The sequence below is a fragment of the Miscanthus floridulus genome, chromosome 5 (assembly GCF_019320115.1).
Source record: "Miscanthus floridulus cultivar M001 chromosome 5, ASM1932011v1, whole genome shotgun sequence".
NCBI classification, from domain to species: domain Eukaryota; kingdom Viridiplantae; phylum Streptophyta; class Magnoliopsida; order Poales; family Poaceae; genus Miscanthus; species Miscanthus floridulus.
In genome coordinates this window covers 101,596,658-101,668,746 of record NC_089584.1, presented here as the reverse complement: position 1 = coordinate 101,668,746, position 72,089 = coordinate 101,596,658, and the positions used below count along the sequence as shown (strand labels likewise).

Below are 72,089 nucleotides of genomic sequence, written 5' to 3'. Positions count from 1 at the left end.
CCAGGCCAGGTATGACTACGAATGCTCCAAGTTAATCGTGCGGCGGTGCGAGGCGTGGAGGAGTTTAAAGTCCACCGAATACTCACATATATGCGCTTTGCAGTATGCACAGGAATTGCTAAGAGTTGAGGGAAAACACAGGAATGGCTAGATCGAGCACCACGTGTGTGATAAGTAGTTTTATTTCAAGCCCTTCATATTCGGCGAACACTAAGGGATGATCACATATTCAGTGATCACCTTATTTTGTGACATTATTATTAGCATTTGTACAGCACCGGCAAACTCTCTCCAATATTGTTAGCGAGCACAAGCACGTTCCTTGGCTCTCCTTGTTTGTAGCTATTCTAGTTAGCCCTATGACTGTGTCAATGTTGTACATGTATAAAGGTATAAGCCTGAGATCAATACAAGTGAGTTGTTCTTCTCATTCTGTTGTCCGATTACATGGTATCAGCCGCTCCTCGATCCTGAACTTCCACTGCCCACGTTCCACCACTCGGTGCCGCCATGAGCTCCTCTTCGTCCTCCTCCTCGGGCTCCGACAGCAACTCCGACGCTGAGTCCTTCCTCCCTCACACCCTCCGCGTCCAAACCGAGCCCGCTGCACCGTCCGTCGTCCACGGCATCAACATCCTCAACCACGTGCCGATCGTCCTCGACTTCAATGAAGCCAACTACGTCGCCTGGGCTCGCTCCTTCTCCGCCATCTTCGGCCAGTACGGGCTGAGCGATCATGTCGACGGCACCAAGTCCAAAGGCGACAACGATTGGGTGCAGAACGACTGCGCCATTGTCTCGTGGTTCTACAACCGCATTTCTCCCGAGCTCCTCTCCATGGTCTCGGAGGACACCGACACCGCGTACTCCCTCTGGCGCGGCGTCCGCAACCTCTTCCGCGACAACAAGGATACTCGCGCTGTTTATCTCGGCGCCGAGTTCCGGAATTTCTACCAAGGTGATCTCCCCGTTCTCGAGTATTGCTCTCGCATGAAAGTCATGGCAGATCGTCTCGCCGGCCTTGGTGCTCCGGTGAACGACAAGGACCTCATCTACAACATCGTCCGCGGCCTCAACCCTCGACTTCATCATGCGATCCCCCACATCACTCTTCGTCGCCGCCTGCCTTCGTTCCTCAAGACCCGATCCATGCTGCAACTCGAGGAACATCGAATCGCCGAATCCGAGAAGATGCAAGCTGCGGCGGCCCTCGTCAGCCAGGCCGTGGCCACCGGCACCACACCGTTGGCCTCTTCTTCGACTACGTCCTCGGCTGCCAACCTCCAGGCCGCGGCCGCCCTTGTCGCCCACACCGCTCACGGCGCGTCCCTGACCCAGGGCGCCCCCGGGAAACTTTCGGCCACGACGCCTTCTCCTCCAGCACCCAACAACGGCCGCCAGTCTACCTCCTCCTCCTTCAACAACAAGAAGAAGAAGAAGCAGGGGACACCGTCCAACCAGGCGCCTCCTCCAGGCTACTGGCCCACGACCAATCCCTGGACGGGCATGGTTCAGGCCTGGCCATTCCAGGGGCCACCGCGCGCTCCAGCACCCGGCGTCCTCGGCGCTCGGCCGTCCGCCCCGGCACCACAGGCACACGTCGCTGGCGCCTCCAATCAGCTGGATCCCCACCTGCTCGCCACCCTCAACAACATCTCCCTGCACCAACCCCAGTCCACTGGCGAGTGGTTCTTCGATACCAGCGCCTCGTCACATATGTCCCAAGGCTCTGGTAACATGTCCTCTCTCACGCCCAATTCATCTTCTACTAAAATCATTGTTGGTAATGGCACCTCTCTCCCCATTACTCACACTGGTTCCACCTCCATTAAAACCTCTTCTACTCCACTTACTCTAAATAACGTTCTGATCTCCCCATCCTTAATCAAGAACCTTGTTTCAGTTCGCACTCTTACTCGTGAAAATCCAATTACCGTTGAATTTGACGATTGTGGTTTCTCTATCAAGGATCGACACACCCGGGAGGTGATACTCCGCAGTGACAGCACGGGCGCCAAACTACTTTTTTTTTTGGAATAGAAATCCGCGGCCAGCATCCGCTAGCTAAGCCTATGATAAAGCCAGAGTCCCAGCCCGCAGATGGCAAGCCCCCATGCCCATCGATCCCTCCACGGCCCACGTAGAGCGATTCTCTGGTCCCCAGCCCACAGGAACAGTGTGCCTACTACTAGTAGTAGGATTCCGCAATACTCCATAAGAACGATAAGATCAGCGAGCGAGACGCGCGCCGGAGAGTAATCACGGGGCGGAAACCGTGATGTGTGATTCGCTGCCCAAAAAAGCGGAACCGTAACGGGGGGACAGGGAGGGCACATCCGTCCGATCCAACCCAACCCAAACCACAACTCGAGTCCGGGAGCCAGTGGTCACGCACACGCGAGAGCGAAGCGATCCATGGATCAGCCCCCCCCCACCCCACCCCCGGTCTCGCCATCAAAGTGCAACGGGGGGAGGCCCCACGGTTCCATCCGTACGCGCCCCCGCCTCATTATTGCCCTGTCCCGTTTCCCTATCCGCCTCTCACGTGCGGCAACGGGGGAAGAAGCCCCACAGCCCCGGACCGGCCGTGGTTTACTCCTGCGTGCAACTTCTCTGTGTACGTAGACGACGGAGGCTGAGAGCGAGAATTTATTGCCGTATGCTGTCCGCATTTTCGTATACACTCTGGCTCGTATGTTATTTATATTGCTTGAGAATAACAGATAATTTAGAATAACTACACCTAGAATAACTCTGTAAAGGTCTAGTATTATGGGCTCGTTTGCTTCGCTGAAAAACAAGCCGAAACACTGTTCCGGCTGACTTGCCGTGAGAGAAAAATACTGTTCCGGTTGAAAAAACAAGCTGAAAAAGATGAATTATAAGAGAAGTGAACAGAGTCTATAGGACAGAGAAAGTACTGTTCACAAGGAGTCAAAAGCATTAACAGGAAAATATTTAGACATTGTCGGGCACACCAAGAATAGCACCTCTGTAAAGAAAAAGAAGAGGTGCCATACGTTTCTTTTTCTAGAGGATGCCTTAAAAGAGATTAGTGTTGCTTCACCTTAAAATCATTTGTGTGTAGCATGTACAAATCCTTCTGAAAAAGAAGAAGAAGAAGAAATAAAGGCTGCAATCCTGCAAAATATATGCATCTGAATGTAGTGGTCCTAATTTTCTTTTCTCTTCTCGCTCTTTCTTTTTTTGTCGCGTCCTGTTCCAATTTCACGTTTCAACATCAGGCAAAATGGTAAACCATGTACAGACAACGCACACCATCCAATTGGAATCGATCGTTCGTTTTCCGGGTTGGCGAAATTCCTGTCCCCCAAAGGCCAAAACATCGAGGCCCTGCTGCCGTTACATGCAGACGTAAATGTAGCGTGGTGTCGTTGGCCAATCAATTCTGCAATGAAACCGGTGGTTTCCGCCCACCTGGTCCATCCTCCCGGTCAAACGCCACCAGGTGGCGCGCGTGACAGGCTCTGGCCGAGGCTAGGCTTCTGGCTTCTGGCTTCTGGCTACTGGCAGTTGCGCACGGAACAGCCCGGCCTCCCCTGCCCAGCTGCCCTGCGCGACGCAACGCAATTACGCAAACGTTTTCCCTCAAATCGGCAAAGGACGGGAGAGAGGCGACATCTAACGGCAGATTCCGGCCGTACCCGGCGATGACAGCCCTCTGGGCCCGCGCCGGCGCCTCCCAATCCAACGGCTGGAGACGCACCTCCCCAGGTGGTCCGCGGAGGACAGGCGCACGTGCCTGGCTGCCACGGCGCGGGGGAGCGGCGGGGCGCACCAAACGCTGCCAGTGACTTGTCCAATCAGGTGTACGCGGGCGCACACGGTGGCTGACGGGTGGAGCCGTACGTCGCTGGGGTAAACCTGTCAGTGACTCAGAGGGCCTTGCGCTGGGGTGGATGTGGCATGGGTGGCGGGAACCACCGGCCACGGGCCACGTACGTCCGACGCAGTGTATGTGCGCTCCTCGTCGGTCCTGAGCTGAGCTGAGCTGAGAGAACCTGTCGCCCAATGAGACGATGAGAGCTCAAAAGATGAGTCTAATCTCCTCGCACACGAAAAGGCCGCGTAGATGCGCGCACGGGTGTGGCCGTAACCTCATCATCATCGCTCTCGCGCCAGTCGACACCTCTCGCAAAGCTCCTTTTTTGACTGAATCTTTCGAGATTTGCATGCGTTTCTTCGGTTAGTCCCTAGACCATGATCGCTGCAAATGATGCTGCTCGTGAAGCAGCAGCTGCACCTCGACGTCCTCATCTCCTGCAGTCCACGGAATTCGCGACCTCGTCCGCTCGCCACGGCCCATGGGCCACAGCCAAGCTCCTTTTATTGCTTCTCTTAATTATATCTTCCTTTGGATATCATAGCTGCTAGAAGCTCGGGTCCAGTCGTCACAAAGATACTACTTCGCTCTCCATAACACTCATGTACAGGTGATTGGTAGCTTGCTTCAGACTTTGATGGATGGTGGATCTAGCAATGGATCGGATGGGGCTTGACGACTGCTCACAAATTTGCAGCCATTAGCTTCAGGAGGGAAAAAAAAGAGAGAGAATTCTTTATTTAGCACTGAAATAAATCACTCTTCTATATGAGGCAATTAAAATTTTGAACTTTCTTATCTAGCACTAACTTAAAAATTTATTACATAAATGGTACTGCCATCCATTTCAGGCATCTCTCCGTTCGTTGGCTAAGAAGACCATGTCAGCTTTTCATTAGAAGTACCAAAATGCCCATGTTTATTTTGGTCGCGCGCACAGTCTCGTGCGTGCGTCCATCTCCCCTTCTCCCCCGAGTCTCCTGCTTTCTCCCGTCACTCTTCTCTTCTGAAAACAAGAGACATGAAACCCTAGAGAGAATGGAGGCCGGAGGAGATGAGGATGGGGCAAAGGAGGCGCCGGTCGTCGGTGCCCAGGAACTCACGGGGCGGGTCCCCCAGCTCGAGGCGCCCCACAGTCAGCCAAGCTCGCCCCATGGTCGCAGATCGAGGCGCGGGTCCGGCGGGGAACGCGGCGGCGGGGCGGGCTCGCCGGCCGGCGCTGGCCCCATCTCGCGACGCGTGGTGCTCGCGCGCGGGGGGGGGGGGGGGGGGGGGGGGGCTCGCCCGATGGCGCGGGGTGTAGGCCGCGGCGGGGTGAGCTCGCCCACCGGAGCTCCGGCCAGACCGCGCGGCGGACTAGGCGTGGCGGTTTCCAATCTAATTAGAGAAAAAGCCCGACTCTATATCTGGACCTTCAAAGAGTTCAAACCAGTATTAAGATCTCTTTTATATTTTATTTAATGAAACATGGTTTCCAATCTAATTAAAGAACCTAATTACCAATCTTCTCTCACCATAGCCAAAGCATGGAGACTGTAAAGCAAGAAAAATAAGAAATATGGTAACTCCAGCCCTAGAGCATAAAAAAGTAACATGTTACATTTGATATGGTAGTTCTGTGCGACTCTGTGTGTGTCAAAACCCTCTTTGCCTTCGCACTGGTCTGCTTAGGCATTTGTACAGTTCTGGTTTGTTCAGTCCGGGGCACTTTTTTATTTTATTTTATTTGGGGGCACATTGATATTTTCTTGGTCAAGGAAAAAGAGGGTACTATGCGCTGAAATGCTGATGTTTGAGATTGTCCAAACCTGATAATCTAGGATTGTTTTAATCTGCTTATCCTCTATAGGCCGTAGCAAATGTCAGTTACAATTCTCTGTTGTAGGCTCTACGTTGATAAGTTGGGTTGGCGCTACACATGCTAGAATCAGCTGCTATAACTGACTGTCACCTCTGTGTCAATTGATGTCTTTGTTCTGTAGTATGAATTTGCTGATCTTGTCTCGTATTTCTGAATATTATTTTAGTACTTATTTTGCAGTCAACGAAGAACAAGGATGTCATCCTAGTTTGAATGTACATGTGCAGGTCAAAAAGTGGCTCCAATCAACCCAAGCCAATTTCCACTTAGTTTCATTCTCCAACAAAGGAGAAGACTAAAAGGACCAAGAAATAGCTTGCTTCAAACCTAAAAAAAATTCCTATGCTGCCACTTGACAGCCCTGCAATGGGTACCAGAAATAAAACAACTAAGCTTGCTAGTCCTGCAAATAGCAGAAGAAGCAAGAGAAGATTGAGCTTGTGATTCTCTATGTAGATGTGCTTGGCAATGTGTAAGCCATATGCTCTATGAAGTATAATGTAGTACAACTGATGTGTGTATGATGAACCTGCTATTCTGTAACGTGAACTTAGACCCTCTATGTGTAACAGAACCGACCAAATCATAAGAACGTAAGTACAAAAACAATCACCGAAGTGACCAAATTCCTGTACTTAAGCTCCCATAATCTCTGTAGTCCGGAAATCACGAAGGATTTCAACCAACTTTCAACATACAAACCAAGACCGTAGTGATTCAACACAACACATCATTCGTTACAATATTTCACAAGTAGCATTCGGATTACATCCATCAGAGTTCAAATAAAATATTACAAACCAAGTTCGAATGTGCGGAAGCAACATAGTTTAGTACATAACTTCATAGTTTTCAAATACATTGCCAAGTCTGAGTCATGTCCCATAAAAGCATCAACAGATACGAAAACTAGTAGAGACCGCGCCCAACGGTCTAGTCTTCATCCCCAGCTAGGAGAAGGCAGTACTTGCAGCAACCAAAGTAGAACCGGTCATCTGCAACAGGTGGGAGATAAACCCTGAGTACGAGAAGGTACTCAGCTAGACTTACCCGTCAAAACTAGAAATAAAAGACACTAAGGGTCATGCAAGGCTTATGAGGTGGGCTAGCTTGACACAGTTGCATAAAAGAGCTTATGATTATAGTAACCAATTTAAACTTAGCATCAAGCTTATCATCATTTACCTGTCCACTAGATTAGCACCTGTACTAGAGCACTCACTTATTAGGAGCAAACAATATTAACCATAGCAGGTATAATAAGGCTGTCATTATCATATCATCATTTCCGAACCATTAGGTTATTTAGTGTATCTACATTGGAGATAAGCCCGTCAAGTTCTCACTAACCGGGAGAGACGGCGACTCGAATCGAATTACAACTCAGCTTAGGGGGTATTCCTAACTCTTACCCTGGCATACTTAGCAAGGATAGCCGTGGGTCACCTTTGGAACATCTCAGGAACCAAATTCGTGGGTTCGATCAGCGCCAGCACTCTCAGGGATTACCCTTCTGCCAGGACGATCAGGACTTTTAAATCACCTGCCCTTGGACTCACGCCTACGGCTCCCTTCCAAGGCGCACTTTATACTTATCGACTCCCGGCCTGAGGTGAGCTACTCGGCTTCGTGGTCGGTCTCCAGACCCGGCCAACTAAGAGAGAGGCATGCGTTCAACATGAACAGGAAAGGCTCCAAGATTCAGTCCTTAATCGACATAGACGGAGTCACTACAAACCGGCAAGCCTCCGTCCGGTCTTTATTTCAAATTAAGACTGGTTCTTTTCCACGATAGCAAATATAGCCAACCGTGCCATATGTATCTTCCTATATCTCGCAGGTGACAGGAAATCACCTGACTTCTACCGTGTTAAAGCAGGGCTAAGCACTACATGAGCCTGAGCTACATAGGATTTAGGGTATCAATATCTGGACAAGGATTGGATAACCAATGCAGCAAGTGTTTGCATCCAACACCTAAACTTAATGCAACAATATATATATGTAACAATAATACTGTAACTGCATTTCGAAAATTAGGAGGCTTAATATGCTCCGGGGCTTGCCTTTCACAAAGTTGCACGGACGGTGATCCGGGCACTCAACGACGATCTCGTCTGGCACTTCTCCTGAGGGCGGCACCTCCTGAACTTCCAGTGTCGATTGCTGCTGCTCGCTCGGTTCCTCGAATTCCAGCAGTGTCACACCCTCCGGTACACCTATTGCATGCCGATGCACAAGATAAATACCATGGATGCATAAGAAATGACATGATGCTCATGATGAATGAATCACAGTAAGTGTTTATGAAAGCATCACTGGACACTCGTTTACCGAGTAAGAATAGTTCTATTCAAATCACTTTAAAATAGGTATCTAACTTAACTTGAAAAATAAGATCAACTTACCTAACTTGCATAACCTAAGATAAAGATGCTCATCTTCAGTTAAAGGCCTAACACATAGGAACATTACCACAAACTTAGAAATAGTAAAGGCATACTTAAATCAAAGTTAAGGTTTTACATGCAACGAGTAGTTCCTTAATTCAATCATAACCAGAGTTCTATAAATCCTAATGACTTGCATGAGGACATTCTGGAAAGCTTATGAAATTATCTACAAATCATTTGTAACATCAAAGCATGATTTTTAAATTAACCAAATCGAATTCCAGTAAACCTAGAATCTATCCAGAAATGACAGCGTTACTAACTTAATTATTTAATGATGATGCAAAAGCATAATTGTACCAAACCAAGTTTACCAACTTGTTGCACATACCAGAGGAACACTATAAAGTATAGTGCCAACTTCTAAATAATTTATTTAATATCCTTTTCTAATTTATTTAGTTAATTAGGTGATTAAAGCAATATATAGTAAAACTATTCAGAAAAATCTACAAAAATTACAGTAGCTATCTCATGCTTCACATAGACTACCATAAAAATTTCCAAGCAATTGGACAAGCAGAACTTGCTATATCCAAAATAACAGATGGCATGTCTATTTTTAGCATAATTAGGAAACCCTATTAAAAAGTGTCAAGCAACAGATTTCTCATTTTTGCTAGCCTCATTCTAGCATAAGAACAGCACTCACCAATTTTTACCTTTACTGGATCTATAGAAAAATTATGAAAATTCACACAAGATCCACCCATGCAAACAAGAGAATTTTATATCTCCTACATACAGTGTCCAAAATATATGAAAATTTAACTACAAGCTATTCATGATATGAGCAGTACACCATAAAAATTTCATGCCATTTGGACCTATATAGAAAAAGATATAATTATCCCTAATTCCTCCATGATTAAAAGAGATAAATAGAAACTCCCATTTTCATAACAGAACATGGCATAAATCGTATTTTTAATATAAACTAGACATTATCATGAACTCAGCAAAATTGGAACCACATCATTTGAAGCTACCAACTAGGAGATACATATTTTTGAATCTATACACAAATCTGTGAAAAGAATAAACCAAAAAAAAATTTGAAACCCTACTCTACTGCTGGGCTGGCCCGAACAGATCCGGCGGCCCACGACACACGCGCTGGCGTGGCCCAAACGCGGCGCGGCCCACGCTGGCTCCCGCCTTGACTCAGTGACTGACGACTGGACCCCATGCGACAGAGAGACAGACAGGGGAAGGGAGGAAGACGACGGCGCAACTCGTCGCCGGTGGCTCCTCCGGCGAGGTCAGCGGTGCTACAGCGGTCACCTCACCCGTGCGCATCTAGCAGTGCCCTCAATTGAAGCTAGTGCTGCGGCTACAGGGGGTGACGACGATCATGGCGGCGCACGGCCACGGTAGGGCCGGCTCCGGCGAGACGACTGCGTCTCGGCCCTAACGGGTGACTCTACGAGCTTCAGTAGCGTTCACCGGACCTAGCGCAAGGGATAGAAGAGACGGCAAGGGACGCGATGATAGTTGGCCGCGTGGAGCGCCAACTCCGACGAGTCCCGACATGGCGGCGGTGGAAGAACTGGCGAATACACGCTTACCAAGACTTAATTGACTCGATTGAACGGTGGAGGTGGTAGAGGGGATCACGGCGAGGCTCTGGGCGAACTGGGCAACGCGTTTTTGCAAAGACACATGAGCTAGGCGAGGGCGAAGGCTCGGCCGGCAATGGCGGACGGCTGTGGCTCGACGCTGCGCGCGGTGAAGGCGAAGGAAAAGCGAATGGAGCAGGCGAGTGCGTCGGGCAGGCGCTGGCCTTCTTCTGGAGCACGGACGCACGACGTGGTGGCGTCGGCAGAGCATGAGCGCCACGCGGCGAGCAGCTCCTGCGCCGGTTGGCCACGGCGAACTCTGCCCGTTTTCTGAATTTTTCGTTTCAGTGTTCAAAGACGATGACTGATAGACGAACTTAAGCATGATGGATCTCTTAAACCATGATGATTTAGTGGAAATAATGTATACGAAAGTTGTAGAGCTATGGTAGGGCTACAACTTTGATTTAGACATCAACAGCTAATTCACCTTGTATCCTGAGTTGTATCAAGCCAAAGGTGGCTCAATCAAACTGAAAATGGATTATGACTTAGCAATTTTTCCAAGTGTGAAAACAGCATGGAATTCTGACTTGTGGGCCATGTTTGAGCATGTTCTAGCCATTTTCATGAGGTGATCATAAAACAACTTTTGTTCCTTGATAAATTAGCTACAACTTTGGTAAAGAGTGCACAGCCATGCAAGGTCTCTAAGCTGGTCTTTTGAAACAGTCAAACAGTGGCACTCTAAGGGTCAATTCAAGTCAAACCTCTCCTAAAGGGCAATTTGGTCATTTTGGTCCACATGAACAATGTCCAAACAATTACCCTGAGTGTAGTTAAGGTGTATTAGACCATGATCAACCACTTTACACAATTGTTATACCAATTTCTAATGATCACATGTGATGAAGCATAAAACAATCAATTCACTAAATTGTTGCAATTCCATGTTTCACATGTTTCATTACTTTTGTTGCAAGCTTAACTTGCCACATTCCTACTATGTTGCCATGTTTCAAGGTATGAGAAACTCATGTTGCATTCACATGTTTCACTACTACCATTCACAAGCAAATTAAGTATGAAACAACAGAATTGCGAATGTTGCATATGCATGTTTCAGTGATAATGGCATGATGACATAGATGATGCATATGTTTATGAAATGAAATGCAATTTTGTGGAAGCCAAACACCTAGGGTGTTACAGCCCTCCCCCCTTAAAAAAATCTCGTCATGAGATTTGGAAAGCGTACCATTTAGTATAGAAAGTTGGATGATTTTCCTTTAAATAATCTTCCCGCTCCCAGGTTGCATCCCGTTCACTATGATTACTCCAAACTACCTTGTATAACTTAACTACTCGCGTACGAGTCACTCTTTCTTGAGTATCTAGAACTTGCATGGGCTTCTCCTCATAAGAAAGATCAGATTTCAAGTTGACTTTCCTTGTCGCAATTCTTTCCTCGGGAATACGGAGACACTTCTTCAGCTGGGACACATGGAATACCGGGAATATAGGTGCCATCTCACGTGGTAGATCGAGCTTATATGCTACTCTTCCACTTTTCTCGATAATACGGTAAGGTCCAACATATCAAGGCTCAAGCTTCCTTTTGATTCCAAAATGTTTTACTCCTTTCATAGGGGATACCTTCAGATAAACATGGTCACCTACTTCAAACTCAATAGGTTTTCTTCTTTTGTCAGCATGGCTCTTTTGTCTAGCCTGAGCGTCAGTCATATTTTTCTGTATAGTTCAGACTTGATCTTCGGTTTCTTTTACAAAATCAATACCATAGAATCTTCTTTCTCTGGGTTCCACCCAGTTCAAAGGAGTTCTACACTTGCAGCCATAAAAAGCTTCAAAAGGAGCCATTTTGATACTCTCCTAATAACTGTTATTATAAGAGAATTTAGCGAGAGACAACCAGTCCTCCCAAGAGCCTTTGCAAGAGATAAGACAAGCTCTAAGCATGTCTTCAAGAATTTGATTAACACGCTCAGTCTGTCCTAATGTTTGCGGATGATAAGCAGAACTGCGGATTAGATGAGTGCCAAGATTCTGATGTAAGCACTCCCAAAAGCGAGCCATGAATTGCGGTCCTCTATCTGAAACAATGGATTTGGGTACACCATGGAGACATACCACTTGTTGAAAGTAAATCTCAGCATAATTGTGAGGGTGATAGGTAGACTTGACCGGAATAAAGTGAGCGGATTTAGTTAGACGATCTACGATAACCCAGATAGAATCACAACCCTTTTTGTAGTGGGTAATCCAACAATGAAATCCATGCTAATTTCTTCCCACTTCCAGCCAGGAATAGAGAGTGGCTGCAATAATCCAGGCCTCATGTGAATAGCCTTGACTCTGCAACAGTTATCGCACCTTGCCACGTAGGCTGCGATTTCTTTCTTCATCTTGGTCCACCAATAATACAGCTTAAGATCTTGATACATTTTACTGCTACTAGGATGGATGGATAATTTAGAAGAATGAACTTCAGCCATAATTTGATTTCTAAGTTTTTTGTCTTTGGGTACTACAAGCCTATCATTAAACTAGAGAATTCCTTTGTCATCGACCCTAAAGTGCTTGGTCTCCTGATCTTTCATCTTCCGCTTGATGTGAAACACACCCACATCAGTCTTCTAGAGTTCGATAATTTGACTTCTAAGAGAGCAATCCACAGTGATATTGTGGAGTACTACAGGATGAAGGAGGTGTGCCAGATGAAAGTCTTCACTAACTAAGGAATTGCAATGGGCCTTTCTGGTTAAGGCATCAGCAACCACATTTGCCTTACCAGGATGGTAGTGCACTTGAAGGTTGTAGTCTTTGATTAATTCTAACCATCGTCGTTGACGCATGTTCAACTCGGGTTGAGTAAAGATGTACTTGAGGCTTTTATGGTCAGTATAGATGTTGCACACATTACCCAGCAAGTAATGTCTCCAAATCTCCAGGGCATGAACAACCGCGGCTAGCTCTAAGTCATGGGTAGGATAATTGATTTCATGCTTTCGAAGCTAGCGTGAAGCATAAGCAATGACCCGGCCCTTCTGCATAAGAACACATCCTAAACCGGTGCCACATGCATCACAGTAGACATCAAAAGGTTTCTCAATGTCAGGTTATGCCAATACAGGAGCAGAGGTTAGTAAGGTCCGCAGAGTGTGGAAAGCCTCTTCACACTTCGGAGTCCACACAAACTTCTCATCTTTTTGAAGTAGTCGAGTCATGGGCTTGGCAATTTTTGAGAAATCCAGGATAAAGCGACGATAGTAGCCAGCCAAACCCAGGAAACTTCGGACTTCTATGACCGTAGTAGGTGCCTTCCACTCTAGGACTTCTTGCACCTTAGTAGGGTCAACCGAAATTCCATCACCAGATAACACATGACCCAGAAAAGGTATCTTGTTCAACCAGAATTCGCACTTGCTGAACTTAGCATAAAGCTGGTTGTCACGTAACCGAGTTAAAACAATTCTCAGATGTTCAGCATGCTCTTCTTCATTCTGAGAATATACAAGGATATCATCAATGAACACGACGACGAACTTGTCTAATTCCGACATGAAGACCGAATTCATCAGGTACATAAAGTGTGCCGGAGCATTTGTCAACCCAAAGGACATGACAAGGTATTCGAACAAGCCATAACGAGTAGAGAAAGCTGTCTTAGGTATATCTTCAGGACGAATTTTGATCTGATGGTAGCCAGACCTTAAATCGATCTTGGAGAATACCTTAGCTTTGGAGAGCTGATCAAACAGAATATCGATGTGAGGAAGAGGGTATTTGTTCTTGATAGTAACAGCATTAAGGGGGCGATAATCCACGCACATGCGTAGAGACTCGTCCTTCTTCTTCACAAAGATAGCTAGACAACCCCAAGGAGAAGAACTAGGCCGAATCAAACCTTTCTATAATAGCTCATTTAACTGACTCTTCAGCTCAGCCAACTCATTGGGCGGCATTCTATAGGGCCTTCGAGAAATAGGAGCCGTACCCGGAATGAGTTCTATCTTGAATTCTACATCACGGTCTAGAGGCAATCCAGGCAAGTCATCAGGGAAGACATCTGGAAACTCATAGACAACCGGTATATCTTCAATGGCTTTGGCTAGGGTAGCATTGGCTGTATTGTGGATAGCGATATCACGAGGTAACTGCACTAGAAAACCCTTCTTATCCACAGGATCTCTCAACATTACCACACGGGTTGATGTACCGATCAACACTCCATTCCCGCTTCATCCACTTCATTCCTAGGATTACATCGATTCCTACCCCCGGCAGAACTATAAGATCCATAAGGAACTCTCGATCCCCAATCTCAATCTTTACATCTTTAACTACTTGGTTAGTCATGATATTATTTCTAGCAGCACTAATACAATAACCACCCTTGACAATTGTAATCACATTCATCTTATGCCTAGATGCAAAAGTAGAACTCACAAAGGAATGCGAAGCACCCGAATCAAAGAGCACAACTGTAGGGTGATCATTAACAAGGAACTTACCAGCGGTGACCACTTCACCAGCAGGAATTTCCTCCACAGTAGTGTAGTGAACACGCCCCTGACGGACGTTTCCCTAAGCATTCTGCTTGGAAGGATAGGGGCACTTATTAGCCCAATGACTAGACTGGTTACAGTTCCAGCACGCCCTGTTAGCTGGTGGGACATTGGAGCTGCCCTGCCCCGAGGTATTCTTTGGCAAGGAAATTGTGTACCCCTTGCGAAAACCAGTTTTAGCTTGATTCTTCTTCTGAGGTGGGCGGTACCGGACATTAGCATTGGGTGGACGATACTGGGTCTTGGATACCACTGGTGCCTTAGACTGAGAAGCACCAGCCTCAAAGTTTCTTTTACGGGTCTTGGAAGCAGCATATATCTTATCATTATTCTCCTGAGTCAGGGTGTCACTGATAAACTCATTGAAGGTGACACACTTGCAGTTGCCCATAGACTTGATCAGTTTTGGGGAAAGTCCCCTCTTGAAACTAGCTATTCTTTTAGCGTCAGTATCGATGAACTCGGGAGCATACCTCGCCAGGTTGTTGAATGCCTGGAGGTATTCATTAAGACTCTTGTTGCCTTGGGTTAGCTTCATAAACTCGGTATGCTTAATGGCCATGAGACCAGGAGGGATAAAGTGTCCCTGGAAAGCTGTTTGGAACTGGTCCCAAACTATCTCGATGTTTGCAGGGAAGGTGGTCCTGTGATGGGTCCACCAGATGCCTGCAGGGCCTTGGAGCTGGTGTCCTGCATACGAAGCCTTCATGCCTTCTGTCAAACGGAGCAATCCAAACCTTTGCTCTATCGTGCTCAACCATTCATTAGCTTATAATGGTTCTTCTGCCTCACGAAAGATAGGAGGCTTTGTGTCCATGAAGTCCTTAAAGCTGCTGTACTGGTTCGGCTCGGGTCTCTAGCGGACATGTCGGTCATCACGGTTAGCCATATGGCGCATAGCCTCAGCTAGCATGCGCTGACTTTCAACAACTGTCTGCATTAGCTCAGCTGGTGTGGGCGGTGGAGGAGGTGGTTGTTCCTCATCTCCCATGCTACGACCGCGATGAAGGTTATAAGCCATCTGCAAAATGTATAGCCAATGAGCACTGACGATGTGGAAATTTTTGTAGATGAATTGTATAATTATGCCAAACTGAGTCCATTGGAGAGAATGCATTTATATAATCAACAGAGGCACAATCATTCATCACAATCACACAACTCATCAAGCGCATCAATTGACACATAAATGTGATGAACTTAACCAACAACGAGATCTATAGACCGCAAAGACGAAATTCATCAAAAGCTCACATACGTGGAGCATAATACGTTCGATAGGTTACATCCAAGCCATAGTGGTTCCAAACTTACATCAAGGGTAACATAGGGTTCGATATTACATCCCAACAATTAACTTGATACAAAGCTACTCGTTCATGCATGAGGATCAACAAAAGACTAGCTCTAGCGCATTAGCTAAGTAGTAAGCTAAACTATGCATCGTCCTCGGAGTCAGTGTCGAAGATCTCTCCTCCATCTTCATCACTAGCAGACTCTAACTCCTCATCTTCCTCCTCATTAGGTGGAACGTCCTCAGGTCCATTGACCTCAATGCCATCATCACCTTCAGCCATGATGACACCAGAGCCCATCTCATCCTCATCATCAGGTGGCAGGAGAGGGTGAAGTTGATTATGTAATAGGTGAACCTCCTCATGGAGATGGTCATTGTACTCTTCGGCAATTGCCAACTGCTGCTCTAGCTTCACCTGTCGCGCTCTCAACACATTCTCTTCGTGCCAGGCTTCATTCTGTTGGTTCATCACATGAATCAACATGCGTTCACAATTGCAGTGAGCAACTGTCAACCTCTGAACCTCCAGGGTCTCTTGGTCCTGTTCCTGTGTTACTTGCTCCAAACGGTGCTGAGCCGCATTCCTCTCAGTAGTCACCCAGGCCAGCTCTGTCCTCAGCCTTTCCGCCTCAGTAGGCTCAGGACAGGGCTCACGAGGAGCTAACCGGTGACGAGGCGCCCTGCCTCCAGCGGACTTGCGAGCAGTGAGTTTCGTGCGCGCCATCTATAGCAAAAAGTTGCAACGTAAGGGGAGAATCATTTAAGGGATACAGAATTTAATTAGTCGGGACCATCAATTTTAAAGGAGGGAGCAATGCAGAAATGCCATGTATGCTTGAACATGATGCATGCACGATCCGTACGTCCTCACAAATCTAGAAAAATTTAAAGGTTAGCGAAATATACGGTGGCATACATACGTTCTCTCGTATACGGTAGCTAGTCGATCTACAATGATACGTTGTTAGTGTACCTGCAGAAAATTTCATTTTAGCCCAATACTTTCCCAAAATGCATGTAAAGTAAGCAGTAAACTAAATACTTTCGTACATACATTCCCTGATGCATATACTCTAGTATCACAGCTACCCGTCAGAGATACCCACATTTAAGTACTCTCATAGATACATGATCGAACATGTAAGTATGCGAGCAACCACAACTACTCTCCCCTAGACCGACGGTTGGACGGTCATGCTCTCACAACTCCCACTTACCAGAGCGTAGAGGTATTTTGATCCATACATTACCACCCAAGCGGATGGCATCCATACAATAGCACGCCATATGGACGACGAAACAGAAACAAGCAGGAACCTCCAAGTTAGTACTTTAATAAGCCACCTAAGAGTCCTTATTTGGGCATAAGGGATATGACCACTGGCAATACTTAGTATTTAATTTATGATTTTCACAAATACTTTTGTTTTAAATACCCAAATGACATGTTTAGTGTCGAATCTTGCTCTAATGCCAGCTGTAACAGAACTGACCAAATCATAAGAACGTAAGTACAAAAACAATCACCGAAGTGATCAAATTCCTGTACTTAAGCTCCCATAATCCTGGTAGTCTGGAAATCACGAAGGATTTCAACCAACTTTCGACATACAAACCAAGACCGTAGTGATTCAACACAACACATCATTCGTTACAACATTTCACAAGTAGCATTCGGATTACATCCATCAGAGTTCAAATAAAATATTACAAACCAAGTTCGAATGTGCGGAAGCAACATAGTTTAGTACATAACTTCATAGTTTTCAAATATATTGCCAAGTCTGAGTCATGTCCCACAAAAGCATCAACAGATACGAAAACTAGTAGAGACCGCGCCCAACGGTCTAGTCTTCATCCCCAGCTGGGAGAAGGCAGTACTTGCAGCAACCAAAGTAGAACTGGTCATCTGCAACAGGTGGGAGATAAACCCTGAGTACGAGAAGGTACTCAACTAGACTTACCCATCAAAACCAGAAATAAAAGACACCAAGGGTCATGCAAGGCTTATGAGGTGGGCTAGCTTGACACAGTTGCATAAAAGAGCTTATGATTATAGTAACCAATTTAAACTTAGCATCAAGCTTATCATCATTTACCTGTCCACTAGATTAGCACCTGTACTAGAGCACTCACTTATTAGGAGCAAACAATATTAACCATAGCAGGTATAATAAGGCTATCATCATCATATCATCATTTCTGAACCATTAGGTTATTTAGTGTATCTACATTGGAGATAAGCCCGTCAAGTTCTCACTAACCGGGAGAGACGGCGACTCGAATCGAATTGCAACTCAGCTGAGGGGGTATTTCTAACTCTCACCCTGGCATACTTAGCAAGGGTAGCCGTGGGTCACCTTTGGAACATCTTAGGAACCAAATTCACGGGTTCGATCAGCGCCAGCACTCTTAGGGATTACCCTTCTGCCAGGACGATCAGGACTTTTAAATCATCTGCCCTTGGACTCACGCCTACGGCTCCCTTTCGAGGCGCACTTTATACTTATCGACTCCTGGCCTGAGGTGAGCTACTCAGCTTCATGGTCGGTCTCTAGACCCGGCCAACTAAGAGAGAGGCATGCGTTCAACATAAACAGGAAAGGCTCCAAGATTCAGTCCTTAATCGACACAAACGGAGTCACTACAAACCAGCAAGCCTCCGTCCGGTCTTTATTTCAAATTAAGACTGGTTCTTTTCCATGATAGCAAATATAGCCAACCGTGCCATATGTATCTTCCTATATCTCGCAGGTGACAGGAAATCACCTAACTTCTATCGTGTTAAAGCAGGGCTAAGCACTACACGAGCCTAAGCTACATAGGATTTAGGGTATCAATATCTAGACAAGGATTGGATAACCAATGCAGCAAGTGTTTGCATCCAACACTTAAACTTAATGCAACAATATATATATGTAACAATAATACTGTAACTGCATTTTGAAAATTAGGAGGCTTAATATGCTCCGGGGCTTGCCTTTCACAAAGTTGCACGGACGGTGATCCGGGCACTCAACGGCGACCTCGTCTGGCACTTCTCGTGAGGGTGGCACCTCCTGAACTTCCGGTGTCGGCTGCTGCTGCTCGCTCGGTTCCTCGAATTCCAGCAGTGTCACACCCTCCGGTACACCTATTGCATGCCAATGCACAAGATAAATACCATGGATGCATAAGGAATAACATGATGCTCATGATGAATGAATCACAGTAAGTGTTTACGAAAGCATCATTGGACACTCGTTTATCGAGTAAGAATAGTTCTATTCAAATCACTTTAAAACAGGTATCTAACTTAACTTGAAAAATAAGATCAACTTACCTAACTTGCATAACCTAAGATAAAGATGCTCATCTTCAGTTAAAGGCCTAACACCTAGGAACATTACCACAAACTTAGAAATAGTAAAGGCATACTTAAATCAAAGTTAAGGTTTTACAAGCAACGAGTAGTTCCTTAATTCAATCATAACCAGAGTTCTATAAATCCAAATGACTTGCATGAGGACATTCTGGAAAGCTTATGAAATTCTCTACAAATCATTTGTAACATCAAAGCATGATTCTTACGTTAACCAAATCGAATTCCAGTAAACCTAGAATCTGTCCAAAAATGACAGGGTTACTAACTAATTATTTAATGATGATGCAAAAGCATAATTGTACCAAACCAAGTTTACCAACTTGTTGCACATACCAGAGGAACACTAGAAAGTATAGTGCCAACTTCTAAATAATTTATTTAATATCATTTTCTAATTTATTTAGTTAATTAGGTGATTAAAGCAATATATAGTAAAACTGTTCAGAAAAATCTACAAAAATTACAGTAGCTATCTCATGCTTCACATAGACTACCATAAAAATTTCCAAGCAATTGGACAAGCAGAACTTGCTGTATCTAAAATAACAGATGGCATGTCTATTTTTAGCATAATTAGGAAACCCTATTGAAAAGTGTCAAGCAACAGATTTCTCATTTTTCCTAGCCTCATTATAGCATAAGAACAGCACTCACCAATTTTTACCTTTACTGGATCTATAGAAAAATTATGAAAATTCACACAAGATCCACCCATGCAAACAAGAGAATTTTATATCTCCTACATACAGTGTCCAAAATATATGAAAATTTAACTACAAGCTATTCATGATATGAGCAGTACACCATAAAAATTTCATGCCATTTGGAGCTATATAGAAAAAGATATAATTATCCCTAATTCCTCCATGATTAAAAGAGATAAATAGAAACTCCCATTTTCATAACAGAACATGGCATAAATCATTTTTTAATATAAACTAGACATTATCATGAACTCAGCAAAATTGGAACCACATCATTTGAAGCTACCAACTAGGAGATACATATTTTTGAATCTATACACAAATCTGTGAAAAGAATAAACCAAAAATAATTTTGAAACCCTACTCTACTGCTGGGCCGGCCCGAACAGATCTGGCGGCCCACGACACATGCGCTGGCGCGGCCCACACTGGCTCCTACCTTGACTCAGTGACTGACGACTGGACCCCACGCGACAGAGAGACAAACAGGGGAAGGGAGGAAGACGACGGCGTAACTCGTCGCCGGTGGCTCCTCCGGCGAGGTCAGCGGTGCTACGGCGGTCACCTCACCCGTGCGCATCTAGCGGTGCCCTCAATTGAAGCTAGTGCTACAGCTATAGGGGGTGACGACGATCATGGCGGCGCACGGCCACGGCAGGGCCGGCTCTGGTGAGACAACTGCGTCTCGGCCCTAACGGGTGACTCTACGAGCTTCGATAGCGTTCACCGGAACTAGCACAAGGGATAGAAGAGATGGCAAGGGACGCGATGACAGTTGGCCACATGGAGCGCCAACTCCGGCGAGTCCCGACATGGCGGCGGTGGAAGAACTGGCGAATACACGCTTACCAAGACTCAATTGACTCGATTGAACGGTGGAGGTGGTAGAGGGGATCACGACAAGGCTCTAGGCGAACTGGGCAACGCATTTTTTGCAAAGACGCATGAGCTAGGTGAGGGCGAAGGCTCGGCCGGCAATGGCGGACGGCTGTGGCTCGGCGCTGCGCGCGGTGAAGGCGAAGGAAAAGCGAATGGAGCAGGCGAGTGCGTCGGGCAGGCGCTGGCCTTCTTCTGGAGCACGGACGCACGACGTGGTGGCGTCGGCAGAGCATGAGCGCCACGCGGCGAGCAGCTCCTGCGCCGGTCGGCCACGGCGAACTCTGCCCGTTTTCTGAATTTTTCGTTTCAGTGTTCAAAGACGATGACTGACAGACGAACTTAAGCGTGATGGATCTCTTAAACCATGACGATTTAGTGGAAATAATGTATACGAAAGTTGTAGAGCTATGGTAGGGCTACAACTTTGATTTAGACATCAATAGCTAATTCACCCTGTATCCTGAGTTGTATCAAGCCAAAGGTGGCTCAATCAAACTGAAAATGGATTATGACTTAGCAATTTTTCCAAGTGTGAAAACAGCATGGAATTCTGACTTGTGGGCCATGTTTGAGCATGTTCTAGCCATTTTCATGAGGTGATCATAAAACAACTTTTGTTCCTTGATAAATTAGCTACAACTTTGGTAAAGAGTGCACAGCCATGCAAGGTCTCTAAGCTGGTCTTTTGAAACAGTCAAACAGTGGCACTCTAAGGGTCAATTCAAGTCAAACCTCTCCTAAAGGGCAATTTGGTCATTTTGGTCCACATGAACAATGTCCAAACAATTACCCTGGGTGTAGTTAAGGTGTATTAGACCATGATCAACCACTTTACACAATTGTTATACCAATTTCTAATGATCACATGTGATGAAGCATAAAACAACCAATTCACTCAATTGTTGCAATTCCATGTTTCACATGTTTCATTACTTTTGTTGCAAGCTTAACTTGCCACATTCCTACTATGTTGCCATGTTTCAAGGTATGAGAAACTCATGTTGCATTCACATGTTTCACTACTACCATTCACAAGCAAATTAAGTATGAAACAACAAAATTGCGAATGTTGCATATGCATGTTTCAGTGATAATGGCATGATGACATAGATGATGCATATGTTTATGAAATGAAATGCAATTTTGTGGAAGCCAAACACCTAGGGTGTTACACTATGTATGAACCTTCATGTGTTTATGTTTATGAACCTGGTAATGTATGCATATTTATGAACCTAGACATGTGAATTTAGACCCCTATTGTATGGATTTGTTGAGCTGATGCGAGGTGTGCAAGGTGTTTATATTTTTTTTGTTTTTTTAAATATGTTGACAATGTGGTCAGATTTGTGAAACTTGTGCATCAAATTTATTGATTATTATTGTCACTCTTCAATTATCAAAATGCCATGTTTCATTCACAGGTATATTTATGATATTTGTGCTTTCCTTACTTAACATTATGTCCATTTATTCTTTTCCTATCTAGCACTGTATGTTGCTATTACATAGAATGTCATATATGTCATTTTAGGTGGCACCTGACACCGTTACTGTATCAAATGGACGGAAGTGCCATATACGGAAGGAATTTTCAAGTTAATGTTAGATAAGGAAGTTTAAAATTTTCAGTACCAAATACGGAAGAGTGATTTGTTTCCGTGCCAAATATAGACTTCTCTAAAAAAAACAAGATCGATGGTTACTTGGCCGGTAGGCAGGTGGTACCCTCGATCTCAAGCAAAAAGCGAACCGTTGTTCATTCCGTGGCTTTTCGAGTTTGTCCCCCTCCGGTTATTGCCGATGGACTAATGTGTGTATTTAATCACTATTCCAACAAACGAAATGATCGTATTTAATTACTATGTCTCCTGCCATTGGTCCATTGGTGCAGCTTTGCACGCAGAAGGTAGAAGTCAATCGAATAAATAGAGATCTCATACATATGCTCCTTACGTTTTAAATTATAAAGCATTTTGATTTTTTAGATATATTATTTTACCTATGTATCTAGATATAGTGTGTGTCTAAGTGTATAGCAAAAGATGTGTTTTAGAAGTTTCCTACTAGAGGCAATTCTCGATGTACCAGAAAAGAAAAGAAACGTGACAAACATGATATGCTACTTGCTACTCGTGAAATGAAAAGAACCAACGTCTATTCATGTTGAGAAATTCACTGGCACAACACATTATCACTTATAGCCAAATAAACTACTAACAGCGCCTCTCTATTTTTTTTCATAACATAGGACACGTGCACTCACCGAACACACACCAAATCTATATAAATGCATCCGGAAAACTAGACCACTATATATTGTGACCTTAATTATAGAGATAGATTTCATGACCACCAAGACACCAACTCCCTTCATAATACTCCCTCCATCTCATAAAAAGTGTAATTCTCACTTCCCGATAAGTCAAACATTTTTAATTTTAACCTAATATATTAAGAGTTTTTTATTATTTATGGTGCATAATTAATATCACTAGATTAATCATTAAATATGTTTTCATAATAAACTTATTTGAGACATAAATGTTGATAATTTTATAATAAAGCAAGACAAACTTAAGAATGTTTGACCTGCACAGAACTCATAGCGACACTCTTTTTGAGATGGAGGGAGTAAAGTATAAGTCACTTTGACTTTTATCTTAAATCAAACTTCTCTAATTTGGATCGTGTTTATAAAAAAACCTAACATCTACAACGTCAAATAAGATTCATTAAATTCTTCATAAAATATGTTTTGATAGTGAATCTACTTAAACTTGTATGTATTAATTTATTTTTCTAAAAGTTTGATAAAAATGAGAGATATTAAAGTTAGGGCAAAGATAAAATCTTACTCTTACTAATAATAGGGCCTTCACGTTAGTACCAATGAGATGCTCGATGAAAAAAAGAAGATAAATTCTAAAATTTTTCATAATAACTAGAAAACATCTAGCCTTTAATTCGTTAGACTCTAATCATCACTGCCAACAATAACGATAGGATCTGTTGTGTTTTGTAAAAAGTTATCAACTATGCCATTATGCAAGATAATCTTAAATAACCACCTAAACTTGTGTCTAAATTACCCATGTCTACCATTATAAAATATAGTTTGTAACTTATTGGTTTTATTACTTAAATGATGGATCAACGGTTGATCATCAACTAGTTCAGTACCACTATACTAGATGACTCGACGCAGGTGTTGGAATTGTAACATTCACCCGGTTCTACAGCACTACTTCAGCAGTAATTTTCAGCGAACGATCATTGTTTTTCTCTCACAATAAATTAGCATAAACATCAACATAAGTCAAATTTTTGTGAAACGTGTTGAGATCGTGCAGCTGATGCTGATGGAAAGCGCCTTGTGACGGACAAAGCGCTACACTGAAGAAACTCTCTGCCTGCAACAAAGCTGTCATGAAATTCCTTTCTCGATCTCAGACTATACATACTTCTCAATCCTTGTCAGTGTTGCCTTGGTTGGGGCACGATGGCAGATAGCATGCCAATTTCTCACTCGCATTTCAGATGAGAACGTACAAAGTAAGGCCTTCCAAGAACAAAGATCGAGAAATGCGATATTGATATCCCAAAGTAATTAGTGGGTTGGCATTTTAGAAGAGCAAGAACAAAGTAAGGCCTTTATTAGTGGATTGTAATCCTATAGAAAAATTTAATATATGTACTTTGGGATAAAAGAAGTCCTATGAAATTCCTTTAAATTAATATGGAATGTATGAAACTATAGGAATTTTAGAGGGAAACTAGCGTGAGCTTGAACCTAGCGGAAACTTTCCTTGCGTCTCTTCCTTAGGATTCCTGTGTTGCATCTGAAGACCACAACCGAAACTTTTCTGTATTTTATAAAATCCTGTAGAATTGCGTGCAACTTTAATCCCATGGTTTTCCTATTCTTGTGTTGTGTTTTGAGTCTATGTTCCAACGAGGGCCCTAAGGAATGCTTGTATCATAAATCAGTTTCAACTTGCTCTTGCCCTGCCCAACAACGGAAAAGTGGAGGAATTCAATTCTTGGGGATTGGAATCCTAAAGGAAATTTTCTATGAACCCTTTGAAACAAAGATAGGTTCCTACAAATCATATGTAACTCCTATCAAATGACTTGTTTCATATGAATTTTAGAGGAATTCTACCAAGAGACCGACATGTCTACAAACCACATATCAATGACGTTGACAATTCATCTTAAATTATCTCAATATTTCATGACAATAGATTTTGTAACTTATTGGTTTTAATAAGGTTATAATGTTTGGCTGAAGGATTATGCCATATCAATATCGGTACTTCAATTTTAAGCGCTCTATATATGTTCTTTAAACAGTGCTAACAAAAATAATTCTTTTGACACAACAAATTCAATGTTTCGAGTGCCATGTATCCAAGCTAGAATGACAATTTATGCCATTTGTAGTATTTAAAAGTGTATCTTAGGGGCCTATAATAATTTTTAATAAATAAGAAAGTATCAATTTTAATATAAGATGCAAGAAGTAGTAGAGTTTCAACTTGGCGTGTGAATAAAAAATCTGCAAGAACTAATAAATCAAAAGTTGAAAAGCTAATATATAGATTCATGATGTCACAAACAAGGTGAAACAAGTGCTTATATAATTAGATTTCAACTAAATACATGTTACTCTACAAAAAAAAAGAAGTCCTATAAATTCTAACTAGAGGTTTTCACATTAATTTTCACGAGCCATGCTAAAAAGGATACAATCCAAAAGTTTTCTAAAGAAAATACACGATACATAACTATCAGTGCTCTTGTAGCACATACAAAAGTGCAATATATGATTTTTATAAAATATAAAAGGAGAGTTAATAAACAATAGACGCAAGAGTTTTAACTTAACTTATGGATATTAAGTTATCAACAGCATGAAATATTAAAATCTAGATTTGTTCTTATTTATAATTCAAAAAAAACGAGTACAAATCAAATGGTCATGCATATTGGTCTTGGCATTGCTGGCAGTGCCGCCGATCGAACAAACAAACACTCAGCTGCCGGCGTAACGGGATCTTATCCACTCTCACGGCCTCGCCATCATAACACACGCTTGGATCACACAGGAAAGGTGGCACGGGCACGGCACGGCGCGGCGCAGCGTCGACCGCACGCACGCCGCCCCCCGGATCGGATCTACCAGCTCACTCGCGCTACGGGCGTTAAAAGACAAAAACCCTCGTCGAAGCAACGCGGCCAACGCGTCCGCCTCCCTCCACGCCCGCCCGCCAGGGATCCCGCACGCTCGGACCGCGACCCCGAATTCCCTAAACTGCCCACCATGCGGCCATGCCCGTGGGTGGTGTGGAGTGGCGCGCGGATTGACGAGCCCCGGAGGCCGCGCCCGGCGGCACGTGACCCCGCCTCGAGCAGAGCACCGCCTGCCCCGATTGGGGCGGCCCCCGCCGTCGGATCCGATCGGGATTAACCTCGCCGCGGGCAGCGGATAAGCTCCGTGGTTTAGAATACTAATCTCCATCGGCACTCGGGTTAATTAGGGCAGCGATTCGCGATGAGGGCAGGCAGGGCAGGGCACACGACATGTGACGTAACCCCACCACCACTCACCTACAGCTGTTAATTTGCTCCCCGTCTCCTCCTCCTCTCTCTCTCTTTGCACTGTTGCTTCTTTCTTCCTGCCGCTTCTCTCTCTAGGTATAGCAGCCCATTCCTCGACACTCCCTCCCCACCTCCCTCCTCCAGTCACCACCATCTCCTCCCCACCTCTCCCACCATCTCGTCGGTCGGCTCCTCCCCCGTCGCCGACCCGCTTCTTTAATGGTTTTAAGGTAGCGCACTAGTCAGTTCATGGAATCTCCGGGGCTGGTCGCTGTAGTGGCACTCTTCGTCGTCGTGGCGGCGGCCGCGGCCGCGGCCGCCTCCGCCGCCGACGATGCTCAGCTGCTGGAGCAGTTCAAGGAGGCCGTGCCGAGCCAGGCCGCCGCGGGCCTCAGCGGGTGGAGCGCCAGCGACGGCGCCTGCAAGTTTCCAGGCGCCGGCTGCAGGGGCGGTCGGCTCACGTCGCTGTCGCTCGCCGCCGTCCCGCTCAATGCCGACTTCCGGGCCGTCGTGGCCACCCTGCTGCAGCTGGGCAGCCTCGAGACGCTCAGCCTGCGCGGCGCCAACGTCAGCGGCGCGCTGCCCGCCGCGCCGAGGTGCGGTTCCAAGCTGCAGTCGCTCGACCTGTCGGGGAATGCCGGCCTGCGGGGTTCCGTCGCCGACGTCGAGGCGCTGGCCGCTACCTGCGCCGGGCTCAGCGCTCTGAACCTCTCCGGCTGTTCGGTTGGTGGGCCGAGGTCTGCCGGCGTTGTCGCCTCCGGATTTGCCCGGCTGGACGCTCTCGACCTGTCCGACAACAAGATCTCCGGCGATGGCGACCTCCGGTGGATGGTGGGCGCCGGCGTCGGCGCAGTCCGCCGTCTGGATATCTCCGGGAACAAGATCTCCGCGGTCCCGGAGTTCAGCAACTGCTCCGGGCTGGAGTACCTCGACCTCTCCGGCAACCTCATCGCCGGCGAGGTAGCCGGCGGGATTCTCGCTGACTGCCGTGGCCTGAGAACGCTCAACCTCTCAGGCAACCACCTGGTCGGCCCGTTCCCGCCGGACGTCGCCGCCCTCACCTCGCTCGCCGCACTCAACCTGTCAAACAACAACTTCTCCAGCGAGCTCCCTGCCGACGCTTTCACCGAGCTCAAGCAGCTCAAGGTGCTCTCCCTCAGCTTCAACCACTTCAACGGCACCATTCCGGACTCCTTGGCAGCGCTGCCGGAGCTCGACGTGCTGGACCTCAGCTCCAACACCTTCTCCGGCACCATCCCTTCGTCCATCTGCCAAGGCCCCAACTCCAGCCTCCGCATGCTGTACCTCCAGAACAACTACCTCTCCGGCGCCATCCCGGAGTCAATCTCCAACTGCACCAGGCTCCAATCTCTCGACCTCAGCCTCAACAACATCAACGGCACCCTCCCAGCATCCCTCGGAAAGCTCGGGGAGCTCCGGGACCTCATTCTGTGGCAGAACTTGTTGGAGGGCGAGATTCCGGCGTCCCTGGAAAATTTGGACAAGCTCGAGCATCTCATCCTCGACTACAACGGGCTCACTGGCGGCATCCCGCCGGAACTCTCCAAGTGCAAGGAGCTGAACTGGATATCCTTGGCGAGCAACCAGCTGTCTGGTCCGATCCCGGCTTGGCTTGGGCAGCTCAGCAACCTGGCCATCTTGAAGCTGAGCAACAATTCCTTCTCGGGGCCAATACCGGCTGAGCTCGGCAACTGCCAGAGCTTGGTCTGGCTGGACCTGAACAGCAACCAGCTTAACGGGTCAATACCGGCGGAACTGGCAAAACAATCTGGGAAGATGAACGTCGGCCTTGTCATTGGGCGGCCGTATGTGTATCTTCGCAACGACGAGCTGAGCAGCGAGTGCCATGGCAAGGGGAGCTTGCTAGAGTTCACCAGCATCCGACCTGAAGAGCTCAGTCGGATGCCGAGCAAGAAGCTGTGTAACTTCACTCGGGTGTACATGGGGAGCACAGAGTATACCTTCAATAAGAATGGATCCATGATATTTCTGGATTTGTCATTTAATCAGCTCGACTCAGAGATCCCGAAGGAGCTTGGGAACATGTTCTACCTCATGATCATGAATCTTGGGCACAACTTACTGTCTGGCGTCATCCCACCAGAACTAGCTGGTGCCAAGAAGCTTGCGGTACTCGACCTGTCACACAACCAGTTGGAAGGGCCTATTCCCAACTCTTTCTCGACGCTGTCCTTGTCGGAGATCAACCTTTCAAACAATCAGCTGAATGGTTCAATTCCAGAGCTCGGTTCGCTGTTCACATTCCCGAAGATTTCATATGAGAATAACTCTGGTCTTTGTGGCTTCCCACTGTTGCCATGCGGGCACAATGCAGGCTCAAGTTCTTCCGATGACCACCGATCCCACCGGAACCAGGCTTCACTCGCAGGTAGTGTTGCTATGGGACTCTTGTTCTCGCTGTTCTGCATAGTTGGTATTGTCATCATAGCCATCGAGTGCAAGAAGCGGCAGCAGATCAATGAAGAGGCAAGTACCTCTCGTGACATATACATTGATAGCCGGTCACATTCTGGGACTACCAATTGGAGACTCTCTGGTACTAATGCCCTCAGTGTCAACCTTGCTACATTTGAGAAGCGACTGCAGAAACTCACCTTTAATGATCTTATTGTGGCCACGAATGGCTTCCACAATGATAGCCTAATTGGGTCTGGTGGTTTTGGGGATGTCTATAAGGCCCAGCTCAAGGATGGAAAGGTTGTTGCAATCAAGAAGCTTATACATATGAGTGGCCAGGGTGACCGGGAGTTTACTGCAGAAATGGAGACCATTGGGAGGATCAAACACCGCAACCTTGTTCCGCTCCTCGGCTACTGCAAGTGTGGTGAGGAGCGGCTGTTGGTTTATGATTACATGAGGTTTGGCAGCTTGGAAGATGTGTTGCACGACCGAAAAAAGACCGGGATTAAGCTAAATTGGGCAGCAAGAAAAAAGATTGCCATTGGGGCTGCAAGGGGATTGGCATACCTCCACCACAACTGTATTCCACACATCATCCATAGAGACATGAAGTCAAGCAATGTGCTTATCGATGAGCAATTAGAGGCAAGGGTATCTGATTTTGGTATGGCAAGGATGGTGAGCGTGGTGGACACCCATCTGAGTGTGTCCACTCTCGCTGGCACTCCCGGTTATGTGCCACCAGAGTACTACCAGAGCTTCAGATGCACTACCAAGGGCGATGTGTATAGCTATGGTGTTGTATTGCTCGAGCTGCTCACTGGGAAACCGCCTACAGATTCAACTGACTTCGGTGAGGACAACAATCTTGTAGGATGGGTCAAACAACACTCAAAGTCGAAGCTCACAGATGTTTTTGATCCTGAACTGGTGAAGGAGGATCCAGCCTTGGAGCCCGAGCTACTGGAGCACGTAAAAATTGCTTCCCAGTGCTTGCATGAGATGCCATCGAAGCGTCCGACAATGCTGAAAGTCATGGCAATGTTCAAGGAGTTGCAGGCCAGTTCGGCGGTGGACTCAAAGACTTCAGAATGCACAGGCGCCATGGATGATGCATGTTTTGGAGATGTGGAGACGACGACCCTGAAAGAAGACAAGGAGGAGGACTAGCAAGGCCACCGACACGCGAGAAACTGCCCAGGGGTTAGTAGTGGCAGCTACACGGCCAGTCAGAGGCAAAATGCCCGTAGGAATCAGTTGGTCAGGATACCATTTGAAGTCTCTTCTTGAGCTTAGCATTCCCTTCTGATGGTACAAGACAGAAGTTTTCCCTCATAGCTTCGTCAGTTGAAGATGTTATGTACCTATGGGAGTAGGTTGATTTTCTTTTCTTCTTTGTTTTCAAGCTTTGTTCATCTCTTCTCGTCACACTTCAGTAAGAGCTGTGTATGTACATATATAAATGGTGATTTTTCTTCGGTGCCAAATCCACTTCGTTCCATTCCTTATTGTCAATTTTTCCCTTCCTTTTTGATAAACGATGTTGCAAATTGTACTATCAATATACATAGATAAATAATTGCAGATGCAGCAGCAGCAGCAGCAAGCATGATGGAAATGGCGGCCAGATCTGAGAAGCAAGTGGTGAAGCACCATGCGAAGGGTGGAAGTGCAAAGAGTACACTGGACTGGCCAAGCAAGGTGAACAGCAAAAGGCCACAAAGGGGAGGGGCCAGTCAAGCAAGAGGCTGACACAGCTCCTGTTTCTATGTGAGGTAACCCAAGGCTCCGCATGGCTTTGCAAGTGTAGGACCAGGTGCAGATACACACACCCACAAGAGGACGCACTCACGCTGCACAAACACTTTCTTTTATTTTTTCTCCCCGTGGGGGGCGTTGCTTGCTTTGTCCTCAATCATCAACATTCAAGGGGAGCTCAGCTGAGCAGAGCCTTTAGCTGGTCAAAGGTTCCCCTAAGCATTTTTTGTCCTCTCTGACTATCTTAATCACTTGGGTAACATGGCTCCTAATCTTATTATAATCCTCCTCCATATTATACTTGCATGGTGCTGTGTCCGATGCGTGGCGATGCTAAACTACTGATCTCTGTCCAGCAAGTAAGTGGCACGCTAGCGTGCGCGCAGATTCCCTCAGATTTCAAGTGAGCTACTAGCATTCAAATGCGTGGTGCTTGAGCTTGTGATGTGTTCCCTGCTCTGGTTCGCAATGTTTCCTTACTGTCTACTTGATGATTAGTGGACAGTGGGTCAGTAGCTGTCCGATATGGTGAAAGGTCACTAATAAGTACTAAACTCAGAGAATTTTATATCTTTACATGTACTCCCCCTCCGTCCAAAGAAAAAAAAAAACAATTCGTGCTTGTTAAGGAGTCAAAGAGTCTCAATTTGATTAAAATTTATACCAAAAAACACTAACATTATGACACCAAAAGAGCATCATCAGTAGATTAATCATATAATATTTTTTTAGTAAACATATCTGGAGATATAAAAGTTGATATTATTGTTTTTAAATTCAGTCAAACTTAAGAAAGTTTGATTTGGGTCAAATTTAGAATTGTATTTTTTTTTTGCACGGGTGGAGTAGTATATTGTGCATACTCCTAGGCAAGAATTTTATTTTACCCTTCCTGGGCTCAAGAGGTTCCATGTAGTTTGTCCATGACTTCATAGCAACAATGAAGAAGACACAAAAGCTACATAGGCCTTTGGTGACATTGACCCTCGTCGGAATAGTGGCAGGCAGCACTACCACGATGCCCACCGTGTGGTTTGATGGCTTCCCACTTTCACAGCCATAAGGGTGCTAGTAGTACTTGATAAGTCTGCGAAATTACAGCTCTACATTTTTTTCTTATTAAAAAAGAAAGGAAAATACACGTCAATATCTTGGGTAGCGTTAAGGGTCTGTTTAGCAGGGCTCTGACTCTTCTGAAAATTACTCTGCTCCTCTGGAGGAGTTGAAGCCATTCTGGAAATATTTGGCAAAACGGCTCCTCCTGTTTTTCTAGAATAGATCAAAGATGTTGAATGTCCATAGTGCCTCTGCTTTATTTAACTTGATTGTACATATGATTTATTCTTGATGTCACTTTGTCATACTATTGTCTAAAATTAACAAAGATTAAATATGGAAAATAAGATTAACTGATAATTGTATTAGTTAGAGTACAATAACGTTTACAAAAGTAGGCATGACATTGAAATATCATCCAACTACATGATCATGATGATCTAGAACGGAAAATTGCTCTTGCAATGTCATCCTGGAATCTATTCATGTGTCGATCATTAGAGGCAATTCGGAACTAATCGACGTGGGCCCAAGGAAGGAGCCATGCGAAGCTTGTTTTTGAGGCTCCGCCGGCCACAGCATAAAACGACTCCGGCTCTGCAGGGGCTCCCATGCGGAGCCCTTTCCCAAACTGTTGTTTGGCACAGCTCCAGGAGCCGGAGCTGGAGCCTCTGTAGGAGCCCTGCCAAAAAGGCACTAAGGGCCTGTTTGGCAGGGCTCTGGCTCCTCTGAAAATGGCTCTGGCTCATCTGAAGGAGCAGCTCCTCTAGAGGAGCTGAAGCCGTTCTGGAAAACGTTTGACAAAACGGCTTATTCGCACTAGACGACGTGAACCCACAGCAAGGAGCCGCGTGAAGCTCGTTTTTGAGGCTTCTCCTACGCAGGCCAAAAATGGCTTCGGCTCTTGACCGGCTCCCCATACGGAGCCCTTTCCAAAATAGATATTTGGCACAGCTCCTGCAGGAGCCGGAGCTGAAGCTCCTGCAGGAGCCCTGTCAAAGAGGCTCTAAGTCTATTGAAGAAATCCTAGCCACGCTCTCTAGTGCTTCTTTGATGATTGGTTAATTATGTAGCCCCCGTCTCCTAAAATAAATATTTCTAAGGTTGAAGTTTTGCCTTAAAACAAATGAAATTTACACAAACATAGAACATTGTCTTCTAATACGGCAACTAATTATTGGTGCATGCAAACGATAACTACCAAATCTAGGAGAGATCCTCTAGTCTAGGAAAGTAAAAGAGATGAGAGTACATACGTCTTTTGCCAGCATCTTTGACCTGTCTAAAAACTTTCAGATGTCGAAAAACTTTCAGATGTAAGATGTCTCTTTTTATGAAATGATATGTAAGATATGTTCCTTAGTAAAGGTAATGTATGATCTAATAAAGTTAGAATTTTGGCTTTTTTTCTAACAATTCATGACTACATGACCCACGCGTATCTTTAAAAAACATATATAAAATGAGCCAAAAAATACAAAAAAATCGTTTGGGAAAGACTTTTCACTTATTATTGCTAGTCTATCAACATTGCATGGGTTAAAATCTTAGAAGATGAAAATATTAAAAGTTTGTGTTGAATACATACAACTAACAAAAAATTACTTATCTTTAAGCTCTCTGTTGACCATTTGTTAACACATTCTTGATATAGGTATTCTGTAATCTCTATGTCTCAAAACTGTCAAGCCACTTAATCATCAACACAAATCAACACTTGACTTGATTTTTCGTTAATGGTATGATCCACCTCATAATTTCTCATGACCTTATTAGTTCATCGATCATGGCCTTGATTTCTCTTTATCATTGTCTCGGTCCATCGACACCAAGCCCTCTATTCGCGCTTCACCACCTTGACGGTCCTTCACACCAGAGTCTCTAGCTTGCCCTTCACTCCTGCAACCTGCTCCTTCGCAGCCAAGTCTCACCTTGATCTTCTCCACCTAGCCATATCAGGCTATGTCATCTCTCATATTCAACGAGCACCTTCAACTTCACTAGTTGAGCACTTTCATCATGCACAAGCCATCTCTCCACCATGGCTATCATGTCTTGCTCAACCTAGTGTATGTGGACTAAGTACATGTTCATCTCACATGAAACATATTGGTCCACCTAAAGTTGTCGCTCAATTACCAAAATCAAACTAGAAATTTCACTAACAACATTTCCATTTTTTTACAAACTCGCATTTTCATGTTTAGGCGGACTGTGTGGCAGAACTGCCCAAAATAACGCACTTACAGAGGCGCTCGTCTTCCATCAGACACTAAGCACCCCGTAAGCAAGCTACAGCGGGCGGTTTTCGTCGAGCACATCCGAAGGGAGAGTCTGAAAGATCCATATTTTTCCCCAAGGATCCAATAATGAGAACGAGTTACAATACTTAGTATATTTCATACATTCAGAGTTCTTAGAAATTCATTATTACATTGCCAAATTCAGAGTGTGGAAGATTAAACAACGGAATGATAATAAACATCTATCGATAAAGAACAAGGATCCGTCTGTGCTCACCAGAAGAATCCTCCACACAATGGTACTCCTCAAGCGTTACCTACAACAGGGGTGAATAAACCCTGAGTACATGATGTACTCGCAAGATTTATCTGACTAGTGGGAATAATTTTCTGACTCCAAGGAATATGATAAGCTTTATGGTTTGTTGGTTTTCTTTTTTGTAGAAAGCAATACTAATAGTGACTCCTTATTTATGTTATTATTAGTAGCCAAGATTCATTTATTATCTAGCCATTCTATGTAAGCACCTGTTCTACTTTCAAGCAAGAGTTGAGCAATCAGTTCTATTTCATCACCTTCCATCTTTTAGTTCTTACTACGGTGCTAGAGTTTAGACAAGCCATACTAGATTTCTCGGCAATTCACAAATCAATGCCCCCAGCCGGGTACCCCAAAAACACATGCCCCTCTTGTACCCTAGGCACAAGCAGGACCAACCCATCACCCTCCTGTTCCGGGGTCTAGGTCCCCGTCCAAACTTGGACTCCAAGCCACCGCTCCTGAGTCCCAGACTCAGTATGGTGCAAGGACCTCTACCATCCCACCTCCAATCAGTCGATTTGGAAAGAGCTAGAACCCACGACAAGAGAGCGACAAGTCTTCCCAGCGCCCATACCCAAGTATGTGCTCGGGATAATAAGTCTATGACTTGCTTAGCGTCCAATGCAACGGCCGGTCCTTAACCGACACGGACAGGGAAAAAGTGTAAGCAAGCTATGCCCTGTTGGCAGCAGGACACAACCTCTTACACCCACCAGTACCCAAACCATATCCCTGCTCGGTCACTATTTTTCTTTTCCACCATTTTATCATGAGTGATCATAATTATTACCTATTGTGAGTAACGGCAGGTTACTCACGCTACTAAAATCCTGAGCATAGCAGCTACTCGACCTGTACTAGTAGGACTCATAGGTAGATATATTTATGCATGTAGTTTTCATAAAATGCCTGTAACGTAAATGCACATCATATATATATATATATTCAGTGATCATTAAAAATACGGGTTTTGCACCGGGCCTTGCCTTGGGCAGGCGGTGGGTCAACAAAGTCAGCATCAAAAGGCTCCAGGGCTCCCTCCTACATGAGGATCTTCTCCTCGTACTCCTCAATGACCTCCTCGTAGTCCTGTTCGTTCGCAGACACGAACTCTGCCAACTCGTGATCTACATGCATGAAATGATGATGCAACACTTAGTAATACAGCAACAGCAACTCTTAAAATAATAATACATTTGTCAAGCTACTAAACTAGCTCTACCAACTAAGGTTCTAAGTTACCTACTGTTACCACTAAAAAGTATGAAGCATAACATATATTATCTTAGCACTAAAGGTATTCTTACTCTTAATACCTATTTACTCTATATATGATTAAACAGGGAGTACTAGCTACTATATTTATCCTCCTACTTGTAACAGAACCGACCAATTATACGAAATTAAGTAAGAAAATCATCCGCCAGAGCAGACGATTTAGCAAACTTAAGCCCGTATAACCCGGTAGTCCGTGAAACCACGAAGGATTTCAAACCAACTTCCATTCCAGCCAAGATCGTAATAAGTTTAGCGGTCACCATCACATATTACATAAAAGTTCGCAATCTTAGATACATCAGAGTTTCAACATAGTTATTACAAAATCAAGTTCGAATAAAAGTAGCGGAAGTCATTTGTTCAAACCACACACACACTCACACGGAGTTCAAATACAGTGCCAGCGAATGATCATCTCCAACAAAAGCATCAGACGAGACGTAAGGAATGACCATGCCCGTGGTCCTAAGCATCAGCCATCGCAGGATAAAGGCAGTTGATACAGTAGCCATAATACATCTGCCCATCTACAACAAATGGGAATAAAACCCTGAGTACGAGAAGGTACTCAGCTAGACTTACCTGACATAACCGAAAATAAATGACACCAAGGATTATGAAGGGCTTTATAGTAGGGTAGCTGACTCATTTGCAAAAAGAAGCATTTTTAGCATTTCAATATCCTTTTCAAAAGCATTATTATCAAGTTAATTGTTATTAACCTGTCGACTAGATTTGCACCTATACTAGAGCAAACATGTGATTAAGCAGATAATGATAACCAATGACCATTAAACAACTTCCATACTGTCATATTCATTATAACTGTCCAAGTGTTCCATAAACATTTACTACGATGAAGTCACTCAAGTCAAGTGCTCACTGTCCAGGAGCGATGGCGATTCGAATCGATTCCTAACCAGCTGGTGATTTATTCCTTACACAAACCTCACTCACCCGCTAAAGTGAGATATTGATCACCGAGTCAACTATCCAGGAATCTCGAGTTTGCCAGGAACCACATGTACCCGGGGGCCGACCGACTGCACTTTGGTCTTATCATCTCGCCCCCGTGTCCTACCACACCTGCTCTGGCACAGTGCGCTGCGGGCAATCTACTCGACCCGAATAATCTTCCAGCTTCGCGGTCGGAAGGTACTTTATCCGGCCAGCTAAATGTAAGGCATGCATTCAACATGACTCGAGGCCCAACAATGGTCGGTCCTTAATCGACACAGATGGAAAGCACTACAGTCCAAAACTCTGTAAGTCTCCGTCCGGTCTCAACTTCATTTAACACTTAGTTATACCATGACTTCATAGTCATCCAAGCAGATCCAGGTAACCACCTATAGCTCGTAGGTGACAGTAAATCACCCGACTTCTACCGGTCTAAGCCAGCTAAGCATTGACTCGACTGCGGATACCAGGGTAACAAGGATATAGTATAACAAAGGTAAATAAGGTATAATGCAGCAACGATTGCAAACAACTCCTGAACGTAATGCATCAATTAAAGTAAAGCATTGAATTAATAATTGCAAACCAGGAGAAAATGCTCCGGGGCTTGCCTCTCTCGAAAAGAGCTCGGGCAGTGATCGGGGCACTCCGAAAGTTCCTCAGCGTCCTCCTCGTTGGCTTCGGGCACTTCCTGCGGCTGCACCTCGAGCTGCTCCTCGGGCTCCTCGGGTATGACGACTGGGTTCTCGGTTTGTGATCCTGTATGATGCAATGTGCGTAAGTGCTTATGCAATCGGTGCATCGGATGAGATGAATACAAGGGATATGCTTGATTGCAAGGTAGTCAACATCATCCAAGAAAATATACTACAAGCACATGTCATCTACTGCATTCTCTTCTACTACTAATATGTTAAGTCAACACATCTTATTAAATGCTTCAAAGATACACCAAAGATTCACTAATTTCTTAATCACACTTAAAGCAACACTTACTTAAACCCTAATTGATAATAGGTTTGAATAGCAACCTCTATTGTTCTTGCTTAGAAAAATCTTAGAAAATTACCATGGCACATTACTACCCTAAGTAGTCTACTATCAGATTTTCATGGTATTTGAATGAGTGGATTAGCCTACACAAAAATAACAAGCTATGGCATGATTATGAACATAAAAATACTTTGTACTGTGAAAAGTGTCAAACAACAGAGTTAGTATTTTTCCTATGTTCTTCATAGCATACAATTACTGTACAAAAATTATCACATGCATGTTTTATACAAAGTTTGCTCTCTAGCTAAAATAACAAAAATTAGCCATTAAAGGTACTTGAACTACACCTCAAAATTTTCCCACAGCACATGCATGAAATATATTTTTCCTAGGAAGTACATTACATAAGAAGATCAACAAACTTAGAATCATATTTTTCTGAAGCCTATAGGTTTTTCTACATATTTTTCAAGTTATCAGCAATATCCATGATTAAATAAAGTTCTACAGAAAAGTATCTCAAAAATGACATGCAATAATTTTCCCAAGTAGATCTGATGATAAGGAACCTAGTAAAATTTATTTCAACAGATTTGGAGCAAATTTGAGTATCCAAACCATTTCTATTTTCAAATAATAAAGAAAAATTGAAAACGAATCCTCCTATTGCTACTGGGCCGGCCCGCGGGAATCAGTCGGCCCACAGCCACACTTGGCCTACGCGGCCTGAGCGAAGGGAAGGGGGAGGCGGCCTAGCCGGGCGTCGGCCCATGGCCTCTCGGCCTGGCTCGGCCGAGGCGAAGGCCACGCCGACGCTGTGACGCCGCGGCGGCGCGGCTCGGCCAACAAGACCGGTGGCCATTGCCGGCCATGATAGGGCGAGCTAGCGAGCGCATGCGGTTCGCGAGAAGCTGGCATACGTGGGCAGGTAGCTAGGCAGGGTGGAGAAGAGGAGGAAGGGTGCCTTCCACGGCGGCCGAGCACGGCGGCGCCATGGCCGACGGTGGCGAGGCGCTAGAAGGCACTACCTGGGCTCAATCAGTCGGCACAAGCATGAGCACCACGTGCCAGAGAGTGAGGTGGAACTGCTGGTGCGCGATTGCTGGCTGAGGTGAAGGAGAGGCGGCAAAATCGACCGGCGGGTGCGGTGGCGCGGCGAGGGGGACAGTGAGTGAGCTCGGCGCTTGCGGAGAGGAGAGGCAGCGCGGGAGAGTGCAAGCGAGCGCAGCGGCTCCAGCAGAAGTAGGCGGGCACGTGGGCGCGGGTGTAGGCTGGCTGCGATGCGTGGCGGCGTCGACGGCGCATGGCCGCCACGCGGCGGGCGAGCTTTGCCGCTGGTCGGGACGCGGCGCGGCGCGTCAGCGGGCGGGCGAGCGCGGAGGTAGGCCAGGCGCGGCGCTGGGCTGGGCTAGGTTAGCGAGGCGCACGGCGCTGGCGCGGGAGGCTCGTGGCTGCAGGCCGGGCTGGCTTCGGCCGTGGGCCGGAAACGAGGCGGCGGCCCGCGAAGTGAGAAAAACCCTTTTTCAATTAATATTTTCAAGAATTTTTCAAATACCATCTTTCAAATATCATTTTGAGCAAGAAAATGACATCTTTTGAAAATGTACCAAAAATGAAAGTTGATTAGAATGTAATTCTCTACAACTTTGCTTTTATGACTAAAGCCAAATTCTATCTAGATTTTGAATTATAAAATCAAAGTAATGTTTAACTCAAAACCCTAATTTTTGGGAAATTATTTTTGAAGCAAAATTTGGCAATAATTCAAATACAAACCTTGCTCCAAAAATTGTACTAAACATTTCTAGGTGATTTACCCTGATAGCCAACCATGTTTTACTAGCCTAGCAACATAATCAGGGCAAAATAACTCTTAAACAGGTGTATGCAACATTGACGTTTCACGAACATGTTTTGTATGTTTCGAAGCAGTGTTTCAGTTGTTATTTACATGATTAGGCATGTATGATTTAGATGCTTGATGATACATGATATGTATGATTTGCAGTGCCTAAATGCAGGCATAACACCGGGGTGTTATAGCCCTCCCCCCTTATAAAAATCTCGTCCCGAGATTTCGGTTATGAACCATTTGTTATAAAAATCTTCATAAGCCTTTTGTAGATACTCTCCCGTTTCCCAAGTTGTATCTCCCTCATCATGATGATCCGACTGTATCTTGTATGTTTTCACCACACTATTCTGAGTAGCACATTCCTTAGTGTCTAACACACGGACTGGTTGCTCACGATACACCAAATCTGATTTGAGTTGGATACCTCGAGGTTCTATTTTTTCCTCCGGAACACGCAAACATTTCTTGACATGTGATACATGGAAAACTGGGAAAACGGTACTCATTGTCTCAGGTAACTCTAACTTGTAGGCTACCGGACCCATTTGTTCCAAGATCTTGTATGGTCCTACGAATCTCACGGCAAGCTTTCTTCGGACTCCAAACCTTTTCTTCTTCATTGGCGTGACCTTCAGATAAACATAGTCACCAACTTCAAACACAAGGGGTCTCCTTCTTCTGTCTGCATAACTTTTCTGACGTGATTGTGCCGCTTTCATATTCTGCTGAATAATATGAACTTTCTTCTCGGCTTCTTCTACAAAGTCAATGCCATAATACCTTCTATCTCCAGGCTCGACCCAATTCAGTGGTGTTCTACATTTTCTGCCATATAAAGCTTCGAAGGGAGCCATCTTGATGCTTTCTTGATAACTATTATTATAAGAAAACTCAGTTAATGGTAACCAGGATTCCCATGATCCTTTAGAAGACAATACGCAGGCTCTTAACATATCCTCCAAAACAGCATTCACTCATTCAGTCTGACCATCTGTCTGAGGATGATAAGCGGTACTACGAATCAAACTAGTTCCTAAGCCTTTGTGTAAATGTTCCCAAAAGTGAGCCGTGAACTATGAGCCTCTATCAGATACTATGGTCTTTGGTATACCATGCAACCTCACAATTTCTGTGATATACTTCTCGGCATATTGAGGTGGTCGATAAGTTGTCTTGACAGGTAGGAAATGAGCGGTCTTAGTAAGACGATCCATAATTACCCAAGTCGAATCATGTCCTTTTTGAGTAGTAGGCAAACCTGAGATAAAATCCATACTAATATCGTCCCACTTCCAACTAGGGACTGATAAGGGTTGCAACATACCGGCAGGTTTCATATGAATGGCTTTCACTCGACAACATGTGTCACATCTGGCAACATATGCTGTAATTTCTTTCTTCATTTTGGTCCACCAATAACGAGATCTTAGTTCTTGATACATCTTACTACTTCCAGGATGGATAGATAGCTTAGAAAGGTGAGCTTCATCCATGAGTTTATTCCTAAGCTCTCGATCCTTGGGAACCACAAGACGGTCGTCAAACCACAACACGCCCTGTTCATCCACTTTAAAGTGCTGAGACGACTTTTCTTTGATTTTCTCTTTGATGTGGAATATCCCCTTATCGGTTTTCTAGCCTTCTATTATCTTACTCTCCAAAGAGCAACTAATCTGAATACTATGTAACACAATAGGATGCATCAGATCGAACCCATCTTCAAGTAATGGCTGCACATTCAAGTAATGTGACTTTCTGCTCAAAGCATCTGCCACTACATTGGCTTTTCCAGGATGATATTGCACATTTAAGTTGTAATCATTGATCAATTCCAACCATCTGCGCTGTCTCATGTTCAGCTCTGGTTGGGTAAAGATGTACTTAAGACTCTTGTGATCTATGAAAATGTTGCACACATTACCAAGTAGATAATGTCTCCAAATTTTTAGGGCGTGCACAACTGCAGCAAGTTCAAGATCATGTGTTGGATAATTGACCTCGTGTTTCCTCAATTGATGTGATGCATAAGCAATGACTCTCCTTTCTTGCATAAGAACACAGCCTAATCCAGTTTTCGATGCGTCGCAAAACACATCAAATGGTTTCTCGATATCTGGTTGTGCTAGAACAGGAGCAGTGGTCAATAGTTTCCGCAAAGTGTGGAAAGCTGCCTCACACTGCTCTGTCCACACAAACTTGTGATCCTTCTGTAGGAGACTTGTCATCGATTTGGCAATCTTCGAAAAGTCTATATAAAGCGACGGTAATAACCGGCTAGTCCTAAGAAACTTCTAATCTCAGGCACTGTGGTTGGTGCTTTCCAATTCATAACTTCTTGCACCTTACTTGGATCGACTGAAACTCCATTTTCTGACAGAATGTGACCAAGGAAAGGAACTTTCCTCAACCAGAATTCGCATTTGCTAAACTTAGCATACAGTTGATGATCCCTAAGTCTGGTCAAGACAGTTCTCAGATGCTCTTCATGATCTTTCTCGTTCTCGGAGTACACCAGAATGTCATCGATGAACACTACCACAAACTTATCCAATTCTGGCATGAAAACTGTATTCATCAAAAACATAAAGTATGCAGGAGCATTTGTCAAGCCAAAGGACATGACAAGATACTCATACAACCCGTATCTGGTGGAAAATGTAGTTTTCGGTATATCCTGTGGCCTAATCTTGAATCTGATGATAACCGGATCTCAAATCTATTTTTGAGAACACTTTGGCCTTGGCTAACTGGTCAAACAGAACATCAATATGAGGCAAGGGATACTTATTCTTGATGGTTACAGCGTTGAGTGGCCTGTAATCTACGCACATTCTCAACGTGCCCTCTTTCTTCTTCTTCACAAACAAGGCAGGGACATCCCCATTCAGACTTGCTTAGGCCGAATAAACCCCTTTTTTGATAAATCTTCTAATTGCTTCTTCAGCTCAGCTAGTTCATCTGGAGGCATCCGATAGGGTCTCCTTAAAATCGGAGCTATTTCGGGGATTAACTCAATTCCAAACTCAATCTCTCTATCCGGCGGAAGACCAGGTAGCTCATCCGGGAATACATCCGGAAACTCACACACTACCGGAATCTAATGAATAGGAATGACTATCGTAACACATGTAACACTTATAAGGTCTGTTCTCCGAGGCAATGGTACTTGGAAAGTACCCTCACATAGAGGATCCTTAAGGGTAAGTACTCGACTTCTAATATCTATGACTGCTCCCCAATCCTTTATCCAATTCATCCCTATAATGACATCCAAAACTAGTCCAGGCATAACTATCAAGTTCACTTGGAACTTCCTGCTACCTAATTCAAGGGTTGCCCCTCGAACCATCCGGTTGGTCAAAACATTAGCCCCTGCTAAACTTATACGGTAACCATAACCCTAATTCTATGCATAGTTGTTCATGTTTCTGTGCAAATGCTTGACTCATAAAAGAATGCTGATGATCCAGAATCAAATAGAACAACTACATGGTTTTCGATTGATAGGAAACTTACCAGCAGTGACGGGCTCTCCCTCAGGAATTTCATCCACAGTCAGTACTATGCACCCTAGCATTATAAGTCTGCTTGCTTCTTCTTGGGCGGATACGGACAAAACCTCGAGAAACAGCCAGGTTGATCACAGTTATAGCAGGGTCCCCTCACTATCCCAGTAGATCCCACAGCTCCCTTGGAACTACCTTGTACCGTAGTTGTGGCTGCCTTGTTGGGTTGTACTGCCATCTTGTAAGGCTTCTGGGGTCCACAGAAATTCTGACTTCTCTGCTGAGGTGGCCTGAACCTAGCATCAGGTGCCGATGGGCGATATGGAGGATGACCTCCCATAGGTGCTCTAGCTTGGGACAGACCACCTTCAAGGGCTCTCTTGCATGTCTTGGCTGCGGTGCTGGCGTTGTTATTCTTCTCCTGCTTTAGACAGTCGCTGATGAAGTCATTGAATCTGACGCGGTTGTTGGTACCAACATGCTTCATCATTTTTGGATTGAGTCCCCTCTTGAAACTGGCTATCCTCTTAGCATCTGTGTCAACCATGTCGGGAGCATAGCGACACAAGTTGTTGAAGGCATGCAGATATTGCGTCACGGTCTTGGTGCCCTGATTTAACGCCAAGAATTCTCCCAACTTCATCTCGATCAGCTCGGGGTGGAATATAGACTCCACGGAAGGCTTTCGCAAACTCGCTCCACAAAATCTGAGCATTTGGAGGGAAGGTGGTGCGATGGTGCTTCCACCACATTCCCGCTGGTCCTTGCAACTGAAGTGCAGCATACTCTATTTTCAACACCTCAGTCATCCTCAACACATGGAATTTATCTTCCATAGTGTTGATTCATTCCTCAGCATTGAGTGGCTCGGTTGCTTCCTTGAAGACTGGCGGCCTAGTATCCATAAAATCTTTAAAGCTGCTATATTGGTTCACTCTCATGCCACCACCCTGATTATTACAACGTTGAACGTTGTTGGCGATGGTATGCAGAAAATCCTTCATGTTCTTCTGGGATTGTTCCGCGTTGCGCTGACTCCCGAGCAACTGTGCGAGGAACATCTCGGGGGTAAACGGGGGAGGAGGTGGCAAATGCGGTTCATGGGGAGGTTCATTATTGTTGCCGTGGTTTCCACCACCACCACCAGTCCCCGCACCATTAGCACCGGTCTCAGTGGCCTCATACGTGGTTCGGCGAGTGTTTGTCATCTGCATATTTCAGCAACAAGTAATGATTGAGTGAAGCTGTAATAATTGCAAATGAAGGAAAAAATTATGCCGTACTGAATTTACTGGAGAGAATAAATTCATACAATAAAATAGAGGCACAACAATCGCATCCCAATTAAAACAACATCACTTAATCAAATTACTTCAACGGCAAACATCGTGTCCATACAACCAAATTGCCAGCATACATACGCTGGACTTTTTTATGCGTTCAGATATCGCATTCGAAATCAAGTTCCAACCACATGCCAAGTCTCATACGTTCGAAGCAACATACAATAGGTTACTTGTCAACAAAAGAAAGGTCATCGCAATAGGACCTAGATACTAGCGCAAGGCAACTAGCCTACTCCTCGGGGCCATCGTCGGGATCGGAGACGTCACCATCACCCCCAGGTGAAACTACAGGCTCGTCCTCGTTGTTGTTCATCGATGTCCATGCCCACGGTGTCTGGTGGAGCATATGGGCCAACCCCATTGTAGAGCGCGTGAAACTCCTCGTGCAGGTTGCCGTTGTATTCCTCTAGCTCATCGACCCTCTACAGCAGAAGGCCCCTCTCGTCCCAGGCTTCATTCCTTTCCTAAACCAACTGTTCCATCATGCGGTTTGCATTGTTGTTGGCTTGAGTCAACGTATGCACCCGCTGCATAGCTCTATCACCTCTCTCAACCGCCTGGTCTCGCTGTAAGTTCATATCAGCTAACTGCTCCTGCAAGCTAGCTATAGCACGTGCCTGTCTTTTCTTCTGCTTTCTCCCCTGGAGCTTATCCTGACCACGCAAGCCAGTCAAAGTCCAGTAGGTACTCTCAAGACCCTCATATGCTCTAATGGCGGCGAACATAGCACTCATTGCCTAGTTGTCGCTAGCCTGTCCTTCAGCTAGACCTCTGACCAATGCACTTCCCTGAGGCTGAACCCAAATGGCATCATGAGGATCATCCCTAGGAAAAGTGCCGGCTAGAGCTGCTGCAAGCTCACTAGGAAATCTGCTCATAATATCCCTGATGACACGGAAGGCTGCTCCTTCTGCACCCTCAGCAGGAGTGCGACCTTCAAACTCCAAGTGCCAACCATCCCAATCTGGAGCATCAGCAAGAGTAGGAACCGTGATTTCTACCACTGCGAGTCCATCCTCTGCTAACTGGCTCTCATTCTAGGTACATCGTCTCTTGACCCTCTGGGTACCCCACATCATGGAGCACTCTCCAAAGCAAGGTTGGCATGCCAAACTCACTCAAGAAGGTGTCCGTGGTGCGGTGCTCCCTCAGGGCCAACAGATGTCGAGGTGCTCTTCCTCCGGTGGACTTACGGGCGGTCTGCTTCGTGCGGGCCATCTATAGCAAAAGTTCTTTTATTACCCCGAGAAAAAAAACATATTTTAGGTGATACAACTTTTATCAAAAAGAGATAATCAATTTATAAGGGGAGGAATGCATGACATGAATGAAATGCACAAGTAATATGATGTATGTACGCGCCGTACGTTCTCACAAACTTATGAAATGAATAATTTCTAACGATGAATTCGGTGGCATACACATGATCTCTCAAATACGTAGCTAATACGTTCTACACGATAGCGTTGTTATGTACCTACAGAAGATTCATTTCAGCCCAATTCCCAATGAATGCATAAAAGCAGTAAATTCTATCTACACGCTCTACACGAATCCCCAGATACGTGTACAACGGTAGTAACTACCCGAACCATTGTCCTATTGACGGCATTGCCTCAACAGACGGAAGACCCATACATGAGATACCTTTGTAAAACATGCGTAGAACATGTAATTACTCCAGCATCATATAAGCATTCACCCTAGATCGGCGGTGTATCCGATCATGCTCTCACAACTCACACTTACCAAGGCGTAGAGGCAATTGATCCATACATTACCACTCAAACAAGTGGCACTCATACCATAGCACGTCGTATGAGCGACGAAAGAGAAATATGATGCAAGAATCCCAAGTCAGTACTTAATTAAGCCACCTAGAGTCCTTAACTAGGCATAAAGGATATGACCACTGGCACACTTTATAGTTTGGAAATCACGTTTTTCAAATGCCTTTTTGTTTTAAATACACTTGTGAACAGTAACACGCTAAACCATGCTCTGATGCCAGCTGTAACAGAACCGACCAATTATACGAAATTAAGTAAGAAAATCATCCGCCAGAGCAGACGATTTAGCAAACTTAAGCCCGTATAACCCGGTAGTCCGCGAAATCACGAAGGATTTCAAACCAACTTCCATTCCGGCCAAGATTGTAATAAGTTTAGCGGTCACCATCACATATTACATAAAAGTTCGCAATCTCAGATACATCAGAGTTTCAACATAGTTATTACAAAATCAAGTTCGAATAAAAGTAGCGGAAGTCATTTGTTCAAACCACACACACACTCACATGGAGTTCAAATACAGTGCCAGCGAATGATCATCTCCAACAAAAGCATGAGATGAGACGTAAGGAATGACCATGCCCATGGTCCTAAGCATCACCCATCGCAGGATAAAGGCAGTTGATACAGTAGCCGTAATACATCTGCCCATCTGCAACAAGTGGGAATAAAACCCTGAGTACGAGAAGGTACTCAGCTAGACTTACCCGACATAACCGAAAATAAATGACACCAAGGATTATGAAGGGCTTTATAGTAGGGTAGCTGACTCATTTGCAAAAAGAAGCATTTTTAGCATTTCAAGATCCTTTTCAAAAGCATTATTGTCAAGTTAATTGTTATTAACCTGTCGACTAGATTTGTACCTATACTAGAGCAAACATGTGATTAAGCAGATAATGATAACCAATGATCATTAAACAACTTCCATACTGTCATATTCATTATAACTGTCCAAGTGTTCCATAAACATTTACTACGATGAAGTCACTCAAGTCAAGTGCTCACTATCCAGGAGCGATGGCGATTCGAATCGATTCCTAACCAGCTGGTGATTTATTCCTTACACAAACCTCACTCACCCGCTAAAGTGAGATATTGATCACCGAGTCAACTATCTAGGAATCTCGAGTTTGCCAGGAACCACATGTACCCGGGGGCCGACCGACTGCACTTTGGTCTTATCATCTCGCCCCCATGTCCTACCACACCTGCTCCGGCACAGTGCGCTGCGGGCAATCTACTCGGCCCGAATAATCTCCTAGCTTCACGGTCGGAAGGTACTTTATCCGGCCAGCTAAATGTAAGGCATGCGTTCAACATGACTCGAGGCCCAACAACGATCGGTCCTTAATCGACACAGACGGAAAGCACTACAGTCCAAAACTCTGTAAGTCTCCAACCGGTCTCAACTTCATTTAACACTTAGTTATACCATGACTTCATAGTCATCTAAGCAGATCCAGATAACCACCTATAGCTCGTAGGTGATAGGAAATCACCTGACTTCTACCGGTCTAAGTCAGCTAAGCATTGACTCGACTACGGATACCAGGGTAACAAGGATATAGTATAACAAAGGTAAACAAGGTATAATGCAGCAACGGTTGCAAACAACTCCTGAACGTAATGCATCAATTAAAGTAAAGCATTGAATTAATAATTACAAACTGGGAGAAAATGCTCCGAGGCTTGCCTCTCTCGAAGGAGCTCGGGCGGTGATCGGGGCACTCCAGAAGTTCCTCAACGTCCTCCTCGTCGGCTTCAGGCACTTCCTGTGGCTGCACCTCGAGCTGCTCCTCGGGCTCCTCGGGTATGACGACTGGGTTCTTGGTTTGCGATCCTGTATGATGCAATGTGCATAAGTGCTTATGTAATCGGTGCATCGGATGAGATGAATACAAGGGATATGCTTGAATGCAAGGTAGTCAACATCATCCAAGAAAATATACTACAAGCACATGTCATCTACTGCATTCTCTTCTACTACTAATATGTTAAGTCAACACATCTTATTAAATGCTTCAAAGATACACCAAAGATTCACTAATTTCTTAATCACACTTAAAGCAACACTTACTTAAACCCTAATTAATAATAGGTTTGAATAGCAACCTCTATTTTTCTTGCTTAGAAAAATCTTAGAAAATTACCATGGCACATTACTACCCTAAGTAGTCTACTATCAGATTTTCATGGTATTTGAATGAGTGGATTCGCCTACACAAAAATAACAAGCTATGGCATGATTATGAACATAAAAATACTATGTACTATGAAAAGTGTCAAACAACAGAGTTAGTATTTTTCCTATGTTCTTCATAGCATACAATTACTGTACAAAAATTATCACATGCATGTTTTATACAAAGTTTGCTCTCTAGCTAAAATAACAAAAATTAACCATTAAAGGTGCTTGAACTACACCTCAAAATTTTCCCACAGCACATGCATGAAATATATTTTTTCCTAGGAAGTACATTACATAAAAAGATCAACAAACTTGGAATCATATTTTTCTAAAGCCTATAGGTTTTTCTACATATTTTTCAAGTTATCAGCAATATCCATGATTAAATAAAGTTCTACAGAAAAGTATCTCAAAAATGACATGCAATAATTTTTCCAAGTAGATCTGATGATAAGGAACCTAGTAAAATGTATTTCAACAGATTTGGAGCAAATTTGAGTATCCAAACCATTTCTATTTTCAAATAATAAAGAAAAATTGAAAACGAATCCTCCTATTGCTACTGGGCCGGCCCGCGGGAATCAGTCGGCCCACGGCCACACTTGGCCTGTGCGGCCCGAGCGAAGGGAAGGGGGAGGCGGCCTGGTCGGGCGTCGGCCCATGGCCTCTCGGCCTGGCTCGGCCGAGGCGAAGGCCACACTGGCGCTGTGACGCCGCGGCGGCGCGGCTCGGCCAACGAGACCGGCGACCATTGCTGGCCGTGATAGGGCGAGCTAGCGGGTGCATGCGGTTCATGAGAAGCTAGCGTACATGGGCAAGTAGCTAGGCAGGGTGGAGAAGAGGAGGAAGGGTGCCTTCCACGGCGGCCGAGCACGGCGGCGCCATGGCCGACGGTGGCGAGGCGCTAGAAGGCACTACCTGGGCTCAATCAGTCGGCACAAGCGCGAGCACCATGTGCCGAAGAGCGAGGCGGAACTGCTGGCACGCGATTGCTGGCCGAGGTGGAGGAGAGGCGGTGAAATCGACCGGCGGGTGCGGTGGCGCGGCGAGGGAGAGAGTGAGTGAGCTCGGCGCTTGCGGAGAGGAGAGGTAGCGCGGAAGAGTGCAAGCGAGCGCAGCGGCTCCAACAGAAGTAGGCGGCCGTGTGGGTGCGGGCGCAGGCCGGCTGCGACGCGCGGCGGCGTCGACGGCGCATGGCCGCCACGCGGCGGGCGAGCTCTGCCGCTGGTCGGGACACGGCGCGGCGCGTCAGCGGGCGGGCGAGCGCGGAGGCAGGCCAGGCGTGGTGCTGGGCTGGGCTGGGCTAGCGAGGCTCGCGGTTGCAGGCCAGGCCGGCTTCGGCCGTGGGCCGAAAACGAGGCGGCGGCCCACGAAGTGAGAAAAAACCCTTTTTCAATTAATATTTTCAAGAATTTTTCAAATACCATCTTTCAAATATCATTTTGAACAAGAAAATGACATCTTTTGAAAATGTACCAAAAATGAAAGTTGATTAGAATGTAATTCTCTACAACTTTGCTTTTATGACCAAAGCCAAATTCTTTCTAGATTTTGAATTATAAAATCAAAGTAATGTTTTACTCAAAACCCTAATTTTTGGGAAATTATTGTTGAAGCAAAATTTGCCAATAATTCAAATACAAACCTTGCTCCAAAAATTGTACTAAACATTTCTAGGTGATTTACCCTGATAGCCAACCATGTTTTACTAGCCTAGCAACATAATCAGGGCAAAATAACTCTTAAACAGGTGTATGCAACATTGACATTTCACGAACATGTTTCGTATGTTTCGAAGCAGTGTTTCAGTTGTTATTTACATGATTAGGCATGTATGATTTGGATGCTTGATGATGCATGATATGTATGATTTGCAGTGCCTAAATGCAGGCATAACACCGGGGTGTTACACTACTCTAGTGCTACAAAAATTACAGTGAGCGCACAATAATCTAATGAGACCACCGTCAAAATTTCATGGCTAAAGCTATCACAGATTTGCCACAAAAATTCCTACAAATATTGAGCTACATAATACTAAGCTTTCTAAATTAAATTTATGACTCTATCATTGTTATAGCTAACTGTAAACTAACTACACCAACAGATAGATGATATTTTTTGAACCTAACAAATTTTGTTTCACTATTTTTTGGATACCTACAACATTTACAATCGTTTTTCAAACTTCATCTCAAAACTAAATTGAATAAACACTTATTAATTCACTGGAAAATGAAAAACCAAATTCCTCAGCGTGGCCCGCGAGCAAGCGGCTCAGCCCACTCCAGTGCCCTGCGCGCGTGCATGCGCAGCACACCGGCGCGGCCCACGTGCGACAGTGGCCCAGCACGGGGAGACCCACGCGCGCGTCGGTGATTATGCAAAAGAGACCCCGGATTTCAACTGAATGAACCCACAGTCCTTTCCACTATTTCACTCTCTCACTGACGCTTGCACTTAACCCCTCGGTTCACTATGAATTCTTGTTTCAAGGTCCTTGGCCGAAACTTAACAGAGGCTGCAGCATCTCCGGCCAAACACCGGCGAGCTCGGACACCTTCGACAGCAATACTCACCACCGTGACGTTCCTCAACTCAAGCACATCTGATAGAGGTAATAAACACCATGAGTGATGCCGCACAGAGGCATGGCCACGCACCACGGTGGGGTTTGGCCGTGGTGACACCAACACCGGCAAATTAACCTAGCCCAACGCCTCTACCGCTACCCTAGGAGCGAAGGTGCCTCACCAGATACATGAAGGATGCCCTAGATGAAGTCGTGGGACTAGGTAGGGTGGTTGGCCACAAGCGTGAGGTCATTCTGGTTCACTGCAAGCGCGGCGACAGTGTCATCGGTGACCTGCTGCTTCGTTAGCGAAACTGTTACCCGGGCGAGGCAATCAAGTCAACACGACGCAAAGGCACCACTCAATTGACACAACGGACCACGGAGGGACGCGCTAGCCGAACACCCACCTCGATGGCCATGGCGGACCACCGCGTGGAGAATGCCCTACATTACCTCATTGTAGGATGGAAGCTCGTCGGGATGACTCCAATCGCTGGCTAACTAACAGGGCTAGTTGGGTGTGCGGTTAATTGGAAGGAGGTGGACTACGCAAGGCTAATTGGATGGACGACTCTACTCAGTCTTTTGGTGGCCGACGAGGGGAAAACTCAAATTGACGCCCCGACATCGTATGGCCGCAACAGTGGCAGTCTTGGCGCGACGCTAGACTCCAAACCAAGCTCCATACGCGCGCAATTATGAGGGTAGGACCAAGCTCTGTGGGTTTTGCCTTGGCACGGGATAGGGAGCTTGGCGTGGTGCAATCACTAATTGGGAGAGGACAGCAGCACGATGCTGATGGCACCACATGCGCGTACGACTCTGGCACGACGACGTGTGAACACAGTGCCACGACCCGCAAGACGGCGATGGCACGGCACTTCACGCCACAGAGGCTGGCGCTAGTCCAGGGAGGCAGTAGCGTGGAGACGCACGAACAAGGACGTGATGGCTAAGGTAGGCGGGGGCAAACCCACGCGCATGCAGCCGTGAAGTGTCAGCAGTTGTAGTGACCGGGCGAGTGGCGGTCGAAACACAGCGCGACCATGGACGTAGCTCAACGCGACGGCAATGGCAAGCAGAAAGGCTCAGGCAGATGCGACGGCGGGTAGAGCGGCCAGGCTCACTGGGCCCCAGTGTGCGTGTGTGCATGCGAGTTGTGTGCCAGGGTGCGGCAGTGGTGGTGCACTCTGGGCGGCGATGTGCGTTGGCGCGTGTGTGCTGCTGGCGGCAACGCCGGCCAAGTCATGGTGACCGCGGCCAGACGCTGGTACCGTTCAAAAACGTGTCTTGCACGCTTTTTAATGCTGCTAAAAAATCCAACTAGGTGATCCAGTAGCTACACCACCAATTTTACGCTCGAGATAGTATGTCAAACTACTAAAACGAACCATGAAATTACACTACTTCTTAATCCAATTTGCCTACAAAAATTCCCAACCCTAGCTTCGTCAAAGCGTTGTCCGACTTAGGAATTTCGGCTAAGACTTGTGAGCCATGCCTTGCCTTTCTCCACACGCCTTCTAGTACTTTCCGAGCGGGCGTCCCCGGTCGGATGGTCCCCAGTCGGTTCTGGCGTGCCAGTCAGAGAAGAGCAGTGAGCAGGCTTCCCGCGAGCCCCGGTCACGGGGTCGAAGTCAGAGGCGGTCCTCAGGTCAGGCTTTCTGAGTGGAGGCCGTGCGGAGGCAGCCAGGGCCTGACGCTAGCGCTCCGATCGAAGAGGCCATTCGGAGCTGGCCTAAGCCTGAGCTAGTGCTCTGGTCAGAGAGATGGGCCAAAGGCGGCCTGGGCCTAAAGCGAGTGCTCCGGTCTATTGGTTTTAGACTTTCGGGCCGGTGTAGAAGAAAGAAAGGTTGTTTTCCTGGGCCGAGTCCTGGTGTGGAAGTCGGTCCCCGAGGGACCCCGGGTTTATGAACCCGACAGAGACCCTTACCTTCGAGGTGGTTAGGTTCCACAGGACCTACCACGCCATCCTAGGATGTCCATGCTACGTGAAGTTCATGGCCATGCCCAACAACACCTATTTCAAGTTGAAGATGTCGGGTCCATGTGGGGATATCACCATCGACACCTCCTCCAGCACACCTACGATTGCGAGTTTGAGTGCTACAAACACGCTGCAGCAATTGTCGCCTCCAAAGTGCTTGCGGCCATCAGGGAGGAGGTCGTCAAAGAAGCGCTCGACCCCAAGTGGTTGGCCAGGTCTTTTGAGCCTATAGAGGGTGCCAAGGAGGTCCTCATAGACCACAGCAGCTCCGAGGGCAAAGTGGTGAGCATTGGTACCACACTTTCCTCTAAAGAGGAAAGCATGTTCACCGACTTCCTCCATGCCAATAGAGATGTCTTTGTGTGGAGACCCTTGAACATGCCAGGCATTCCAAGAGAAGTCGCCGAGCATACCTAGAAGATCAGGCCAGGCTCCAAGCTGATGAAGCAGCGCCTGTGTTGCTTCGACGAGGAGAAACGCAGGGCTATCGATGAGGAGATTGCGAAGCTTTTGGTGGCTAGGTTCATCAAGGAAGTATACCACCCTAAGTGGTTAGCCAATCTCATTTTTATATGAAAAAGAGTGAAAAATGGAGAATGTATGTTGACTACATGGGTCTCAACAAAGCGTGTCCAAAGGATCTGTTTCCTTTGCCACGCATAGACCAAGTAGTCGACTCGACCTCAGGGTGTGAAACTCCTTGCTTCCTTGATGCGTACTCTGGGTACCATCAAATTACGATGAAAGAGTCCGACCAGCTTGTGACATCTTTCATCACCCTGTTCGGATCGTTCAACTACGTCATAATGTCGTTCGGTCTAAAAAATATGGGGACTACGTATCGGTGTTGTATGCTCAAGTGTTTCGGAGACCTCATTGGACAAACCATTGAGCCCTACGTAGATGACATCATGGTCAGGTCCAAACAAGCTGACCAGGTCAAAGCCGACCTAGAGCAGACCTTCGCAAAACTCTGAGCAAACAATATCAAACTCAACCCCGAGAAATGTGTTTTCAGGGTCCCGAGGGGTATGCTGTTGGGTTTTATCGTCTCCGAGCATGGCATCGAAGCCAACCCAGAGAAGATCTCGGTCATCATAAGGATAGGCCCGATCTAGAACATAAAGGGGGTACAGCGAGTTATAAGGTGCCTCACCGTGCGCAGCCACTTTATCTCACGCCTCGGCGAACGAGGTCACCCCCTCTATTGGCTTCTGAAGAACACTGATCGCTTCGAATGGAAGCCCGAGGCCTAGGAGGCACTTGACAAAGTCAAGCAGCTCCTGACGAAGGCCTCGATCCTAGTCCCCCCGACCTATGGGGAACCGCTTCTACTCTACATTACGGCCACCACGCAAGTGGTCAGCGCCGCCCTAGTGGTAGAGCGAGAAGAAGAGGGACATGCATTCATAGTGCAGCGTCCCGTGTACTTCATTAGCGAGGTCTTGTCTGATTCCAAGACTCGCTACCCCCAAATCTAGAAACACATGTACGTCGTCCTTATCGCCAAAAAAATGTTGCGTCACTACTTCGAGCCGTATTCGGTGATAGTTGTGACGTCCTTCCCTCTCGATGAGGTCGTCCAAAACTGGGATGCCTCAGAAAGAATCACGAAGTGGGCACTCAAGCTGATGAGTCAAGGCATTTCATACACCCCTCGGACAGCCATAAAGTCCCAAGTGCTGACTAATTTCATTACAGAGGGGACCGAGAAACAAATGCCGCCAGCAGTCGTCGACCAAGAGTATAAGACGATGTACTTCGATGGATCGCTGATGAAGACAGGCACCGGCGCTGGGCTGGTCTTTGTCTCACCCCTCGGGGTATACATGAGGTACATGGTTCGCATCCATTTCTCCTCCTCCAATAATGTGGACGAGTATGAGGCACTCATCAATGGCCTATACATCGCTGTCGAGTTGGGTATCCAATGGCTTCTCGTCCAGGGCGACTCCCAGCTGGTCATTAACCAAGTTATGAAGGAATCAAGCTGCCACAATGCCAAGATGGCTGTATATTGCCGAGAAGTTGGCCAGCTGGAGGACAAGTTCGACGGTCTCGAGCTCAATCACAACCTAAGGCGTCTCAACATCGGGGACCTGGTGCTCCGCCTCGTCTAGAGCAACAAAAAATGCCACAAGCTCTCTCCGCCATGGGAGGGACCGTACATCGCCGTGGAGGTGCTTCGACCAGGCACCTATAGGCTCAAGACCATCAATGGCGAAGTCTTCATCAATGCCTGGAACATTGAACAGCTACGTCGCTTTTACCCTTAATTTAAGCACGCTTTCTCTTATCAGTTTCGATATCGACTCCTCGATCTTTAGTGACATCCGACCCCAGCAACGACAAGGAGCCTAGGACCATCGACGATGAAGTCTTTGTCAATGCCTAGAACATTGAACCGCTACATCACTTTTATTCTTAATTTACGCACGCTTTCTCTTCTTGGTTTCGCTATTGACTCCTTGATCTTTAGTGACACCCAACCCCAGCAATGGCAAGCGGTCGGGCCTCACTCAGGGGCTTCTAAGAGCATATCTATCTGGTAGACAATCTCTAAGCCTGATCCTTTCTCACGTTAAGATCTAGAAGCAAGGGTTGCAGAAATGAAGGCTAAGTAAAACTAGTCGGACCGTAAGAAACCTATGCCCCAGCGGCTACGATATTTTTACTCACCAGCGTGATCAGAGTTTTTTACCCAAACCCCGAGCTTTTTAGCCTTAACTACGGAAAGAGTTGGAATGCATTAAAGAGTATATCTACCCGGTAAACATTCTCTATGCCTGACCCTTTCTCACATTAAGATCAAGAAGCAAGGGTTGCGGAAACGAACGCTGAGTAAAATTGGTGGGACTGCAAGAAACCTATGCCCCAGCAGCTACGGTGTTTTTGCTCACCAGCGTGATCAGAGTTTCTTCACTGGCACCTCGAGCTTTACAGCCTTAACGATGGAAAGGGTCGAAATGCATTAACCTTTTTATACAAAAAGGGGAGAAGTACTAAAAATATGTTTGGCCATAACGAGAGCTTGTCCACTCATTTTATGTTCACTACCTGGCTTATCTACCTAACTAATCTCTTGAGGGGATGGTCTCATCCTCTATCTCCGTAGGTAAGTCCTATGCCAGAGGGGCCACCTCCTTCTCGATGTCGTCTGGCTCGGCATCGGTATAGAAGGGCGTGAGAATCGTCACAGGTAAGGTGGGATATGTAGCTAAAAATGCTCCAACAGCCCATTTAGGCCCAGGAGTTCGAAGGCTGGCCCTCTGACGGGTTCATAACCGCTCTGGGGCACCCTTGCCTAACCCATTCAGGCCCACGAGCTAAAAATGCTCTGTCTTGCCTAACCCCAAAGATGTTGTCTCCATCTCGTCCGACCCCTTGGGTGCGGACTCTGTCTCATCCGACCCCAAGGACGTGGTCTCTGTCTCTCCCGACCCATTGGGTGCGGCTCCGTCTCGCCCAAGGTCGTGGGCTCCGTCTCGCCTAACCTCGAGGATGCGGTTTTCGTCTCATCCGACGAGCACCCATACCGCTGCCAACCGCTCTAGGTCCAAACGTATAGGCCTGGGTCAAAACTCTAACGCCAGGAAAGAGGCTAGCACGTCTCGATGTAACCCGTGGCCGTGACGGGTCATACCAGGGGATTCACATCAAGAACAGTGTCGGGCGTGCCGGTGTTGTTCTGCCTAATCCTCGTACGGGCGCTGACAGGCACGTTAGCTCACCACGACGTCTGCTAGGACGGAGTGGAACGCCATAACCGGCAGATGACGCCGCGCATGGTGCCAGTGACGAACAGAGCCGCGACATGGAGTCGTCCCAGTTGACATCTACAGGATTAGCGGAACCCGCGTGAAGGAGAAGCAGGACCCAACAACTCTAGAAGCCTTCTTCTCTCTCGTTCTTCTACTTTTCATCCTCTGTAACCCGCGCTTTCCCTTGGTCTATAAAAGGAGAAGAAGGACGCCTCATGGAGGGGCGGAAAAAACACGAGATCTGAACACAAGAGCACGGCACGAGCACACGACTGAGCAGCAATCGAACTCTCAGCACCCGTTCATGTCTTCCACCAGAGATTTGGGATCTTTTCCCTCTCTCGCCTGTTTGTAACCTCTACTGCACAACAAGTACCGGTAACACGAGCAGCAGCGAATTGGACGTATGGACGTTCCCCCGAACCGGTATAAACCCTTATGTCATCTGAGCACACTATCCAAGCCAGACGCGCAAATATAAATTTACTCGTCGATGATAAAAAACACCGACACTACTCTAATCCGGGGATCAAGTTTACATGAGCATTAGGCCAACGTACAACGCCGGCGCTTGGGACGGCGCTTAACAGCAGTTCATGCAAATTTTGCCACCGTGTACGTATGCCAGGCGCTTGGCACAAAGCGTTGCTGCTCACAAGCAGCCGGCGCTAGAAGGTTCTGTAATTCAAAAAGGGTCACGGTTTCAAGGATAGATAAGTAGATTTGCAGTTAAAAATTAGTGTTTCCCAGTGTAGATTAGGGCTCTTATATAATTGTTTGATTATTATTCTCTTTCCTTAAGAGCCCATGGGGTTATACATGTAGGCCCGTCCGCTTCGCTCGAAAAACAAGCTGAAATATTGTTTTAATTGATTCGTTAGAAGAGAAAAATATTATTCTAATTAAAAAGATAAGTAAAAAAATACGAATTAAAAGACAAGCGAACGTGACCGTACTATTCATGAGTGCACGTCTACTGGCTAGCAAATGTCTGCAGGAAATGTTTTTGCCAGGCCTGCAGTGGGCATGCATGTAGTACTACTTCGTAGTAGTATTTTTTTCTTGTTGCAAATGGTGGTGGTGTCATGCCACCATCCATCATTTGTGCAGCCGTGCAGGGGCCCGGTGGACCCTAGGAGTAGGGTGGTGCTAGTGTGCGTGGCCGGATGCCTCCACGGCTCCACCCTCTGCTCCCAGAGGGCATCCAGGGACAAGGGCTATGGTAGCAGTGACTCGCGGCAGCTGAGCGAGTGATCGATCTAGCATCAGTAGGCTCGTAGCATGGTACGTGAAATCTGCCGAACAAAATCGGAGCTTGCATGGCCGAGGTCTTGTTTAGACTGGGTTAGAAATCAATATTTGATACGGTAACACTTTCGTTTATATTTGATAATTATTATCCTATCATGGCCTAACTAGATTTAAAAGATTCGTCTCGTAATTTATAATCAAACTATATAATTAATTATTTTTTTATCTATATTTAATACTCCATGCATATGTTTAAAGATTTAATGTGACGAATAGAAAGCGAAAAAACTTACGATCTAAACAAGCCCCGAACTGAAGCCTCCGCTGCCGATGGCCGATGCCACGGCGCTAGGACCGTGTCGCGTAGGTAGGCCACTAGAGCACCTCAGCTCACCTCTCTCCCGAAAAGTGACGGGCGGCGCTGCCGGGTTGTTCGTTCGTGTCGTGACGGCTTTGCGGCATTTACCACTGTGCATGAATGCGGCTCTGCCCATGAATGCGAGGAAGAGGGTACCAAGCCAGTAATAAAGCTGCGTGACCCCTGTAGTAGCCGCTGTTCAATGGGTATCTCTGTCTCACTGCCTGCACCCATCACCTGCCAAAAGCTCTCTCATCGTCCCATCTAATGATGCAGGAGTGGAGAGACGTCTCTCATCGCCCCATCTGGCGGCTGTCGCTGGGTCTGGGTGCTTGTTCGACCGATCTCTAATGATGCAGGAGTGGTCGCAGAAACGGACAAGGCTTGCAGAGCGGAGTGGAGAGCCGTCTCTCTCTCTCTCACGGACGCCGATGGAACAGGGCAAAAAAAAAAAGAGAGAGACACGTGGCTGGGGTCTTCTCTTCCGTTCCGTGATACGTCGTCTTGACTCTTGAGAGGAAAACGACCAAGAACTCTGCAGTGCGCCGCACGGAGCACTTGCACCTGAGATGCCGCTATCTGTGCACAGAGCTAGCACTTCGTCTACTCGCGTTGTGTCGTCTCGACTCTTTTCCCTTCTATATATATCGGTTTGCCAATGCCAATGGATTTACAAATCATTGCAGATCGATCGATCTCCCAAAAAGCACAAGCACCAGCAATCATAGCGTAGTACAGCGTAGCTGCTGTGCTGAGCCTAGGCGCGCGCGCGATGCGATGCAATCTCTTTGGTTCGTTAGCGTGTTTTTAAACCTGACTTCCGTTTCTTTTTTTTATCTAGAATAGTATTTTTTTTCTTATAAATTCCTCCGGAATTTCTCCGTCTCGTCCAAATTCCTCAACGGCCGTACCAGCCGAACACCCCTTTGCCATCAGTGCTTGCTTGACCGAGAACGCCCCCACAGTCTTGGACTGTTTGCGACGCTCCTGCTAGCGTGTAGTGTACCAGCCGCATGCAGATGCATCGCAGTCGCAGCGCTAGCTAGGGGAGCCTAGGACGGGAGGGGGAGGTAGCGCACGTCTGCTACGCCCAGTCAGGTGCACTGTGCGCGTACCGCATCATGTTCATGTACACACACTCGTCACCCCGGCCATCTCTGATCTCTCGATGTGGATGGCACACGGACACGGGCAGCTAGCCGGCCACCCACACGGCCCATAGGCGCGCATGCCCGGGCGCGGCGGACGCGCATCGCGGCCGGCCGTAACCCGCGGCGCGCTCGGCGGATCGATCGGCACATGGGCCCCGCCCGCGATGGCATCCATCGGCCGTGGCGTGCAGACGCGAATGAACGAACACCGTCGTCCCCAGCCGGCACAGTCCCCGTGCGACCGAGCCCTCGATCGAACCCTTTGTTTGCCTGCCCCTCCGCCATTTTCACGGACAACCGGGCGGTGGTTACCTGTAGCACTTTATTTTGCCGCACGTACGATCGAGTCGCTTTCGTTTCGTCGGTCTTTCTTCGGCCGGTTCGGCAGGCCGTAAACAATCTGTTGGCGGGTTTGGTGTAAGAAAAAAATACTATTCTAATTTATAATTTACGATCGTATCACTCGTGCCAGCAGCAACAGACGTGTGTGCCAACGATGTGCTGTTTTGTTCGTTTGTCTGATAAGACATGGCTAAAAGTACTGCTAGATGATTTATTGTTTGAAAAAAATATTGTTTGTTAGCTAAAAAAATATGATTTAGGCCTTGTTGAGTTGAGTCAAATTTAGAAATTTGGCTACAGTAGCATTTTCGTTTTTATTTGGTAATTAGTATTCAATCATGGACTAATTAGGCTCAAAACGTTCGTCTCGCGATTTTCAACCAAACTGTGCAATTAGTTTTTTTTCGTCTACATGTAATGCTCTATGCACGTATCGCAAGATTCGATGTGATGGTTACTGTAGCACTTTTTGAAAAAAAAAACTTTTTGAAACTAAACAAGCCTTATAAGCAAAACGGATTAAGTACGTCAGTCCTGTCGCCGTCTTGTCGCTGCAATTATATTGGTTGCACTGCACCAGCTAGCGGTGGTGAAGTTACCGTTCAGACATGTGTGTATAGGCTGGCTCGCTGGCCGCCCCATCAGGCGGTCAAAGGGATCACACCCATATCCAGCTGTGATGCAATTACTAGATCAGATCGAATTGACCTGCATATGTGTGTGTGTGTTACGTGTTAGCTGGTTCAGGGATGATTGAAACCAGATCGAGCCAGCATAATGTATGTGCAATAAGCTCGCAAATAACAACAAGAGGAACTCTTAAAAACAAATCAAAACAAGAGCTGGACAGCTGGATCTAGAAGTGAACGACGTGAGACATATGTATACTGCTGCTATGTGTGAAGGCTCAAGGCTGAGATCGGGGCAGAACGAGCAATCTAATGCAAGGTGGCAGGATTCAGCTCAAATGATAAGGCCTGTACCAACCAAATGATCACTTCGAAAAGCCTAGTACCTTGTAACCGATCCGTTTTTCTTCCTGATTCCGAAGCCGAATTTAAAAACGGATCAACTTTTGAACGCCGAGCAGATAAATAATAATAATAAGAAAGAACAACAAATGTTTACTGACTAAGCAAGCGTACAGCATGTTTTTTAGATAATGGCGTACAACATAAATTAGTCCCCAACTAAACCACCATCCACATGCTTTGCTACTTTTATTATTTTGGTCAACATAGAAGCCTCCTTTATAATTGTGGCTTGACAGATTTGCACCACCTCGCAGTCTGATCCATCACTACTACTACTACGGGATCCAAAATGCATGCACACGCTTTCTTTTGACAAAATTGGATCTTGAAGTGACAGGAGGCGTGGATATGCATCAAGTTCCTTGCAACACCGGTGACATCGACCTTTTTTCACCCCAGATCGGAGGAAAAACCAATCAAATGATGATTGGTTTGTTTTTATTTCAGCAATGCTGAATCGGCCCCACGGCATAATCTTCAGTTGAGTTCCACATCAGCTACGTCCTGTTTTCCTCTCGGTACGGCTGCCAAATTTTAAGACTTCTGGTCTCGGTGCTTCAGGTCTGTTGGAGATTTGTTCTGAATCTTGATTTGCTTACAGCAGGGATATTTTATTTTATTTACTCATGAAAGCCCCATACTCTGCCTGTTGCTTTTGGATGGAGGAGGTCAATGTGTAGAGCCTCAAATCATGTGTTCCTCATTTTCCTTTCGAAGATCCCACGATTTTTTATTTATTTATTTATTTTACTAGCGTCATTGTGCAATTTGTACTGCTCACGTAATCACGTACGTGTAAGGTGCAGAAGTGCACAAAAGCAAGAAAATTTCAAACATCAGGTTAAGTAACGCTCTGGAAGATAGGCTGAGACGAGATACTGCTTTGCTGCTGGCCTGCTGCTAAGGTAGAGAAAAAACGCCAAAAGAAAAGTGGAAAAAGACACCAACTATTAATCCCTGTCCCAAATGATCTTTTCTCTCCTTGGTCTGTCCAACTGCAAGCTAGCAAGCAAGAGCTGGAGTCAGGGCAAACGATCATGAAAGACGCCTGCTGCCCCAATCAATCAGCGCTCATACATGCATGCGTAAGGAAAGAGCCGAGAAAAGAGAGACAGGCACCGAACGACGGAACGGTGCGACGTTGCCATCGAACCCAACCGTGCGGTCAGCGCGATCCGCCCACGGCCGGCGCCCCACCACAGCACGCCCACATGCATCCGCCGCGCACGATTGGTTCCCGTTCGTCCGTCATGCCTCATGCATGCGGTTGGCTGGCTGGCTGCCAAACGGACGCGCGCCGGATCCGCCCCCATCGTGTCGCGTCCCCGCGCTGGCTGGCCAGCTCGGCAGCCGTGACTCCCGTCGCGTCTCACAGAATCGAACCGGAACCAAGCGTAAACGTCGCGCGCGCTACGTGCCCCGGCCCTGGTCCGCCGCGCTGATAGCGAGCCGGCGGTGCGCGCGTGGCTGGCGCTTTCAGGGGTGGGGCGGGTGCTCACGTGGGCGCGGCGGTCCAGCACCAGCGGGCTCCGCCTTCCCCGGCCCGGATTCCCCGTGGCGGGCAACGGAATTTGGGGGACGCACACGGCACACGGTGCCAATGCCAGAAGCCAACGAACGGGGTTTTAAATGCCCCGCCCGTGCGCGCGAAGTGGCCCGTTCCCTCCAACAGCGGCTAGTACGACTAAGCCCTTGTACTAGTGTATGTATGCAGCCAAACGGGAAGAAGCCCTTGGGTTCTTCTGCGCCAAGGCCTCCTGTGCGCCAGGTTGTGCTGTAGCCTCTACTTGGCTATTCGGCTATTCGCCGCCGCTGCCGATGGCCATTCTACTGTTATGAATCGATCCTCGTAGTATACGATAAAAACGTAAATATTTTTGCCAAAAATATTAGTGCAGATTCGTCCTAGCAGGGCATGTCTGAATCCATTAGTAATAAAAATTAGCTAACTAAGGTCTCGTTTGGCAGGGCTTCTCCACCGGCTTCAGGAGCCGTTTGGAGCCGTTTTCTATCAAACAGGGTAAAGTAAAATAGTTTTACTTGTGAAGCCCCTAAAAACATGCTCTCATAGTGATTTTGGGTGGGATGGAGCAAAAAAAAGTGACTTCTCCCGGCTCCTTCTCCAGGGCCCTAAAAACATGCTTGCACAGAGAAGCCATTTTGCCAAACGGTTTACCAAAACCGCTTCAGCTCCACCGGTGGAATTGTTCGTGGAGCTGAAGCAAAAAAAAAAAAATGGCTTCACTAGTGAAGTGAAGCCCTACCAAACGGGGCCTAATAATAGCTAAGAGTTGCTAATTTTTAGCCAACTAAATTTTAGCGGAGGTTGTTTGGATCGACCTGCTAATAGGTGGTTCGATAATTAATTGAAGGTATATATAAACTATTAGCATCTATTAGCAACTCTAAACCTACTAATAAAATTAATATTTAGTAACCCTTCAGCTAATATTTAGTAGGTTCATTAACATGTTTGTTTGGATCCACTGGTCCTAGTTGTAGTTGCAAAATTTTAGTGCTAACGCGCCCTAAAACTAGTAACTAGCTCGGGTTCGTATGAACATTTTAGTCACGTGTGGGAACGATAAACCGATAACCGTCTCTCTGATCTGAGGTGAAAACAGTACTAACGAAGAGAACCAAAGGCAAGGGAAAGCTTATTAGTTTAGTCACATGTATATAGTGGAGAGCTCGGCGCCGTCAACATGATATTTTTAGTGAGTTCGATGCATCTGCGCTCGCCTAACGGTTGCTCCGCCGGATAATTGGACTACCGTTACGGCACTACGCATCATCATCTTCGTGCATAACTATTATGCTATCGAAAAAAAAGCCAATGAGCTGATCATACAGATAATGTAGTTTAGTACTGCTGTTCATTATTCCAATTCCATACATGCATGGACTTCAAAAGCGAAAAATGCATGATCGAAGGTTGGCATGATTAACAGGTGTAGGTGCTGCCCTACTTAACAACTGTTAAGCGATTGCCTCTTCTTTGTTAACTAGTACGAGAAGCATACATCTTTTTGGGAATCATTTTTCAATTCTATCGTGCATATCATACTGCCACTGGCCTTTTCCCTTTCTGCGAGTGGAGGGTGGCGCCTTTGAAATCCAGTCAGAAGAGACAAACAATCATGGGCTAAGAATGGGGCGCAATTGATTACGAGTAAGTACACGCACGCAACAGGACAAAGAGCCCACATTTCGGCCAATCTCTTTAGACTTTTTCTCTTTGTGCAATGGACCTTTTCACTATCATAATGCCATAATTAGGTCCTACTACGGAGTATGTAATCCCACCAAAGTACTCCTAGTAGCCTATGAGTACTACCTGTCTACCTCGTCTTCTCAAGAAAGAACTGGGTAGCCTCGTGAGGCAAGGAAAAGGAGAAGATTCATGGACTCCTCAGCTTTTGGTGGCGGCAGCATAGACAAGCAGATCGTAAGTCATTTCACTTCACCGAATTAGCTCGCCCAGCAACTGGCAACACGGTGACGAGCACGAGCAGATTAGGAGAGCAAGCTGGGTCGATCAAAATCAAATCGCACGAGGGTCAGGGCCAGGGCCAGGGCCACGCCTAATCTCACACAGATTTCTAGGCAGCCGCGACATAAGACTGGCATGCACTGGACAGAACGTTTGACGCAGGACCGGAACCTCTCGGTCTCGGGCCATGCATCTCGCTCGGTTTGGCCTTTGGCAATTGGCAGGTCGCGGTCGTGTACAGGTGGGACGCAGCCATCGACGTCGCCGTCGGGGGCGCACGCGGCCCCAACGGAAAGCGCCCTTGCCGCGGCATCCCGGTACAGCCGTCCCCGTCGCGTGCGCGACGCCCCCGGCCGGCGTGCACCATACTTATATAGGAGTACGTACGAGTACATCGTTTGGTGCGGTCAATCAGATCACTGGTCACACCGCGACCGCCGGCCCCTGCTCTACGTACTGGGAGTACGTACTGCCGCGAGCGACCTGTGGCCAGCCGTGTCCGTTGGACGGACTCGATCGGATCGGGTCAGATGGATGGGCAGTGAGGTGACCGGACGACGATGGGTACGTACGTACGCCACTGTGCTGCCAGTGGTAACGCTACGTGCGTGATGATGCTTTGGCCAATTGGGCCTTGGATGGACGGAGGCCACCCTAGCGAGCGAGCGGCAACGACGCCATCAAGTGCGTCAACCCCGCCTGTAGTTGCCCGTGCGTGGGTGTGGCCATGGTTCCCAGTCCCTCTCCCGGACGTACGAGGCTTGGATTGGAGGGAGGCGCGGCATGATGGAGATGCAAGTGGGGCCGTTTGTCTTGTTTGCCTGTTTGCCGGGGAACCGTGGGGGATATGATGCGCATGCATGCATGACAGATGACAGACGAACTTGGGCCGATGGGTTTGGATCATTGGATGCCACCTGATGTCCTGGTGCCTGAAAGCGGCGGTAACAGTGTGGGATCTGGGTCACAACTCACGACTCGTGTGTTGTGGAATCTGTTGTGTTCCTCCTCCTAACTGTGGAGACATACAATACCAATCCGCGGCGGCACTAGTCTTCAGTTCTTCCTTGTGCTGATCACGGCTTCCACCTGCAGTACGCCCAGCGTTGGCCATCGTCCCGTGGCACATTCCAATTCCACCACGTTGCAGCAGCAGCATCAGCACGGTCCCCGGCAGGTCGCTGCAACTGCATCATCTGCAGTGCTAGGTCTGCTGCTTGTCGTTACGAAGAGCAGTGCCCGGAGCGGAGCGTAGCTAGCTCCTACAGGAGGCTAGGACTGACGGCACGAGATAAACAAAACAAAGCCCTTGTTTAGTTCCACCCCAACTTCCAAAAAATTGCTACAGTACCTGTCACATCGAATGTTTGCGGCCCATGCATGAAGCATTAAATGTAGACGAAAAGAAAAACTAATTGCACAGTTTAGTGGGAAATTACGAGACGAACGTTTTGAGCCTAATTAGTCAATGTTTGGATACTATTTGCCAAATAAAAACGAATGTGCTACAGTAGCCTCAAATTCCAAATTTCGCGAACTAAAGTAAAACTACTATTGCGCCTACCAATCTGATACGTACCAACGGCTGAACAACTCACGTGTCGCGCCTAGTAGTATACTCCTAAAAATTATCTCTTGCCCGGCAGGCTGCAGCCCCTTTCTTCACAACGATAGAGAAGTCTGTCTGAGATGAGATGGGCATGGAGAAGTCTGACGGTGCGATTCCCAGACGGCAACGCCGGATATTGAAAGCGCACATGGCGAGACCCAGTGAGCCCTTGTTAGTTCGCGAAATTTGGATTTTGGGGCTACTGTAGCACCTTCGTTTTTATTTGGCAAATAGTGTCCAAACATTGACTAATTAGGCTTAAAACGTTCGTCTCGCAATTTCTCACCAAACTGTGCAATTAGTTTTTCTTTTCGTCTACATTTAATGCTCCATGCACGGGCCGCAAACATTCGATGTGATATGTACTGTAGCAACTTTTTGGATTTTGGGGTCCAACTAAACAAGGGCTGAAAGCCCAGCCCTGGTAACGCCTGGACTGGGCGTCTGGGCGTTCCCCAGGCTGGATCGAATCCATCCATCCGTCCGCACTGTCACATGACCTGTCTCGGCGACCTCAAATGTCCGCAGGTCGCTCAACTTGCGTGCGCCCAGCTGTGTGTTTGCGCACTGGCACTGGCACTGACCTCGATCTGCCATCGCCCATGCATGGCAAGTATGTCTCGGTGGGGTGGGGTGAGCTTGCACGCGGGACAATCGCTGAAGGGCGCGCTAGGATGTTGTTTTCGTCGCGTGACTCGCCCGCAGATCGATTCCTCCCTCCCCTTCCTTCTCTCCAATCTCCTTCTGGTCCAAGCAAAAGGAGACTGAGAAGGAGCGGCCTTGGACAATGAGGATGGAGGGAAGGCCGTGTGGCCCTTGGCCTTTCCGGCCTAGCGAGATAGGGGGCGGTGAGGAGGCCCAGCAAAAAAATTGTTACTTAAGTTTTTCAAACAAATGAGAAAACCTTGGTTATGGATGTTGTCATTAATGTTGATACATGCTATTCATATTTTGATTAGGGTAACGTGGACTTTTTTTTTTGTGCCGTTCATTTTTATTCATGATCAATTATCAGAACATATATTATTTTTTGGTTGGTTGATTTGTTTTTCCAATCGATCCCTAGCGTTTAGACGGGTATACCAAGTGGGAAACGATGTCTGGCGGCAGAGGAGAGAGTGTGCCGTCGAGGATCTGGAGGCCCACCGGTCCGTACAGTCCTGTACACGCGCACCTAGGCATCGAAGCTACCGTGCGCAAGGGTTCGTTACGTGACGCTGCTTTGCATGTAGCCATCCGTCCCGTACCCCCGATCCCATCCAATTGTCCGAGCCACGGGCGGGCCGAAAGAGACGTGTCGGCAACTTGACAACGCTTAGACGTTTTTTGCACGCAAATACCGAGCACGTGTCGGGACTCTCACATCGCATGAGCCCGGTCCTGTTCGTGTTGACTTTTTACGACGTGCGATTGAAACGGCCGTCCTCACTGATGCAGATAAACAGTACGTACACTTCTTTTCCCGACGTGCAGGTAGCTTCAGGAGTAGGAGTACATCTCAGCGCCCTTCTCTGCAAGAAACCGAGTGCAACGTGTATCGATTAGCCCGCGCTAATAGTCCTGGCGCTGGCAGCGAGTCCGCCCGGAACCACACGTGCGACGAAGCTCGCCGGCCGGGCGTCCGGCTGGACCGGACCGGGCCAGACCGGATGATGCAATGAACGCACGCACGCACGGAAAGAATCTCGCGTCCTCGCGGTGGGTGTCGTCCTGCACGCCGCACGCATCGGGTGCCCTGCCCCTGCCTGCCTGCCTCGGTGGGCACGAGCTGGCTGGCCTGGCCTGGCCTTGCCGGACCGGAGGGCACGGCACCGGAAGAGGGGCGACTCGGGCCGGGAGGTTGGTTAGATTAATCCGTCCGCGACCGCGACGCACGGCAGCACGGCCGGTGTCTGCGCGTACGACGCCGCCGCGCGCGGCCTTCGGGAAAGGCCACCACCACCCCTCGTGCGACGTCGTGGTACGGGCGGATCACAGAGACACGAGCCCCGCGCGGCGCAGGACGCCGATGCGGATGCGGGTCATGTGTGCGCCGTGCCGTGTCGGGGCACGGGGGCGCGCGGGCGGCATGCACGAGCTCGCAGGCTGGCGTGCGCGGCGAGGGCACAAGGACGTTAGCTGAGGACAGGGCCAAGATGCTGTGGGCTGCTTGCTGGACAGTGGACAGCAAGGGCTCGCCTCAGGCACTCGTAGCAGCAGCAGGTCGGGACTCGGGAGCATGCAAACGTAATCGGCGACGTACCATATTGTAGAGTACGGAGTACGTCGTACTGGAGACTGGAGGTGGCTTTAATTTGGTCTCGTACCCGGTACGCAGCAGTACTTTGAGAGCTTTACGCGGTGGCAGTTTGGGGTTTTCCCGCGAGCTTTGTTGGGCAACAGGCTGCGATTCGGATGGACCGGGAAAAAAAGAGTCGCTGTTGTTTGCTTTGTAGTATGTGTGAAAAGAGTACTGCTAGCGCATAAGCTAATGCTGACCTTAAGACTTTTGTTTACAACAGTGACCTTGAGACTTGAGTTGTCATTTCAGAGTAGCTTGGCATTTGGCATCTGGCACATAGTGATTTACGGTTTTACAATTTTTACGCTACTGCGATCTTAACCCAGAGTAAACTATGAATATGATCCGAAGCAGTACAGCATGCGGCAGCAGTTTTCTCTGGCGGCCGACGATTTCCTGCGCTCCGTTTTGGCTTGGCCAGATGAGCAGCGGGGTAGCTAGCTAATAACGTGTCAGCATGCCGCTAATCTTCGTTACATAAATGTGTTGCTTATTTGGATTACGAACTCCAAATCAAAACACTTGATAGTGCGTGTACTCTTGCAAATCGGTTTGAAGTTTGAACCGCGGTATTCCTTACAGTTCAATATAGAATAAGATTTTGTGACATGTAGACCTCACGAGTCATGTTTATGGTTTTGATAAAACTTGACATGAGTACTGTCATTAGCCTCTTTCAGTCTGAATTCGACTTAGCCACGAACCAAACATACTACTTTGGTCAAAATTTGGCACTGCCTAAAGGCCATACCAAATATAACATTTGGACAAAAAATTGGCACTGCCTAAGGCCATAGCTTTTTTCTTTTTTGAGGTAGCCTGACACCATTTTTTTTTAAAAAAATGTTTGAGGTAGCCTAAGGCCATAGCTAGTACACCCTCTGCCTCAAAATAAATAAATTTTTAGAATCACTCTAAGTCAAACTTTACTAATTTTATAGGAAATATTAACAATATTTATGGCATATAATAAGTATGTTATGAAAATACATTTACTAATTTGGTGTATAAATATGTGTGCTCTTTTCTATCAATCTGATCTAACTTGAAACAATTTGAGCTAGAACAAGTTTAAAAGTCGATTTAAGTACAGTGTTTGGTGATGCCTCCAAGGATACGAGATGCGCAGCGTGGCAACCAAACATGGTCATAGCATTCCGGTTGGGCTACTTGCGCTAGTACACACATTATGTAGCCCGTGACACGGCCCAGTACTGCTATTGATTACGTGAGCCCAGTACTGCTATTGATTACGTGAGCCCAATACTGCTATTGATTACGTGAGCCCAATACTGCTATTGATTTAAAATACTGTGCTGATCGCTCGTGGTTGAACACTTGAACCTCTATTTCTGCCGGTCTCAGTGGAGTCTCACCGTAGTTTCATTTGCATTTAATGAGCTGCCACATAAACGTTTTTGATGATGTGGCAAGGCTTTTAAGAAGAGAGAGAAGAAATGAGTTTCATACTCTTGACGCAAATACCAACTCTATATGAGTCATGGAATTAAATGTCTATGAAACCGTAGAATAAAACTCTCCATTGAGAATGGGTGTTTCATCCAAGTTTCATTTTATTCTACGTGATGTGGCAATCTTAGAAACAACGCCATGAAATTCTCCACTGAGACTGATCTAAATAAAACTATTAATAATACCATTGACGTTAGAGTAGAACATATGATTCATTATTACAGACAAGGAGAGAAAAATGAAGTTGTATAAATGGAACAATATACTGACCGCACAATTTGCGCCAATCCCAATATAGGTAGTTAATTATACTATGGGAACACAGTCAACTTCTAGTTGACTGTTCCAGTACATTTGTAGAACAATCAGCGCCTAGCTGGTCGCATTTTGGCAGCATTGACTGTATCTTATTCTTACCACGCCTCTTCACAATCTTGTACATCTTCTAGCATTTGTAGAACAATCAGCGGCTAGCTGATCGTAGTACTACGCATAGCTGCTATATATCACGAGAAACAAAACAATGGGCTCGATGGAACCCCAGAGTTTAGCATTTGGTACTTTCCGCATTGGCGGACCACTTATTAAGCTTCCATGGATTACCGTCATCACATTGAGCTGGAACCGTTGGGAGCGTCGTCGTACTTCTCGGCATCGACAAGATCCTGAAGCCTCTCCATGAGCACGTCGAAGTCGTCGTCCGACTTGAGGAGGCTGATCCTCGTGTACCTGCTGCCCGCCTCATATTCGACGCCGGAGCGCGTGATGATCTTCGCCTTCAGCAGCGCCTCGTAGCAGTCTTCGTCTTCCTCCCTCTCGCACTTCACCCATGCGTAGGCTGTCCAATTCAATCACCGGCGGTTAGTGCCGTCAGAGTGAGCTGCATGCAAGCGTTTTCGATCGGATTCCGTTCCAATTTCCAAACGCTCACGGCTCACCTGGGGATGGCTCTCTGACCCGGTTGAAGTAGGTGCAGTACTGGGGCATGATCTTCTGCAGCGAGATGCGGCGGGACCGCGACACGACGGCGCTGAGCCTGAGCCATCTGCTGCGCATCACGTCGTGCCCGAAGCCGAAGATGTCGTCCTTGCCGTGCAGGTTGTCCAGCATGAACCTGACGATCCCCAGCATCCGCAGCTGGGTGTCCCGGGACGCGCCCATGTTGCTGTTCGACAGGTAGTCTAACGCCCTCTGGGCCACCTCGTCATCCCTGATCAGCGCCCATCTGCAGCGTGCAATGCAATGCGCAGGATGAGTTGTGTGTCACTCTGTCTGCCCATGCACACGTGACGTACATACCCGAATCTGCTGCCAGCATGCCCGGATGGCTTGGAGATGGTGAACATCATGATGTCCTCGTCGGCGGCCGCAGGGATGTGCGTGAAGTGCGGCCAGTAGTACGCGTGGTCGACGATCGCCGACGCCGAGCTGCAGAGGACGGGCTTGCGGAGCATGGCGTCCGGGTTGTTAGGCGACGTGACGAACTCGATGAAGCCGTCGGTGGAGTTCGTCCGTGACGCGTTGGTCCACAAGGCCGTGGTTCCGGCCCACCTGTACTCACGGCCGTCGAACATGGAGGTTTGCAATCTGTATGACTGCACGGTATATATGGATTCAGCATAAGAAATGACTTGCCTTAATTAGATGGGTGGATGGATGATTGAAAAGGCTGACCGACCGGGTAATACGGCGCGGCCGCGACCACTCTGGACGGCGGCTTGGCGGCCATGGCGTCCGGGGACAGCGCGTGCACCAGCGCGTTTATGAGCTGCAGCGAGCCGCTGGCGAAGACCAGGTGCTTGTCGTCTGCGACGGCGTTGCCCACGGCCCTGTGCAGGCGCAGGATCTGGCGCTCCAGCTCCACGGACTGGAACCGGCCGGTGGTGGTGTAGCTCATGCGGTGCCACCCGGAGAACACCACGGCGCTGGCCGCCGCGTGACGCCGCCAGTACGGCTCCAAGAACAACGGGTTCCCGCTGCCACAAACAACACGACCGTCAGTCAGCACATGCACATGGTTAGCTCCAAAGACCAAACGGCACGCCCGGGGCCCGGGACTGTGAGCGCTCCGCTCCACTGTGGTTTCATCGATGACGTTTTACCATGCCGACGCTAGCCGTGGATCTACTGGTAATAATTACCTAGCTAATTATTAGCAGAAACGGTTTAGTACTGGCAGGAGGAACTAACAGTTTTTCAATTAGCGCAAAAAAGGACTGTAATTTTTGTCCGGTAATTGTGACATGCAAAGATTTCTTTTCTGCTATGTGTGCGTCAAAGCATCTCCAATAGTTCCGAATAATTTCTTCGCAAAAGCATGGAATTTTCTAACTCATCAAAAAGTATTTGGAGGAATAAATAAGATCATTTTCAACCGTTCCAATAATTCACAGTTTCAAAAAAAAAATAGAAGACAATTTTATATCAAAAATCATATACTATTTCTAAATTATCCTATCTACTTTTATATTTTTTTTCTCTTGTACATTTGCATCATAAACCTTTTTCTACTCTTTATTTTTCTCACGCCCTTCAGATTGGCGGACCGGTACATGCGCCTTCCACTCACGATTCACGAATATATCCGTGCGTTCCATGTTTTTTTTCCAAATGCCAAAAGATTGGGAGATGGGATTGGAAACTCTTGGAGATAGTTTTTTCAATTCTTGCCAAAAATCATAGATTGGGAGACTTTGTTGGGAACACTTGGAGATGCTCTCAGTGCCTTGAATTTCCGGATGGAGGGAGTATTTAGTCAGTAGCCATCTACTCTCTTCATTCTTAAATATAAGATATTCAAGCAATTTTAAGACATTACTCCCTCTATCTCTTAAAAAATCAAATTCTAGCCCCAAATTTTGTCTCCAAAAGAATCGA

At 46.7% G+C, this 72,089-nt stretch overlaps 3 protein-coding genes across 3 annotated transcripts in view; 2 read left to right on the top strand and 1 right to left on the bottom strand.

Annotated features, from left to right (window-relative positions):
* The first annotated feature begins 26,148 nt into the window (after positions 1-26,148).
* Positions 26,149-30,104, top strand: LOC136450349 (brassinosteroid LRR receptor kinase BRI1-like). The gene has a single exon (XM_066450746.1). It carries the CDS (start codon positions 26,404-26,406, stop codon positions 29,764-29,766), a length of 3,363 nt encoding a protein of 1,120 aa, XP_066306843.1. The 5' UTR covers positions 26,149-26,403; the 3' UTR covers positions 29,767-30,104.
* Positions 30,105-54,213: 24,109 nt separating this feature from the next.
* Positions 54,214-54,579, top strand: LOC136455021 (uncharacterized). Its single transcript, XM_066455219.1, has one exon. It carries the CDS (start codon positions 54,214-54,216, stop codon positions 54,577-54,579), a length of 366 nt encoding a protein of 121 aa, XP_066311316.1.
* A 14,817-nt stretch (positions 54,580-69,396) lies between these two features.
* LOC136452792 (alliin lyase-like) overlaps positions 69,397-72,089 on the bottom strand; it is a 5,038-nt gene continuing 2,345 nt past the window's right edge. Inside the window, exons 2-5 of the mRNA XM_066453385.1 lie at positions 70,891-71,188; positions 70,512-70,807; positions 70,151-70,437; positions 69,397-70,050 (exon numbers count right to left, since the gene is read on the bottom strand). Coding sequence (XP_066309482.1) covers positions 69,821-70,050; positions 70,151-70,437; positions 70,512-70,807; positions 70,891-71,188 — 1,111 coding nt within the window. The 3' untranslated portion in view covers positions 69,397-69,820. The remainder of the gene's footprint in view (positions 70,051-70,150; positions 70,438-70,511; positions 70,808-70,890; positions 71,189-72,089) is intronic.

Excerpts from the sequence above, each read along its gene's own strand:
- LOC136450349 (XM_066450746.1), top strand. The coding sequence starts at position 26,404 with ATGGAATCTCCGGGGCTGGTCGCTGTAGTGGCACTCTTCGTCGTCGTG.
- LOC136455021 (XM_066455219.1), top strand. The coding sequence starts at position 54,214 with ATGTACTTCGATGGATCGCTGATGAAGACAGGCACCGGCGCTGGGCTG.